The 72,089-nt window shown below is 43.5% G+C and overlaps 1 protein-coding gene across 3 annotated transcripts; it reads right to left on the bottom strand.

Moving 5' to 3' along the window:
- Positions 1 to 17,295: 17,295 nt before the first annotated feature.
- On the bottom strand, positions 17,296 to 45,764 carry CD83 (CD83 molecule). Of its 3 annotated transcripts, none has more exons than XM_003416460.3 (5): positions 45,644 to 45,764; positions 45,435 to 45,550; positions 20,664 to 20,895; positions 19,348 to 19,454; positions 17,296 to 18,428 (listed from the first exon to the last, which is right to left on the bottom strand). In XM_003416460.3, the coding sequence occupies exons 1-5, from the start codon at positions 45,678 to 45,680 to the stop codon at positions 18,300 to 18,302; spliced, it is 621 nt and encodes a 206-aa protein (XP_003416508.1). In that variant the 5' UTR covers positions 45,681 to 45,764; the 3' UTR covers positions 17,296 to 18,299. The 3 variants fall into 3 exon arrangements, with proteins under 3 accessions (XP_003416508.1, XP_064136988.1, XP_064136992.1); XM_064280918.1 differs by having other exon boundaries at positions 17,296 to 18,425; XM_064280922.1 differs by lacking the exon at positions 17,296 to 18,428 and adding an exon at positions 18,456 to 18,700.
- Positions 45,765 to 72,089: the final 26,325 nt, after the last annotated feature.

Genomic DNA, 72,089 nt, shown 5'->3' with positions numbered 1-72,089 from the left:
CCACCCCAAGGTGCAGCGCCCCACCTAGTAGCAAGGCAGTTACGGCCACCCATGGAAGCCACAGGTCCAAAGCCACCCCTTGGGCAATGGGTATGCCCCTGCCTATAGGCTTTGCTTTTGCTTCCCTAACCAACTATTGGCAACAACTAGCAAGGTTCTAGCACACTGTTGTCAGGGGTCCAACCCATCACTCTGAGAGGACGAGAGGTATTAGTCCCATTCCGACACTCCCAGCAAAAGGGAACATGGCCCTTTATAAGGTCTTGCTTCCACTTGCAGTAGGGCATTATACACTGCGCATGACTATTTCTCCAACATTCTGTACCTTTCTTTTGTTCCTCACCTCAACTGGGGCCAAAATCCCAGTGGCACTCTCTTCTTGCTTTGTCGTTGCCAGAAGCCCTATCCATACCCCTTAGGGTAACAAGCTATGTCCAGTTGGCACGGCTGACCTTGTATTAACACTCCTAAACCCTGTATTTGTTTCACAGCGACCTTTGCCTGCTGGAAGGCCTTCTCTTCCTTTGTCTCTCAGTTCCACACTGCTTCTTTCTTCATACTCTATGTGTCTTTCTTTCTTCTCTTACAGGCTCTGTCTTCTTGTCACACCCTCACTTTCTAGAACTCGCCCCAGTTTCACCTGTCTCTCACTCATTCTTTTCCCCTCTAGCCCCCTGTATCACTTTCTCATCCAATCTTTTTGTTTCTCTCTCTTTCAGTCTTACTTCTTTTTTCACTAACCTATGTAGGGGACATAGGGTTTGGGCTAAATGGGGCGTGAAGGGGTGCTAGTCCTCCAGGAGCCCCACAACTGCCTGTAGTTGCTTCACAGTTTCTGCACAGGGGTAGGCTTGGACCACTTCCGGCATCACTTGCATGTTACCCAACCAGATAACACCCTAGTACTTGACCGACAAACCAGGCCCCTGCGTGTTTCCCTCATTCACTGCCCATCCCTGTGACTGGAGGGGCATGCTACCTCACCAGCTGCAGCCTGCAAAGAAGCAAACGAGTCAGAGGTCACCATGACATCATCAACATAGTAGAATACGGCCACCTCAGCAGAGGGAACCCACCGCTTGAGGTCAGTGGCAACCATGCCATGGCATATGGTGGGACTATGCAGGTACCCTTGTGGAAACATGGTGTAAGTCCACTGCCTCACCTCCCAACCAAAGGCAAACTGGTCCTGGCTGTCTGAGCGTAGAGGGATGCTTAAGAAAGCATTCGCCAAACTGAGCACAAAGTGGTAAGTGCCCAATGCCCCCATTTGCCCCATCATCTGTGCAATGTTGGGTACAGCTGCAAACAAGGGGGAGTCACCTTATGCAATCCCCAGTAGTCTTACTGTCATTCTTCTGGAGCTGCCTGGCTTGCGCATTGGCCAGGCAGGGCTATTGAAGGGGCTCTTGGCCAGTCTTAGAATCCCCACTGGGTGTAGCTCTTGCCCAGCCTCAGTGATTTCTCGGTGCCCACCAGGAAGGCAGTACTGCTTAAGGGCCGTGACCTGAGCTGGGGAAGTTCAACTGCACAGGGGACCATTTAGCATTACCTTGTACTACAGTTTTTACGGCTTTCACTTGCCAGTGGAACTTAACAGAGCTCTGCAGCTCCAGCCCCAACAAGCTATCTCTGCCCAGAATGTATTCCAGTCGGGACTATGTACTTGGTAGGGCTTTGGGGGTAGCCTTCCAATTTGGTGCACCCTGACAGCCGCACTCCCATACCCATCAATAGCTGTTAGTGGCCCTTTAAACCTATTCTGCTCCGGTGTCCACCAAAGCCAAAACATGTTGCTTGTTAGTGGGGGTCTGGTGTAGAATCATTTCAGTGGGTGGCCTCCAGTCCCCTGTCACCCAGCGGAGGGTTTCCTTCACCTGCTGTGCACTTTGGCCACACTTCTATTCGAGGGGCGGCGAGGGAGACTCCCACCCCTCGGTGGGGGAGCCATAGGCTTGGCCTCCTCTCGTGGGCTCCAGTCCGGGCCTTTGTGGAATCCAGATCTTTTGTCAGGAACAACTGTATACCACAGAAACACATTTTATAGAATAGACAGTTCGATCAAACACACGGCACAAATAAGAAATGCCCTTGCAGGGAACTGCTGCTTTGAGACCCCAGACAGCTTGTCTGAGATGCATGGTCCGGTCTGGGGTTGTCTTGTCCCCTCCCATCAGCCATTTAAACCTATCCATTGAAGTGCTCAATTGCCCCTACATCTCGCGGCGATAAAGAGTGTGAAGATTTCATTCAAGATCCAGTGGAAGCCTCTGTATAGGATCAAAAGTCCTGACATGATTTACCTGGTGAGAACATCCTGGCCTGTTGGCCTGTGAGTCTGTCCCTGAACAGGTTGTAGCCTTGGCCAGGGTCTCATAGGTGGCTCAGCTTTCCTGTGCTATTGAGCTTTTTCTGATGACAGTGGCAGTCCACGCGTGTAGGCCCAGTCTAGGATGGTGTGTGAACCTCCATGGACGGTCCTCTCTTAAATCCAGAAGGTGGCCGATTGGGCATCTCTTTGCTCTGGAGCAGACAGTGCTTCAGCCTCTGTAGTCAGCTGGTAAGACCGGTCTGTTCGTTGGCTGTTTTCTACTCTCAGCATAGGGGCTTTCCTGATGACTATCCACACAAGTAACAAAAGCTTCTCAGGAGCAGAACTGATTTCGTTATTTTTTTCTGTCAGATGTCCATCTCTATAGGGGCTTGCTTTATATGTCGGTCCGAAGGTTGTCAGTGGCCAGATTGAATGGCCAGGCCGTTAGCTATAGCCCATGTCACGGTTTCCTCATGCCCCTTTAAAACTGGCCCTAACTGCAGCAATTCCCATCGGGACTTGGAGGCCAAAGTTTACAAAGGTGTGCATTAATACATCAACATCATCAGTACATACAGTAGGGATTTGTAGGAGCCCCAAGGGACTTATCCATAGCCGGGCTGGGGCAGGTGTCTCAATGACAGTGACCTCAGACCCAAAGTATACCTCACTGGACTTTAATTGTAACACAAGGCCTTTGCTCCTCGCTGGTGACAGAGAAAATAGGCTTAATCCTCAATCTTAATTATTTCTGGAAGAAGATCGGGGGAAAGTTGGCAGAGCCCTCACTCATTTGTGGGGCCACACCTCCACCACACCAAGTGCAAGCCTGGGTCCAGACCAGTTGCCTAGTAACCTGGAGGTGGGCCCCCCTCTTTTAGTTTTCTCCTTACCACTGTAGCTGCAGCTAGGTTGGTGTTCAGTTTTCTTGGTGGGGGGGCAGCTACCAGAGAATTCTGAGGTCTCTTCAAGGTCACTCAACATAAGCTTTCTTGAAGGGCTTTTTACTCCTTTTTTTTTTTTTTTTTTTTCCTTTTTCCCTGCTGTTTTAACTCCTGCTTTGCACTGGGTGTTACAGTGTGTTCTCTGTGCCAGGGACCTGTTTATCCCCTCCAAAGAGCTCCAGTCCCATGCTCTACCGATTGAGCTAGATTGGCTTCGCTGGCCACCCTGGGATTTCCCCCAAGATGCCTCTTGCTCCCGCAAACAGGACACTAATGTTTCTGTGGAGGAGGAATAAAAAAAAAAAAAAAAAAAAACTGCCCGCAAATCCTCCAGCTGCAGCTCTGCTTCCAGCTGCCTAATTAGGGCCCTAGTGGCTGGCTCCGCACCAGACGCCCCTCTCAGTGCTGTCAGTGGGAGCCACCCCACACAAGCTGCCTCAGCACGGCAATCTGGCTTTTGCTTTGGGGCCTCCCATGAATACCGCCAGGCCCACAACAGCGGCCACGCAACCCCCACAACCAAAACAGGAACATCCGTCTTTTTCTCAACATGCAAAGACTCTAGCAACTGCAACAATCCCTGTGGTGTTTTCGGGGCATCCCCCTACTCACACACAGGTCCCCAGGCATCAACGCCCTGGGCTAGTGGTCCCAGGGCAGGTGTCCCTGGCCACCCCGGGATTTCCCCCAGTGGAGCCCGCTTTTCCCCACCCATCTGGGAAGGCCTAGTGTGCTCCCCGGATTCCTGCTGACTACCCCACTTGTGGAGGGACAGCCCCAGCAAGGAAAGACCCTCGCTGTGCGTCTGGGCAGATAATCCGAAGAACTGACACATAGCCCTTTCCAGATTCATGCGTTTATTCAGGGAAACTTACTGACACGGGCAAGCAGCTGCCCTCCAGTGGCGGCTGGCTGGAGTGTTTTCCGCAACCACCTAGCAAGGGACCCAAGCGTATATACCATTCCATCTGGGACCAAGGCTCCCACGTCCTTGGGCAGTCAGTGTTCCCAGGGACTTCACGTCCAGGCCCAGATGTTTTCCTTCTTGTTGCTAAGGCATTCCTCAGCCTTGGCCGTTGGCCCAGTCATGCCACTCGTGGCATTGTACCTTAGGCTCGGTCCATCCTGAAATCATCCCCAGCATGCTTCAGGGAAGACCAAAGCTGACTCCATTGGGGGGATGCATATAGGTGAATAGCATTACCCTACAACATGACATTATCCATTTGTTAAAACCCACAGGACTGTACAACACAAAGAAAGACCCTTGATGAAAACTATAGACTTCAGTTAATAATACCAGTAACTAGTTACCATCAAGTCAGTTCTGACTCATGCGTGTCAAAGTAGAAATGTGCTCCATAGTGTTTTCAATGGCTAATTTTTCAGAAGTAGATTGCCAGGCCTTTCTTCCAAGGTGCCTCTGGGTGGACTTGAACCTCCAACTTTTCCGTTAGCTTCGGGGTGTGGAGTGTATTTTTTGCACCACCAAAGGACTCCTAGTTGATACTAATGTGTCAATATTGATTCATCAATTGGAACAAATGTACCAAACGAATGCAAGGAATTAATAGAAGAAACCATGCTGTCAGAGAGAGGAGGCATATGGGAGCTCTATGTACTTTCTGCACACATTTCCTGTGAACCTAAAACTGCTCTAAAAAATGTGTCGTGTTGTTAGTTGCTGTCAAATCAATTCCGACTCACGGCGACCCCATGTGCGCAGAGTAGAACTGCTCCATAAGATTTTCAAGGCTGTAAGCTTTCAGAGGCAGATTGCCAGGCCTGTCTTCTAAGGCGTCTCTGAGGGGGTTCGAACCACCACCCTTTCGGCTAGTAGCCGAGCTCTTGACCATTTATGTCACCCAGGGAGTCCTTGCTCTAAAAAATAAAATCTATTAATTAAAAAAAGCAAAAAAAAAAAAATCAATAAACTTGTGCCTCTCCCAGGCGCCTCACTGTCTCCTCCCGATTCTTGGGCCATCCACGGTATATCCTCAAGATAACCAAGTTGACTTCACTCCTTCTACTTGGCACTTCAGATGATTTGAGCGGTGACAGAGCAAATGACAAAATCTGGACCCCACTTCTGGCTTTAACAACGATGAACTAGAGGAATGGTTCAAGGACTCAGTTTTGGTTCGGAGGCTGGCAAGAAATGCCAGGAGGTATCTTTAGCCAGTTTTGTTTGATTTGGGCAATGGCTGAAGGGGGCCGGGACTAGGGTGAGGTGCTCTGTCTCGGAGGCAAAATTTAAGGGAGTGGTTGGGGTCAAAAAACTCAGTGATGGAGATAAATAACATCTTAATGTGATATTTTAAAAAACCAAAATTAATGCAAAAAAATCCATGATGAACAAAGTATTTAAATTTAAAAAAAGAAGTATCGTGCAAGCCATTTTGGAGCCTGAGGCAAAAGCAAAAAAAGAAAAAAAACAGTAATACTGATTATTTACAATTTTGATATTTTGCTCTTGGTGGGTTTTTTACATTAATTTTTATTGTAACTCAAAAAAATATTCCATTAAACATCTTTACCTTGATGAATGAATTTTTTGACACCTCCTTAAATTTTGCACCAGAGACAAATGCCTGGCTCACCTCACTCTGCGCACCCCCCCACCCCACTGAGTAGGAATTCGGACAACGTTCTCTCGCAGCTTCAGACACCCCATCCCTCATCCCAACACGCACACATGCAGGCACATGTGTACGCACGCACTCAGGCACGCGCGCACATGCAGACACAGAGGCATGGAGAAATTAGAAGCTTTCTTTGGAAATGTAAGCCTGCATCATGTTCATTTATAGAGGTTATGGAGGGCATTCCTAAAACAACTCTTCACATTTATCTTTGCAAGAGGGTTGCTGTTCACCTTTAAATACACACCTGAGAGCGGCCTCCGTAACAGAGCTGTGCACTCGGGTTTTGTGCTCACATACAAAAAGGAGAAAAATCAATTTCAATCCCCGAAGGACAGAATTACTGGTGGAGAAGGTCACTAAATGCTAGCACTTGCTCAGTGGGCTTGGAACAAGATCCTTGTACGCATTGCCTCACTGCACTCCCACTGGCGGGAGGAGGGGAGCCGGGAGACTCCCTGGGCTTGTAGGAGCCACAGGATAAATACTTTCTACAGCGGAGGGGGACAGGCCAACGCATGCACGTGCAATGTTGAGCCACAGAGTGATGTTTGCACCAAACTCTCTAGAGAGGCCAAGATTGGCTCGACCAAGTGAAAATATGACTGCTGTAATTCTGTCAAGGTCACTTGTCAGCAGGGTTATCTACTCCCCAAGGGCTTGCTGCACAAATGAGCCTTACCAAAGGGACATAACTCATGCATGGCTTTCTATCTCAGGGAAGCCTCCCAGGCTGGCTGCCATTTTGTTCTTGTCCTTCCCCACCAAGGGCATCTGAGAGAAGCCATCTGCAATCGACAGTGGAGCCAGGCTGCGCCCGGGCCTGTGCCGGTGGTCATGGCAGCTCTGGGCCCCTCCAGATGTCTGCAGATTGCTGGCCTTTTCTCTTGCTGCAGATACGATTATGAATCTTTCAATGGGAAGAGCAAAGACCCCTGGGTGGTACAAACAGTTTGTGCTCAACTACTAACCAAGGGGTTAGCAGTTCAAACTCGCCCAGTGGCACTGCAGAAGAATGACCTGGAGATTTGCTTCCATAAAGATTATAGCCAAGAAAACTCTATGGGGCAGTTCTCCTCTGTAACACACAGGGTCACCATGAGTTGGAATCAACTTGATGGCAAAGGGAATGGGAACAGCATTTACAGGAACAAGGTATGTGGCATGGAAGGGTGGTAGTCAGGAGGAGGCAGACAGACTTCCTCTACAGGAGACATGTGAGAACTACATGCCTGTACCCAGGAACACACTCACATCTTTTCCCCTGTGGGAGGAATAGGGCTTAGTGGAAAGAGCCTGGGCATGGACGTCAACTAGATCTGCAGGCTCCCGTCTGCATCCTGGCTGCACTCCTTAGTGATGGGATGCTGAGACTTGATTTAACCTCTCTGAGGCTCGGTTACCCAATCTATAAAATGAGGAGCTGCATGAAGACTTAAAAAGTGAGTGGATGGAGAGCACCTGGCATGGGGCCGTACTCCTGACGTGTGCATCTGCCCTCTTCCCCAGGCAAAGGCCGGCTACATGGGTTGTCATCTCACCTTCTCTTAGACCATCCTGTTTTGTCCCCCACATCTCCATGATTGCATTTGCTTCCTGTTTTGGGATCAGGTTTGAGGACTGGCCTGGCCCACTCTTTACCAAGTATTTGTCACTGGGGACAACAGAATTTTCATGAGGAAAAAAGCAGCCAAATTGGAGCATCCCCATTCTTAGCCACATGAAGTTAGACAGAGAGGCAGGGGAGGAGAAAAGAGAACAAAGCCAAAGCCACACTTCTTCCTTTCCCTTCTTCTACTGCATGCCTATGTAGTCCAACAACCAGAGGTCCCTGGATGGTGCAAATGGTTTGCACTTGACTAACCTTAAAGTTGGCAGTTCTAACCCACCCAGCAGCACCACAGAAGAAAGGCCTGGCAATCTGCTTCTGTAAAGGTTACAGCCAAGAAAACCCCATGTAGGAAGCAGAGGGAATGTAAACATCACCCCATACCTCCCCCCCCGCCTCCATCCCAGGCCTCAGGGACCTGATACTTTGGTCTACCTGAGCAGAAAATATGGCGATCCTTCCCCCCACCCAATAAAAAATTCAGGACTCATTTGCAGACAGTGGGAAATTAGGAATGTTCCCCAAATCAAAGCTATATAAGCGCCAACTTGAGTAGGACTCCTGCCTCATGGGAGAGATTATTAAAAAAAAGAAAAACCATTACCGTCAAGCTGATTCTGATTCATAGTGACCCTGTATGTAAGACAGACTAGGACTGGCCCATAGGGGTTCCAAGGAGCGGCTGGTGGATTTGAGCTGCCGACCTTCTGGTTAGCAGCCAAGCACTTAACCACTGTGCCACCAGGACTCCGGGGGAGATCACTGGGAGACTTTAAATCTGATGAGTCAGGTCGTCTCTGGGATTAAGATCCTCAAAGAGGAGAGAAAAGGCCTGTGCCAACTCCATGATGCCCCGCAGGCACAGGCTTGCTTCGGCAAGGACAACTGAGACTCCTGGCCTCTATTCTGGATTTTGGCTGATGCTTGCTGATGTTGGGTGGTATGAACAGTGCCCCGATTCCAGGAACCCAAGAAAATGAAAGAAGCTAGGTTCTTAGTTACCATTTGCCACCAAGTCAACCCCAACTCATGGTGACCCCGTGTCTGTCAGAGTAGAACTGTGCCCCATAGTTTTCAGTGGCTGATTTTTCAGAAGTGGATTGCCAGGCCTTTCTTCCAAGGTACGTTCAGGTAGACTCGAATCTCCAATCTTTTGGATAACATCCAAGCATGTTAATTGTTTGCACCATCCAGGGACTCCAGGTTCTTATTTAGGGAGTTTTTATTGGCAAGAGAGTCCTTCCCACTTTCCTGGTCCCGGAAGCAGCAACAAACCCGTGGTGCCTCTTAGGACCGGAAGCACGGCAGGAATGGCCGAAGCAGTTGCTAAATCAGTCCACCAGGTGGCAGAGCAGAGCATGGCTGTAGCCCTCACAGGATTAAAAATGTTGATGATGGCTAAGGCCTAGTGGTTAAGAGTTCAGCTGCTCAAATCCACCATCCTCTCCTTGGAAACCCTATGGGGCAGTTCTACTCTGTCCTACAGGATTGTTATGAGTTGAAATCGACTCAATGACAATAGGTTTGGTTTTTCATTTTTTCTGTAAGGTCAGTGGTGAGCTGCTCAGGCCCCGCCCAGAATTGGGCGTGTATTTGGGAGACCAGCCATGTTTTGTGGGTATCTTAACTTCAAAGATATTTTTATTCAGAACCTGGTGGCGCAGCAGTTAAGAGCTTGGCTGGTAACCAAAAGGCTAGCAGTTTGAATCCACCAGCCGCTCCTTAGAAAATCTATAGGGCAGTTCTACTCTGTCCTGTAGGGTTGCTCTGAGTTGGAATCAACTCCAATGGCAGTGGGTTTGGTTTGGTGGTGTTATCAACGTCGTTACTCATACGCTTGGTTATATAAAGTCAAGAGAAATGAGAGGTTATACTTAAAACCTGTTAGCACTGTAAAAACAGAGAGAGAGGATAGTGAGGCATTTGACAAAGATTATTTCTGCTTGGGTTAATTGGAGTTAATGGATTTAATTGGGGTTCAGAGATCACTTTCAAAGAAGCTAAGATTGCTGGCTTCTTGCTGTGGTTCAGTGTAGGCTGGGGTCTGGCCTAGTCTGAGACGAGCAACTTCTACTTCCTTTCTTGGCACTCCTTGGCTCACAATCTGTGAGCAGGATACCACCAACAGCTGGAGCTCCCTAGGGTTGCCAGGTCTTCAGGTCCCCAGGAGGCAGGCTCTGTCCAGGAGCTAAGGCAGAGATGGAAGTAGCTCTACTGCCCCCTGGTGGCCACTATGGGGAGGCTGCTGCACTCACCCCAAGCAGCTCTAGGGAACCCCATACAAGGGGGAAAGAGGATTCGGGGAGCAGGACTAACCTGAGGCCAAGTAGAGAAGGAAGCAACTTTTCAAACCGTAATACACTGGTGGACTCAATTATGCAGGATCTTTTCACCAGGTGTCTCTCCAGCCTCACCTTCTGCCCCCAGGTGGCTTTACTGACTTCATCACTTTTTACTCTCCACCTGGAAAGGAAAGTTGCTTATTGAGCAGAGGCAGAGGCTACAATTATTTAGCTCATACTGAAAGAGTGGCACAAATGGTTTGAGCTCAACTACTAAACTAAACACTGGCTGCTTGAACCTTCCCAGAGGTGCCATGGGAGAAAGGCTTGACTATCTGCTTCCATAAACATTACAGCCAAGAAGACCCTATGGGGCACTCAGTTCTACTCTGTAACACAAGGTAGAATCGACTTGATGGCAACAGGGTATAGACCAGGCTTTTAAAACCAACATCACCTCATTTAGTTCTCTCAATATGCCTATGAGGATATTATTATACCCACGGCCGATCATGGGGATGGTGCAGAACTGGGCCACACTTTGTTCCATTGTGCACGGGATTACCATGAGTCGGGGACCGCTGTGACAGCAGTTAACAACAACAACACTTGATCTGGCACCAGTCGCTTGAGGGTGCATCCTTTCTATTTTATTACATGAATTAAGATACGGGATGCCTTAAATGCATTTCCACAGCTGCAGTTCACCACTTTTAAACAGGATTTACCCATTAAAACAGCCAAGTAGCTGAGAACCATCACCAACCGTGCAATGACAGAGGGACCCCCGTGACATCACTTTCACTCGCGCTCTGATGTGCCCCACCCCAACCCCATCTGCAGCTGGAGCCCTGTGTCACTGCAGCCCAATCCTTCCAGGAAACCTTTGGTTATGATGATGGCAGATGTGTTTTAAATAAATGATCATTTAAACCCATCCTGTATTTGGAAGCTGCAGTTACTTAGACTACCTTTTCCCACCTGCAGGGCAGACGTCCATAGGCCATTCTGTCACAAGCAATCAGAGCTGACACCTAAGGGGAAACCCATTTGTTCATCACAAGTCTAACAAAAGGAACGAATCTGCAATGATAGAAACATGGCACGTGGTGATAAGCTGGTGAAATCGAGGCGGCACCCTTCGAGCCCAGTGTAGATGGCCTTCTACTCGCTCTATGCATAAAGTAGGTCCTGCTGGAGCCACCTAGACTGTCTCCTCTTCCACCTGGCAGGTACACAATACAACGGCCTTGTATTCCAGGAGACAAGGTCCTGCTGCCTCTTCTGAGTCCAGCAAGCCACACACATCGCATTGTGGTATGGACTGCTTCCAGCTTTCCCTCCCTGCATGTTTCTCCTCCCGCCAACCCCCCGCCCCCTGCAAACTGCGAACAGTGATACACAGCCACCTCCCAGGGAGCTGGGCAATTTAATTCATGTTTATAAAGCACTCTGAGGTCTTGGGATGAAAACTGCTGAGTAAGTGCAAAATTATTATGAGTTCTCAGCCTCCTGGCCCTTGACTTGGGAGACTTCTGATACGTTGTTCCTGAATGGGAGCTGTATGGGCTGTCTAGCTGGCTCATTTGGGGACATAGGCAAGTACATGCACATTTGCAGATTTTTCCCCCCTTTGAAGAAAACATTCCAAAACATTCTGTGGGATGCTGTGGAGCTTTGCAATGTCTGAATTTCTCTCTCCTTGCCTCGGCTAAGTACTGTAATCTACAAGAGTAGATTGTCAACAGGCTACTTTGGAAAAGAGTGGGGGGAGCTGTGCAACGGTCAATTCAAGGAAATAGGTCCTCTGATAATGAAGAAGCAAACAATATCTTCTTCTGAAGCGCAGTCTAAATGCACCACTAAGGTCCACCTCCGTGCCCAGAGGGATTCCGTGTGTACTGAAAGGAGAAAAGAGAAGGTTTGCTTTCCCTGCCTAAGTTTCGCCTCCTTCCTTCCTCCTAACTTCTCAGGAACCGTGGAAGCAAATACGCCCGGCCTGGATGATGTTTTTCTGATAGTCCTTTGTCACCTAACTATGAGCCGCTTGGGATCCCATGGGGAGACTGAGATAAAAAAGCAGAAAAGAAAAACAATATGCCTGCTAGTGAAATGCCTGTCTCTGAGGGACAGAATGGACACGGGTGCCATCTGTCAAGCTCGAGGGTAACAATGTTGCATGGTACCATTTCCCCTTTTCCTAAGACATGGTCATACCCATTCCACATCACCCATGTGCAGCCCGCTTATGCTTCCTTGAAGGTATCTTTTGGTTTATCATCACACTTTGTTAGTAGGGTCTGCCAATCAGCCAGCTATTGATTGGAAGGTTTGATTTTTAAAAATTGCTAAGGAGCAATTATGTAATCTGTAATCAGTTGGGCAAAGGTATAAAGGCACAAAACCAATGAACGAATTGAATGTCAGTTGTATGACTGTAAGCACTTGAAAAAACAAACCAAAAGAGCTCAAATGATGCACTCCATCACATATAATATCAAGTTATATAAGCGGGAGTCTCTAGATGTGCAAACAGTTAACACTCTCGGCTGCCAACCGAGAAGTTGGAAGTTCGAGTCCACCCAAAGGTGCCTTGGAAGATCTGGCAATCTACTTCTGAAAAATCGGCCATTGAAAACCCTACGGAGCACAGTTCTGCTCTGACACACATAGGCCCCCATGAGTCCGCTTTGACTCAACAGCACACTGGTTTTTAGGTAGCGGGAAAACCAAGAGTATTCTCCTCAGGAAGGAAACTTGAGGGAGGAGCGAGAATGAGTGGGGATATAACCAGTTCAAACATGCAGAGTCTACGAGTGCCGCAGAGTCAGGTTAGCAATAGTGATGGGAAACCTTTTCTGTGGTCCAAAGTGGTCCACCTGATCTTAAGAGGGTAAAGATGGAAAGAATAGATTCTTTCTTACCATTCTGTTATTTAAAGAAAGGAAAAGGGGTCTAAGTAAAAAATATATACAGCAGTTAGGATCATAAGAAAGCCCAGGACAGAAAAATGAAGACAATGTGTAGGAGCCAAGTTGCCGCCATCTCTCTTTTGTCTTGCATTGATGCTGGGCGTCCTTGGGCTTCCATCAGTTCCTCGCTAGTCTTCCTACTTCCCATCTCTTCCAGCTCTTTCATTTCATCCTTCATTTTGTTCTCCTGGCTATTGTCCTAAAAACAGATCTAATTATATGGCTTGCTTCCCAACTCGAGAATCTTCAATGATGCTGAGCAAGCTCATTATAGTAACTTGTTGTATGCCATTGAGTTGATTCTGACTCATAGCAACCCCATGTGACACAGCAGAACTGCCCCATGGGGTTTTTCCTAGGCTGTAATCTTTATGGAAGTAGAATGTCAGGTCTTTTCTCCTACAGGAAGCCCTGGTGGTGCAGTGGTTAAGAGCTTAGGCTGCTAACCAAAAGGTCAGCAGTTCAAATCCACCAGCCGCTCCTTGGAAACCCTGCGGAGTAGTTTTAACTCTGTCCTATAGGGTTGCTACGAGTTGGAATTAATTCGATGGCAATGGATCTGGTTTGAGATTTTTTTCTTCCATAAAGTGGCTAGTAGGTTTGAACCGCTGACCTTTGGGTTAGCAGCCAAGCTGTTTAACTATTGTGCTATCAGCGCTCCTCTTAGAAAAGTAATAATTTTCCATTGCTGCCTCCTCCCTACTCCACCTGGGCTATGGGTATCCTGTGCCCACATATGATCCTTGTACAACTCTCTGTTCAAGCATTCTCTCTGCTTTCTTGCCTTGGAGACACCGCCCTTCCCATTCCCATCACTACCTTTATAAAGGTTGTGTTTATCTTTCAAGCCCAAGTTCAAATGGAATCGGTTCTGCAAAGCTTTCTGATGAATTTGGGTACTCCTGCAGTTCTTCTTCTGTGTCCCCAGTATTCTCTGTATACTTCCCTCATATAACATCTGACTATATACACAGCTCTGAGCTCAAGCACCCTCCACTAGATTGTAAGCTCCTTGAAAGCAAGGATTGTGTCTTGCTTTCGTCAGTATTGTTATGGATTGAATTGTGTCCCCCAAAAATATGCATTGTAAATCCTATCCCCTATACATGTGGATATAATCCTATCTGGGAATAGGGATTTCTTTATGTTAATGAGGCTATGTCAATGTAGGGTGTGTCTTAAGGCAATCTCTTTTTGAGATATAAAAGAGCAGATCAGCACAGAAGAAAGCAGCACAAATGGAGAAAGGCTGGTGCCACATGAAAATCACCAGAGAACCAAGGAAGAGAAGCTGAAAGAGACAAGGACCTTCCCTCAGAGTTCACAGAGACAGAAGGCCTTCCCCTGGAGCTTGCACCCTGAATTTGGACTTCTAGCCTCATAAACTGTGAGGGAATAAATTTCTGTTTGTTAAAGACATCCATTTGTGGTATTTCTGTTAAAGTCGCACAAGGAAACTAAGACAAGTATTATACAGAATATCTACAATATTTTGTCCAGAGTAATTGGAGTCCCTGGGTGGTGCATGGTTACCGCACTTGGCTGCTAACTGAAAGGTTGGAGGTTTGAGTCCACCCAGTCCCCTAAAGGCCCTCTGAAGAAAGTCCTGGCCATCTATTTCTAAAAATCAGCCACTGAAAACCCCACAGAGCACAGTTCTACTCTGACACACATGGGGTCACCATGTGTCAGAGTCAACTCAATGGCAACTGGAAAATGCTTATCAGATATACTGTGTTTAATTCTACTCATTCTACACACACGCACACACACACACATACACACCCCAGGAAGGCGGGTGGTAGAATTTAAATTTCTTATGCAATTTAGAAGTGAAAATCCAAAAAATAAACACGTCTAGTTTTGAAAAGCCAATAAATAGCAATGCCAGACTCTGACCAGGGAACTGATTGTATCTCATCAACCAGTTAGATCAAATTTCGCTCTGCAAACAATCAGTTGCACAACTATAAGGGGCAAATCACTGCTGAATTAAGCAAGCAGCTCCTATCCTATGGTTTTTACGCCTTTGGCTGTTTTTACACAGGAAAGATGGAATCTGAGACAACTACCCAGTTCACGTGGCCAAATAAAGTGGCACATGAGGAAAAGGCTACAGAACCAGACTGAATGATTCTGACAGACTCCAGCTCTTGTGCTATGGGGGTCACACAGAGGCACCCCACTTTAATGTGTCCACAGGCTGCTAGTGTATCTCTTCTGCAAGCCCAGCAAGTGCTTAGGCTCTGCTGGACTGTGTGTGTGCAGCTCAGAATTTTCTAGAATGAAACCTGCTAGGTATTATTATGAAAAGGAAAAACCAGAGACTTTTTTGGAGACGAATGTGGAATTGATATTCATGTCTGTGTTTGCACCTTAGACACTCCAGGGAGAAACTATCTTAACTGCAGATCCAGTTTCATGAACAAGGGACCCAAACACAAAGCTTTTCCTGGCAATTGAGGCAAGGGATAAATATGGTCCCTGATGATCCACCTTCCTTGCAAACACCCTAATAGGTCTCAATCAAGGCAAGTGAAAACCAGTTCACTCTCTTTGGTAAATTCTGCACCCCTAGCCCTAGCCCCTCCCACACACCTCCTTTTCATACACCAAAATACAGTACAGTACCAGTTGTCATCAAGTCATTCCAACTCATGGTGACCCCACGTGTGTCAAAGAAGAACTGTGCTCCATAGTTTTCAATGGCTGGTTTTTCAGAAGGAGATCGCCAGGCCTCTCTTTCGAGGTGCCTCTGGGTGGACTTGAACCTACAACCTTTTGTTTAGCAGCTGAGTGCATTACCCATCTGCACCACCCAGGGACTCTATCCATATACCAAAGAGTAGGTGTGAAATGTTGAGTCCACCCGATCGCAAGTGTCCATCACGTTTTTCACCTTCAGGCAGCCCAAACTGTGAAGGGTGACCCTTCTCCAGGCTCCCTTGTACTGGAACTCTGCCTGCCATGAATATTTAGTTTAACCACACCTGAACCTTTCATATCAGTCCTCTGAGAGCGACCTGACTCCCCCACCAAGTCATTCATTCCTTTTACTTCAGTAAAACCACCTTGTCAGATTCTCAGTCACTTTCACCTTCTCTGCTGCCTTTTTCTTCTTTCTTGTTCTAATGTTATTCAAAGGCTCACTATTTGCAAAGCACTGGGCTAAGCTCTATGGAAACCCTGGTGGTGTCGTGGTTAAGAGCTACGGCTGCTAACCAAAAGGTCCCCAGTTCAAATCCACCAGATGCTCCTTGGAAACTCTACGGGGCAGTTCTGCTTTGTCCTATAGGGTCGCTATGAGTCAGAATGGACTCGGTGGCAATGAGTTTTCACGAGGGCTAAGCCCTTACGTATATCTCATTGACTCCTTATAACAAGCCTGTTAATGAGCAGATGGTATTGTTGTTGTTATTTTAATGATCTGCCAACTGAGGCTTAGAGAGGTAAGTCCCCTGCCCAAGGCCTACAACGTCCAAGTAATGGAACTGGCTACAAACTCAGCTGAATAAAGAACCCTCTGAGCTCTCAATTACTGCGCCAAATGATCTCCCCAGCACTTCTGATACATTTCCGTGTGGAGCTGATTCCACTGCAAAGGGGATCTGCAGCTTTTAGAGACATTTGTGTGCATTAATCTTTGCAAAGAACCATTTTCCAAAGTGGATTCGCCAATGATGCTTTTCTATCTATTACAACCAATTGTACCAGTCTGCTCCTAATATCTTGGGTGTCATGGACCCCTTTGAGAGTTCTGAGTGAAAGCCCGTGGGTCCCAAATAGACAGCACCATCTGAAGCAGAAACCCTCCTTCTTTCCTTCGCTCTGACCTATGTGCTCAGGCTGATCAAGTACCAACTGGGCGGCAACTCAGCTCCATGATGGATGCAGGAACATCACTGGGAAGGAGGGGGACTGTACCAGAGAGGTCAACCTGCCATATGTAACCTCCCTCTCCAAGGAGGGTTTCATCAATCTTTCATCTCCACAATTTCATCTTGGATTTGGGTTCTCAAACTAGTTAATGGACATATGAGTGCTCATCCCAAAGTCTTATGAGTAGTTTTAGAAAAGGTAAGAAAGTCATTTCCTACTCACATGCATATGTTTAATAACATGAAAGCTCTGACCAAGAGCCAAAACCACTCAATCAACTCAACCCCCTTTTACTAACATTAGCATGGGTGATGCACACACTCCTGAAGGGATGACATCTCTCTGAAAAACGAGATGGAAAAGGGCCAAGTTTCCATAAGAGAAACCCAACAACTGCCAAAACATCAAGGTATTGTGAATTCCCTTTTCCCCCTCTGCCTCCTGTGTGTCTATGTCTTAAAGGACTTCTGGCTCCAAGAATAGACCACCAAACTTGCCCCTCTCTTCCCCAAAGGAACTCATACAGAAGACCATGGGAATTCCTGCTTGTAGACGTCTTTGTTGGGAATGGTGGAAAACATGAAAAATGAAAGGCATTCTCTCCTCCCCAGAACATTAATTACTATAATAACAAGAATAATGATTGAACGGAGTTTCAAACTTGGATAGTGCTTTATACTTTTTCAAACATTTTCACATACATTATTTCAAACCACTTACACAACAACCTTCTGGTTGACAACTGAGAAAGGAGAAACCATAAAGAACTGGCCCAAGATCGTACAGCTAGGTAGTGAGGCAACAAGGACTAGACCCCAGATTGCATGATATGTCCAGTAGCTGCCATCAGGTCATGAAAAGAGCTTCTAGTCCTCTTGTCAGCTTCTGACTTCTTCTTAATCTCTATATTCTGGAAATCTGTCAACTGACAATGATATCTAGTTGTAGATACAGGTTTCAAAAGGAGAAAAAAACACAACTCCTTCTTTGGAAAGTGTATGGAGATATAAAAATAAATGTGACACTCTATTACTTCTTTATGGATGTCTTTCCCAGATGAAAAGGCCCTGTTGGGGAACAGTTCACTGACCTACTTCTATGCACACATAATACTTCTTAGTAACTGCAGGGCCTTCACACCAGGCAATTATTTGCAAAATATTTCCCACTGTTTCACAGCTTGGCCTGTCCATTTCTCCCAGACAGAAAACATCTGGCTGATACAACAAAACAGCAAATTCAAAGAGATGTTTCCCAGATGTGGAAGAATACAGCTGTCCTTAGGAGTCTGTGACAAGGCACTCATATTTTCCAAGACCCTTTTCCAACAGTATCTCCCCATAGCTTTTTTATGACTGAAAAAGTTTCCAAGAGGTTGACTACAGAGTTGAACAAAACACTAAGGCAGGAGCCTTGAAAAAGCAGCACTGGAGAACACTGTGCAGATGGCCCCATGTGACACGGTCATGTTGTGGTTTTCAAGCCTCACTTGCAGAAAGTGAGGTGCGACCCACTTTCAGATGTTTCAGTCAGGTGAAGGACTTCATAGGAAAGGTACCATCTTCAGTGTGAGGTTCATTCTTCTTTTGTCCAGTGTGGAAGACAGGCACACCACAGAACTCTCAGTTTGAAGAAAACCAACCTACAGAAATCTTGCTCATACTAGTTCAGTCTTCTGAACAATCACTGGCCCCAAATGCTTATTTTGGGAGGTGACTGGGAAGAATGCTCGTTCCATGCCAGGTTTAGCAACATCTGGAAAAATACTCTGTAGTTTTGCAAACTTCTGAAAAATGAAACAAAATAAAAGAGATAAGTTGAGAAGTGAATAACTGGAAAAATGTATTAGTTGTCACCTCCAGTTGAACTTCACGAACAGCTGGGTGAAGGCTCGTTCTGGAGGCTCTCGTTATACTCACTACCTCACACTCAGTTGGACTTGCACCGTTTCACAGCCATCTCCACTCTTTAACAAGGACAGTCACTAGATTATGGAGGACTGGGGCCGTGTCCTCATCAAGTCCTGCTGTTAGAGGTCTGTGTGGAGAGCCAGTGCCACTGAAGCAGGAGTTTACAAACAAGAAACTAAGGTTACCATCTGGCAGTTCTCATTATCTTCTTATGTGCAAAGAACCCGAATGTCAAATTGTAAGCTCCCTGAGAACACAGCTTGTCTTAAATCTTTTCTTAATTATTACGGAAGTGAAATTCACATGACATTAACCAATTTTAGGTGCACAATCCAGTGACAAATTTTTTCATCACCCCAAAGAGAAATTCAGTACCCTTTATGCAGTAACAGAGCCCCGGTTGCTGCTAACCAAAAGGTTGGCAGTTCAAATCCACTAGGCACTCCTTGGAAACCCTGTGGGGCAGTTCTACTCTGCCCTACAGGGTTGCTATGAGTCAGAACTGACTCTATAAAATGGGTTATCGGGTTTAGCACTTCTCAAACTTCCATCCCATATATTACTTCACTTTCTCTTCACTACGCTCTATGTACAGACACAAGAGAAAAAACACACTGGAAATATTTCAGGGAGTTGCTTAAAATGATTCTTCTAGTCCAGGGGCTTCCATTAGTCCAGGAGTCAGCGAGTAATATCTCACTATGATTAAATGATGCCACTATCTACAAAACATATGCAGGTGACTGCCCCAGGTGAGCTTTTAATAACAATAGATGCCTTTTAAATGGTACTTACACAGGTGAAAATGATGAGTGTTAAGTAGAAAACAACTAGCGCCAACAGCAGTACAATCTCAGCTCTGTATTTCTTAAAATTCTCTTCTTTGCGTTGCACTGGGCATCCTTAAAAAAAAAAAAATTAAAATTAAGTAATACATGAAGCCATTTACCAGGGCTTTCCCACCATGATAAAGATTGCTTTGTTTCTACTTTCGTTATGTACTACGTATCTGCCATTACACCCTCACATCTGTGCCACCAAGGAGGATTACAGAAACAGCCAGAGTGGAAATGAGTGCCCATTCTGAGCCTGGCAGTGAGCAGAGGGATGTTGCTACAGCATCTCACTCAGTCCTCACAACCACCCTCGGAGGCAGGTGTGAGTATCCCCATGTCACAGATGTGGGACCAGAGGTCAGGCAGGCTGAGGGACTAAGCCAGGTGGCAGAGCCAGGCATCAGGTCCAGACTTATCCTGCTGCCTATCTGCCTCCACTTCAGATGTCGGGGGTTTCCTGGCTTTCATTTAGTCTCCACATCCGGTGAATCACCATTTGTTAATTAGTAATTATCTTAATTTCATCAGTGTTACGTAGAATTTTATTTGTCCTCAGAGGAATTCAGGGGGCTATGGAGTGGGGCAGGTGAGCTGCCCTGCTATTGCCGGATAAGTGCACACATTTCTGCAGAATCGTAAAGCTCTTCCACCAAGGCAGGAACCACAGATGGGCAAGAGAGCAGCTCCCTGAGGGGTTGCTAAGCTGTGGCTACAGCACTCGAGGAGGGTAAGGGCAGGAGGAGAGAGGCGCTTAGCTCAGGATGAGACATGGAGGTGAGAGGGTCTCCCCACTCAGGCTCCAACATCCACTGTGCCATGTGGGGTTTCGTTTTTGGTTTTATGTTATTATATATTTATATAACACATCTAAATAACATACATATAGTAACAGTGAACAACTCCAAAGATCGCCCTCTTAAACACAGAAACACTACCGGTAGGTAAGTGTGTTCTTCTGAACATTATCTAGGGTCAGATTCCTTTCAAATAACTTGCTAGAAGGAGAAAGTGGTGATAGTGCAAAAGCGGGATTCCATGAAGACGTCTGTCATTTCGAGCTTCAGCTGCTAATAAGTGCTGGGCAAAAGTCACACACAAGGCATTTTTAAAACTGCATAAAGTAAGTGATGGCGTCCTTGCAGCAGAATTCCGTGTTAAACACAGACATGATCCTAAGCTTCAGTGTTGGGCTCTGAACGAGAGGAAGGATTCTAGGACCCAGTGAAAGTGCTCATGCATTTTGCAAGAAGAAAACAAGAGCAGCAGATGACTCACCGATCACCCTCAGGGTCACTGTGCCACTCTGGTTTCTCTGCCCTTCCAGATCCCACAGCATGCACCTGTAAGTCCCTGTGTCGCAGCTGGTAGTGTTTCGGATCTTCAGGGAATACAGCCCTTCACTGGGGGCTTCCAGAGAGCTGTTTCGCTCCTTCTGATAATAGTACTGTTCACGGGTGCTCAGATCTTCCTGGCGCACCTCCATCAGCTCTTCACCCACCTCGGTAAGCTGTTAAGAAATAATCATATTGCATCATGCTCTGCTGTCAGAAACTGCCAGGTGCTGGACTGTGACACCAAGGTTTTCATAAAATCTATCCTTTTTTTTTTTTTCCAAAAACAAGGCAATGTGCTTTTTTGTGTGTGACTCCTGGGAAACAGGGAGAGAACCTATGAAGATTCTTCAAGGATATACCTTCTTCAGAATAAGATCAAGACTAAGACTACACTTTATGATTCCTTGTATCTCAACCTCTATCCTATGCAAAGGAGATGGTGCTGTTGAAGATGACAAGATGTTGACTGTGAATCACTTTGAATTGTATTTTGCTGCTGGTTGTTCTGTATCAAATGTCCTCTTGGGCTCTTCAGATACAACTCATCCACCCATTGACTGGATTCTTATTTTTGAATCCCAGCCTTTTATTTGGAAAAGTTCCTAAATCTGTTAAGCTCACAGCCAGACAAGTCAACTAAAAAAGCACAGAGATGCAGATGAGTGATGCCTCCTATAAATATTCACCTTGTTCTTCAAAGGAGTCCCTGGGTGGTACAAATGATTAACCCGCTCACCTGCTAACTGAAAGGTTGGAAATTCGAGTCCACCCAGAGATGCCTTGGAAGAAAGGCTTGGTGATCTACTTCCAAAAAATCAGCCATTGAAAACCCTAAGGAGCACATTTCTACTCTGACACACATGGAGCTGCCATGAGTCGGAGTCTACTTGATGGCAACTGGCTGTTATTTGTTCTTTAAAACTATGTTTTTGTGTGCTCATTCATGAGGTTATCACACAACACACCATGCTTACTCTCTCTAGGAAGGCAGAAAGACACCTGGGAATAGTACCAGGGGAGATTTTGTGTCAGATCATTTGATCATCATATCAAAATGCATGTGGAAGTAAAAACCTGCATGTGAATGTTCATAGAAGCTTTATTCATAACTACCAAAAATTGGAAGCAACCAAGGTGCCCTTCAATAGGTGAATGGATAAACAGCTGTGGGACATCCATACAATGGAACATTATTCAGAGGTATGAAGAGATGACCTCTTGACCCTTGAAAAGACAAGGAGGAACCTTAAATGCATACTGATAAGAGAAAGAAGTCAGTATGAAAAAGCAACGTACTGTATGAAGCCAACTCTATGACATTATGGAAAAAGCAAAAACATAGAGACAGGAAAAAGATCAATGACTGCCAGGGGTTCAGACAGAGAGAGGAGGGTGAAGAGGTGAAGCCCAGGGCATTTTTAGGGCAGCTTATCTATTCTGTATGATACTGTAATGGTGGACAGAGGATATTAACTATTTGTTAAAACCCATAGGACTGTACAACACAAATGTGAAACCTAATGGAAACTATGGGCTTTAGTTAATAATAATGTATCAATATAGGTTCTCCAACTGTAACAAACACATCACATTAGCATGAGATGTTCATAATAGGAGAAACCATGTGCAGCAGGGAGGCAATATATGGGAACTCTGTATTTTATGTGGATTTTTTCTGTAAGCCTAAAATTACTCTAAAAAAGAAAGTCTAGGAGGTGGGGCCAAGATGGCAGAATAGACAGACACTTTCGGTGATCCATCTTACGACAAAGACCCGAAAAAACAAGTGAAACAATTATATTTATGACAAGCTAGGAGCCCTGAACATCAAAGGCAAAGTTAGAAAATGGACTGAGCGGCAGGGGAGGGAGGGATGGTTCAGAAGTGGAGAGGAGTTGCCAGACCTGAATCACCAGGAACCCTCAGGTACCACTGCCTAGAGTGACTGCAGCGGGGCAGCCACACAGCCTACTCACACCTCTGGAACCAGAGAAGAACAGTGCTTTCGGCAAAAATCTAAGTTCCTACATATATTTTACTGCATCCCCAGCCCTCAAGCTGGCTTCAGCGGCTGTCGATTTCCCCAGGCCTGAGATAGGCTCTGCTGGGTACCCTGAACCATTCTCCTTACCTTGGAAAAGGAATAAATTCACACTTGGGGGAAAAGATAATCTGCCAGCTCCACTACGCTGGGGAGATCTGGACAAAAGCGGCTCCTGTCCAGGCATAAACAGTTCATAGACTTTGAACACCGCTCCCCCCTGCATGGACCTGTGTAGGCCTGTTTCAGGAGAATAGGCCCTATTCGGCAGACTGTAACTGTTTCAGCTCTGTGGTGGAGAGGTGGTGTTTGATGTTTGACACTGCTTTGCCTATTAAACAGGGTCCTCACCTACCCACATTGGGGCATAAGGACTAGTGGCTCCACCCACGTCACATAGCCACCCACAGCAGGGGTTCCAGGATAACTGGTACCTCCCAGTCCTTACAAACAAAGCACTGGGTGTCCATGGTCTGTCTGCAGAACCTACCCACCTGGGCACTCTAGGGAACAGGGACATCCTTTCCTCACACTCAGGAGACAGGTGTCAGCCCCCTGCCTTGTTCAGAGCATGACCCCCTGCTGCAACCAAATACCTGTACCTACACCAATCACCCCTGCCCCTCTAAGACTGTAGGATAGAGCCTGGACCACACACTTGATGACCAACTACCTGGACACCTGAGCTGAATCCACACAAGAAAAGTGAATGGACTCCTAGGCTGATATACCTGGTAACAGCTCTAGCCATCTGGTGTAGGACATTAGAGCTTCAAAGATAAAAATAATCAAGCTAGCTAACTATAGCAGCCTATTTGGCATTATCAAAACAAAACAAAGCAAGAAGCTAGAATACAGTAAGCAAACAAAATAAATTAATACAATATCTTATAGATGGCTCGGAGACAACAGTTAATATCAAATCACAAAAAGAAGCAGACCATGACCACTTCAACAAGTTCTCAAAACAGAGCATCAAGGGATCTTCTGGATGAAGGTGCCTTCCTGGAATTACCTATATATATACCAGATGCAGAATACAAAAGATTAATATACAGAACACTTCAAGACATCAGCAACAAGATCAGGAAAGAGATCAGGCAAATTGCAGAACAAGCCAAGGAACACACAGATAAAGCAGTTGAAGAAATTAAAAAGGTTATTCAAGAACTTAATGAAAAATTTAATAAGCTCCAAGAATCCACAGAGAGATAGCAATCAGAAATTCAGAAAATTAACAATAAAATTACAGAATTTGACAACTCAATAGAAAGTCAGAGCAGCAAAACTGAGGAAGTGGAAGGCAGAATTACTGAGATGGGAGATAAAACACTTGGCACCATTATATTTGCAGAAAAATCAGATAAAAGAATTTAAAAAAATGAAGAAGCCCTAAGAATCATGTGGAACTCTATCAAGAGAAATAACGTACGAGTGATTGCAGTAACAGAACAGGGAGAGATAACAGAAAATACAGAGAGAATTGTTGAAGATTTGTTGGCAGAAGACTTCCCTGATATCATGAAAGATAGATCTCAAAATGAAGTCACCAAGACATATTACAATCAAACTTGCCAAAACCAAAAATAAAGAGAAAATTTTAAGAGCAGCTAGGGATAAACGAAAAGTCACCTACAAAAGAGAGTCAATAAGAATAAGCTCGGACTACTTGGTAGAAACCATGCAGCCAAGAAGGCAATGGGATGACTTATATAAAGCATTGAAGGAAAAAAGTTGCCAGCCAAAAATCATATATCCAGCAAAACTGTCTCTTGAATATGAAGGCAAAATTAGGATATTTCCAGGTAAAACAGAAGCTTAGGGAATTTGTAAAAACCAAATCAAAACTACAAGAAATACTAAAGGGAGTTCTCTAGTTAGAAAATCAATAATATCAGATATCAACCCAAGACTAAAACACAGGACAGAGCAACCAGATGTCAACCCAGAAAAGGAAATCACAAGAGTAAATCAAGATAAAAAAGCACTCAAAACAGGGAAACAGTGATGTCATTATGTAAAAGAAGACAACATTAAAACAATAAAGAGGGACTAAGAAATATAGTCATAGATCTTCCATATGGAGAGGAAGTCAAGGAGATATAAAGAAATAAAATTTAGGTTTAAACTTAGAAGAATAGGGGTAAATATTAAGGTAACCACAAAGGAGATTAACAATCCTACTCATCAAAATAAAATACAAGAAAAAAATACTCAGCAGAAACAAAATCAACAACAATGAATAAGAGGAAAAGACAACATATAAACTACTCAGCATAAAAAATTAAGTGGGAAAAGGAAACTGCCACCAACACACAAAAAAAGACAGCAAAATGACAGCACTAAACTCACACCTATCCATAATTATGCTGAATGTAAGTGGACTAAATGCACCAATAAAGAGATAGAGAGCGGCAGAATGGATTAAAAAAACACAATCCACCTATATGCTGCCTACAAGAGACACACCTTAGACTTAGAGACACAAACAAACTAAAACTCAAAGGATGGAAAAAAATATATCAAGCAAACAACAATCAAAAAAAGAGCAGGAGTGGCAATATTAATCTCTGACAAAATAGACTTTAAAGTTAAATCCACCACAAAGGATAAGGAAAGATACTATATAATGATTAAAGGAGGATATAACCATATTAAATATTTATGCACCCAATGACAGGGCTGCAAGATACATCAAACAAACTCTAACAGCATTGAAAAGTGAGATAGACAACTCCATGATTACATTAGGAGACTTCAACATACTACTTTTGGTGAAGGTCAGAGCATCTAGAAAGAAGCTCAATAAAGACACGGAAGATCTAAATGCCACAATCAACCAACTTGACGTCATGACATATACAGAACACTCCACCCAAGAAAGCCAAATACTTTCTTTTCTGGTGCACATGGAACATTCCCTAGAATAGACCACATATTAGGTCATAAAGCAAACCTTAGCAGAATCCAAAACATTGAAATATTACAAAGCATCCTCTCTGACCATAAGGCCATAAAAGTATAAATCAATAACAGAAAGTGCAGGAAAAAGAAATCAAACACTGGGAAATTGAACAATACCCTGCTCAAAAACAACTGTGTTATAGAAGACATTAAGGATGGAATAAAGAAATTCATAGAATCCAATGAGAATGAAAACACTTCCTATCAGAACCTTTGGGATACAGCTAAAGCAGTGATCAGAGGTCAGTTTATACCAATAAATGCACACATCTAAAAAGAAGAAAGGGCCAACTTGAAGAAACAGAAAGAGAGCAATAAAAGAATCCCTCAGCCACCAGAAGAAAGCAAATAAAAAAAATTAGAGCAGAATTAAATGAAATACAGAACAGAAAAACAACTGAAAGAATTAACAAGACCAAAAGCCAGTTCTTTTAAAGAAATTAACAAAATTGATAAACCATTGGCCAAACTGACAAAACAAAGCAGGAGAGGAAGCACATAACCCGAATAAGAAATAAGATGGGTGATATCACAACAGACCCAGCTGAAATTAAAAGAATCATATCAGATTACTATAAAAAATTGTACTCTAACAAATTTGAAAACCTAGAAGGAATGGATGAATTTCTAGAAACAAACTACCTACCAACACTAACAAAAACAGAGGTAGAACAACTAAATAAACCCATAACAAAAGAGGAGATTGAAAAGGTAATTAAAAAACTCCCAAGAAAAAAAGCCCTGGCCCAGACTTCACCAAGAGTAAAAGAGTAAAAAGATTACCTTCAGACTGGGAAAAAGTTTTTAGCTATGACATTTCCAATCAGCGTCTGATCTCTAAAATCTACAGAATACTGCAAAAACTCAACTACAAAAAGACAAATAACCCAATTAAAAAATGGGCAAAGGATATGAACAGGCACTTCACTAAAGATGACATTCAGGTAGCTAAAAGATACATAAGGAAATGGTCATGATCATTAGCCATTAGAGAAATGCAAATCAAAACTACAATGAGACTCCATCTCACTCCACCAAGGCTGGCATTAATCCAAAAAACACAAAATAATAAATGTTGGAGAAGTTGTGGAGAGACTGGAAGATTTACACACTGCTGGTGGGAATGTAAAATGGTAGAGCCACTTTGGAAATGGATTTGGCACTTCCTTAAAAAACTTGAAATAGAAATACCATACGATCCCGCAATCCCACTCCTTGGAATATATCCTAGAGAAATAAGAGCCTTTACCTGAACAGATATATCCACACCCATATTCGTTGCAGCACTGTTTACAATAGCAAATAGATGGAAACAACCAAGGTGCCCATCAATGGATGAACAGATAAATTATTGTATATTCACACAGTGGAATACTATGCATTGATAAAGAACAGTGCGGAATCTGTGAAACATTTCATAACATGGAGGAATCTGGAAGGCATTATCCTGAGTGAAATCAGTCAGCTGCCAAAGGACAAATAGTGTGTGAGACCACTATTGTCAGAACTCGAAAAACAGTTTAAACAGAGAAGAAAATATTCTTTGATGGTTATGAGAGTGGGGAGGGAGGGAGGGAGAGGGGTATTCACTAATTAGATAGTAGGCAAGAACTATTTTAGGTGAAGGGAAATACACACAATACAGGAGAGGTCAGCACAACTGGACTAAACAAAAAGCAAAGAAGTTTTCCTGAATAAACTGAATGCTTCAAAGGCCAGTGTACCAGGGGTAGGAGTTTGGGGACCATGTTTCAGGGGTATCTAGGTCAATTGGCATAACAAAATCTATCAAGAAAACATTCTGCATCCCGCTTTGGAGAGTGGTATCTGGGGTCTTAAGCGCTAGCAAGCAGCCATCTAAGATGCATCAATTTGTCTCAGCCCACCTGGAGCAAAGGAGAATGAAGAACACTAAAGACACAAAGTAATTATGAGCCCAAGAGACAGGAGGGGCCACATAAACCAGAGACCACAACAGCCTGAGACCAGAAGAACTAGATGGTGCCCGGCTACAACTGATGACTGCCCTGACAGGGAACACAACACAGAACTCTGAGAGAACAGGAGAGCAGTGGGATGCAGACTTCAAATTCTCCTAAAAAGACCAGAGTTAATGGTCTTACTGAGACTAGAGGGACCCCGGAGGTCATGGTCCCCAGGCCTTCTGATAGCCCAAGACAGGAACCATTCCCAAAGCCAACTCTTCAGACAGGGAATGGACTGGACTATAGGACAGAAAATAATATTGGTGAGGAGTGAGCTTCTTGGATCAAGTAGACACATGAGACCACGTAGGCAGCTCCTGTCTAGAGGGGAGATGAGAAGGCAGAGGGGGTCAGAAGCTGGCTGAACAGACACGAAATTAGAGGGTGGAGAGAAGAAACTGTGCTGTCTCATTAGGAGGAGAGCAACTAGGAGTATGTAGCAAGGTGTATATAAATTTTTGTATGAGAGACTGACTTGATCTGTAAACTTTCACTTAAAGCACAATTAAAAAAAAGAAAGTCTATGGGGAAAAAAAAGAAGAGGAGGTTACTCCTACCTGGGGGAAAAACATGAAGACCCATTGCAGCTTCAATCACAGTACCCAGGTCAGACCAGCCTGACTGGGGCAGATGCCAAATTTATCAAAACAATATGGCTGCTTTTCCTTCCCTAAACTATCTTTGTGATTAAATTGACAGGGGATTTTCATCATGCCCTACTTCAAGGATTAGGCACACACCTCGTTCACCATCCCAGATATGATTCTAATTGGCCTAATTAATTCACCAGCTGATCCTGCAATGACATTTTTTAAACCTACAAGAAATGGTTTAAAAACCAAAACTAAACCCATTGCTGTTGAGTTGATTCTGACTCATGGCAACCTCATGTGTTACAAAGGAGAACTGAGCTCCATAGGGTTTTCTTGGCTGTAATCTTGACGGAAACAGATCATCGGGCCTTTCTTCCACGGGGCTGCTGGATGGGTTCGAACCGCCAACCTTCAGGTTAGCAGCCAATTGCAAGCCATTTGCATATCCCAGGCTCAAAATGTGAGTGACACCAATGGTGAAGCCAGTCATTGTTTTCCCTGCACCTTTTCCATGAAAAGCACTGGCAGGCCTACAACCTCTGTGTCCTTTCCTCGGCTGGTTGGCTGGGGATCAGTGGGGAGCCCCGGACTCAGTGGCATGCCTTAATATCCCCAGCATTGTGAGGGCACCAAGAGCCACCTTAGGGAAAAAAGACAGAGATCAGCCTGCCTCACAACTGCTCCTTTTCTACCAATATTTAATCTGTTCTGTGAGCTTCTGCAACTCTTCTCAGGCTTCTGGAATCAGTGCAGGGAAATAAGTGACCAGGGAATTATGGGGACACCTTATAAGGCAGCTCAGAAAAGCAAAAGCAGTGTCTCCGTCTCCCCTCTGTCCATATGCACACACCCCCTGTTGTCCCTGCTTCATTCATTAAGTCAGGGCTGCACCCTGAGGCCCACAGAAAGATCAGGTTCGGATTTCCACAGCCTTCGGTTCTTGATAGAATGCCTGTAGACTGGGCGACAGAGACATCTGGTGGCAGATTTATGGCTCCTGCAAGAAAACCTGAGGAATGGCTCCTTTCAGGCCCCATCCATGAACATAAATTCCATTTCCTGATGAGCCTTCTTGTGTTGCAAGGTCCCTTCCTAAATAATCAAGGATTTTACTGGAGGAAGCTAAAAGGCTGGGGCCTTTAAGTTTTCAAAAATAAAACAAGAAAAGGAGAGACAGTCAAAGAACCTTGAAAAAAGAACCAGGTGCCTGTCGAGTTGATGCCAACCCCATGTGTGTCAGAGTAGAAGTGTGCTCCTTAGGGTTTTCAATGGCTGATTTTTCCAAAGCAGATCACCAGGCCTTTCTTCTGAGGTGCCTCTGGGTGGACTCCAACTTTCAACCTTTCAGTTAGCAGCAGAGCATGTTAACTATTTTTGACCACCCAGGGACTTAGAGGGAACTAATGGTGTCCACCTGATTTTAGAATATATCTAATTTAGCCCATTTTTTTCCTTTTCAAGGCTGATTAAGCCCCAGACCACTTCCCGGACAGGTGCTCCCAGCTTTTCCCACTGCTGCCTGGCAGATGGGCTTGAACTTCCAGACAGAGCTGTTAACAGGCCAGGCTCCCAGGAGCACCCAGGGCCAACATGTGTCAGGTGCCTCCAGGTAAGGCAGCTACTATTCTGCTGCTACCAGTGAGAACCATATAATTCAGCCCAACGTTTCAGGTCCCCACACTGACGCCTCAGACTGGGTCTCTTTTTTAATTAACCTCAAAATGCACTCAACTTGGATGTTCTTGAGAGATTCCAACTGAAACTGTTTTGCTAGAAAGCCCCTGCATCTTGCAAAGATGGACACTTGGCTGCAACAATCACTTGGAGGTTATCTACCTCTGTTTTCTCCCTGGAGGTCTGCTCTTCCGTCCAGCAACCCCTCCCTGAACTCAGAAAGGCCTGGCTGAAAGTCAAGAGTAAAACTGTGACCCCTCTGGAGCTGGTGGACATATCAACAATTGCACCTATTTTCATAAAGATGGCCTCATTATCCTATTATCCTGCTGGCCACTGGGAATTACCGGAGCGAGGATGCGCAGGTGAGTGGCCTGGCCACAGCGGCCTTCTGCCTATTTGCAGAAGATAATTCATGTTAAAATTCAGCAGCGGCAACAACAAAAACTAGTTTGTTTCACGGTGAGATTTTCATGGGCCTCTGGCAAGACCTCCAGTCGGCCTTTAGTAATTTTCAAACAGCAAAACAAAGGCAGGGTGAGATCAGGAAAAGGACGGAAGGCTGGGGAGAGGAGGCAAAAAAAGAACCCCAAAGCAGCCTGAAGAATCTGACGTTCCGAGCTCCCACGGCATCAGCAGGATGACAGGAAAATGTCACAACTTCCTCCGGGCTGTCTTCCAAAGGCCTAAGACATGGGTGCCCCTTCTCCTGAGAGACTGGGAGAATGGAGAGAGCTACGCTTTAACCTGGGAGCTACTCAATATGCCACGGACTGCCAGGAAAATGAAAGAATCAGTCTTTGAAGAAATACAGCCAGAATGCTCCTTAGAAGTGAGGAGGGCAGGACTTTGGCTAACTTACTTTGGACATGTCATCAGGAAAGAGCGATCACTAGAAAAAGATTCATGCTTGGTAAAGTAGAGGGTCAGTGAAAAAGAGGGAGGGCCTCAATGAAATGGCTGCAACAATGGGCTCAAACACAGCAATGATTGTGAGGATGGTGTAAGACGAAGCACCATTCACCATTTCATTCCGTTACACACAAGGTCACTATGAGTCAGAGCTGGCTCGAAGGCAACTAACAGCAGCAATTGTCTAACTAATGAACAGCATTCTTTGCCTGGTAATACCCATGTTGGTGTTGTTAGGTGCCATTGAGTTGGTTCCGCCTCATAGCACAACAGAACAAAACACTGCCTGGTCCTGCACCAACCTCACAGTTATTGTTATGCTCGAGCCCACTGTTGCAGCCACTGTGTCACTCCATCTCGTTGAGGGTCTTCCTCTTTTTTGCTGACCCTCTATGGTAATACCTGTAGCAAAAGGAAACCAGTAGCCATCGGCTCTGACTCATTTCAACCTCATGTGTGTCACAGTAGAACTGTGCTCCGTAGGGTTCTTAGTGGCTGCTTTTTCAGAAGTAGATAGTCAGGCCTTTCTTCCAAGGTGCCTCTGGGTGGACTCGAACCTCCAACCTCTCAGCAGATGAGCGCATTAACCATTTGCACCACCCAGGGACTCCACAGCAAAAGGACTTGCTGTAAATTCGCACAACGCACTGGGAAATGGATCATAACCCTGCCTCAGACTGCAGGCTCTAGGTGGGTACAATGCATATTCTCTCCCATTACGGTTTTAAAATATACCTTTTCCTGGGACTCAGTCAGAGGTGTCTGGCCTTTGCCTAGAGCTTCAAAACTAGCTGTAGTATTTTTGTTAACACTGGTTGCTATGAGTCAGCATCGACTCGACAGCAATGGGTTTGGGTTTTTTTGGTTTGCCTGCTCAAAATGGGATGGAGGACTAGCATTATAAGAAACTATGTATGCAAAAGTTCAGCTGGTTGTCTTTGATATGTGGTCAAGCAGCTACCACGTCCCTGTATCCAGTGAGTTAGCTGGGGGAGAAGCAGCATTGAGAGCTAGAAGGAAGATTTCATGGTGAGGAAAACGGAGCCAGAGCAAATGGACAATTCTCAACCTTGTTTTGTTTCACGAGTTCTTACAAACATCCGAGCTGGCTCAGAAATCAGCCACTGGCAAGAAGGGCTCCTGAAACATTCCAAATCTGCAAGTGTTTTGTTACCTCTCCGCAAAGGCATTTTAGGAAACAGTCATTTACAACCAGAGGCACCTTCAGATTCACTCACAGCCAAATGTAACTGATGGGAACGATTGAAGGCACACTTCACAATGCAGATACTGCAGTGTGCTAAGCCACAACATGGTTTGGGCAAGTTAATTCCTCAAAATACTCATCTCGAAAATGTTTTAAAAACCCACCCTCCATGCAGTAACTTTCGTGCTGACAACTCTTTTTGATAGAATTAGAATGGGGCAAAACCCGAGACGTCTTATCTTCAGAGCATCTATTTACTTTTGACTTGTCTCAAGGCCTCGAATTTGACTAAATAATTTAAAAACTATGTTCTCCCTCTAAAATGGAGATTTGATCTTAAGGAAAACACAAGCCCTAAATTCAAACGAACTCTCTGTAACGTGCTGAATAGTGAATCAAGCCAACTCAAGTACTAATTTTAAGAGTGTGTGAATTAAATAGGTTTGTCTTTTCTAATGATGGAAACATTTGAACTAGAAGAAAAGAAACAAGATGGTTAATGGAATATGGCTGGAATCGAATCCATACTTCAGTCAAAAACCTTTTTGTGTAAAGTGCTTTTAAAAAGTGTACATAATTTTATCCAAATATATGCTAACCTGTTAGAGTACCACATTTGAATACAGAAAGGCAAAATAGCTCCATCCCTACAGCCGAGAAAAGGTTCACACACTTGAAATCCAAATTCATCATACACTCGATCTGTTAAGATTGTGATACAAAACTAAGTAAAAGAAAAAGAGTTTTTGAGAAGAACGTGTGTACACATATAGGCACATAAATATTTCACCCCAAAATCTGATAAAACATACTTAAAAGTATGGCTGTGGTATTAAATTATTCTAATGTGTTCTAGTCACACTGAACAGCTTTTTTTTATTGCATTTCTTATGCACGAACATTCATGTACCTTGGTTTCTAACTCAATTAAAATGCCAATATAATCCCCATCCGTCATGAAAACAACTCTTCATAACGTGCAAAATAGTTTGGCTGGGAGGTTGATATCATAATGAGGGTAGGATGTCTGAGCATTAACATCGTTTTTTTCTAAGTGTAGTTTTATTAGAAAAATGATTTTCCACTTTGAAATGTACTGGGTCTAACAGACAGAGTTGGATTTATGGCTGCTAATAGTTACGACCACAGCCAAGTTGGCATAATTAAGAGCCCAAGACTTGGAGGTGAACAGACGTGGAACCAAACCCCAGCTCTACCACAGCTAGTTCTGTTTGTGGTCAACTGTCTGAACTACTCTCAGGCCTGGCGTGCTCCTCTTGACCTGGGGGTGACTGTGTCTCCCACAGTTGATGTGAACACACTTATGATGAGTTTGCAGACCCTAAGCAGAGTGCCAGTGATGATGGTGTTGTTAGCTGCTCTCAAGTCACTCCCTGCTCATGGTAACCCCATACATAATGGAACAAAATGCTGCCTGATCCTGCACCAGCCCCGTGATTGGTTGAGGACTGGACTGTTGTGATCCATAGGGTTTTCACTGGCTGACTTTCTGAAGCAAATCGCCAGGTCTTTCTTCCTAGTCCGTCTTAGTCTGGAACCTCTGCTGAAACCTGTTCAGCATCACAGCAACATGCATGCCTCCATCGATAGACAGGTGGTGGCTGCACATGAGATGGGTTGGCCAGGAATGGAACCCCTGTCTCCTGTGTGGAAGGTGAGCATTCTACCACTGAACCACCAATGTCTCCATGCCAATCACATAGAAAGACCTAAAAATGTTACTATTCTCCGTTTTTCATAATCCAAGGTCTCGTTCAGCCTACAAAATTGTTCTTTGCACGCAGGAAGTATCTAACAAAGTACCTGCTGCACAAATGAGAAAATTTTAGAAATAATGAAAACGATGCAAGAGTTTTTGGAATCAAGGCTTTGGAATCAAGAGATCTGACATCAAGTCCCATTTTCACAATCAGTTAGGGGGGTCATCTTCAGTAAGCCTCTTCCTCTCTGCATTTCAGTTTCCTCATCAGCAACTAACCTACTTACCTCACAGGGTTATTGTAAGAATCAAACGGGAACATGCACACGAAGCTGCTTTATGCCTGGTAGTGTTTGTAGAAGCCAAAAAACCAAATCCGTTGCCGTCAAGTCCGACTCATAGCAACCCTATAGGACAGGGTAGAACTGCCCCATAGAGTTTCCAAGGAGCACCTGGTGGATCTGAACTGCCGACCTTTTGGTGAGTAGCCACAGCACCACCAGGGTTTCCAAGTGTTCATAAAGACATTGTTATATTTGGTAGCTTTCACTCCATCCTCCATTCAGTTGTTCCTTACCCCTGATCCTTCCAGCCTCCTCTCTGGTGAAGTTCTCCTACAAGTCCCAATCTCTGCTCTAGTGAGAAATTATTTCTCCACACACAAGGTCTCCAAAATATCCACAGCATTCGGGATTTTTTAAAGCACCCTGATAATGTTGTGGTGTGCTGTTGAATTGATTCTGACTTACAGCAACCCTATAGGACAGAGGAGAACTCCCCATAGGGTTTCCTGGGCTGTAAGTCTCTACCAGAGCAGATCACCAAGTCTTTCTCCCATGGAGCCACTGGGTGGCTTCGAACCACCAATCTTTAGATTTGTGGCCAAGGACTTAACCTTTGCACCACCCGGGCTCCTTTCCATGATAATAATGTGGCAGAAATCCTTTGAAACTGTGATTGGAAAGCAACATGGGGCCATTTATTGTTCATGCCAACCACCCTTATCCATGAGCATCTTGTGTGTCGTGCTGGACCAGAGGAGGTACCATCAGCTCGGGGCTAGTGTCCATCAGAGGGCGCCATGCTGGTTCTGGATGACATGACCTTAGTACAAGCCTGTCATTCCCCAACCACAGTGACTGGTTCTGATGGGCACTGACCCGATCAAAGCCACCTAAGCATAATCAGATATTTGCTGAGACACTAGAAGAGAGGCACAGTCTTTTCCTTTGCACTGCATCCTGGGAGGATATATAAATCTGCACTTACTAGCCATTATTTTATTACCATGTGCTGGCTGATAATGGAACCAATATGAAGAAAGGAAGGTGCTGAGATATGAAAAGACACCAAATCCTGTGACATTCATGAACCTCTAAATCCAATCATAACTGAAGTATGAACTATGTCTCAATTTTTTCAATTTCAATCATTAGAAGCCAATGCATTTTCTTTTTTCCAACATTTTATTTTTTGGTAAAAATACACACGAATTCAACAGTGGCACTGATTATATTTTCAGGTTGTGCGATCATTCTCACTGTTCCCCTCCAAATTAGTCTAACATAAACTCACTGTCCCCTAAGCTTTTGAGTTGCTTTTGTCCATTTGATTCCATATAGTTCTTTAAAACAGCACTATGCTCAAGGCAGAGACATTATTTGCTAATTAACTGAAACTATTATTTGGTTTAAAAAGATATCAGGGGATTTTTTGGTTTAAATTTTAAAAATTATCTCAGGGTAATGTCTTCGAGGGTTCATCTGGCCTCACTGGCTCCGGCAGGTCTGGATTCCATGAGAATCTGAAATTCTGTTCTGTATTTTCCTCCTTTTTGATCAATGATTCTTGTATAGAATCATTGATCAAAATGTCCAATAATAGGCTGGGCTGAGAGCTGTGGGGAGCATGGTCTCTGGGAACATCTAGCTCAATTGACGTAACATAAGTTTATGAAGAAAATGTTCTACGTTCTACTTTGGTGAGTAGCATCTGGGGTCTTTTAGCTTGTGAACAGCCATCTAAGATATTCCACTGGTCTCACCCCTTTGGGAGCAAGGGAGAATGAAGAAAACTAAAGATACGAGGAAAGATTAGTCCATAGACTAACAGACCACATCTACCACAGCCTCCAGCAGACTGAATCCAGTACAACTTGATGGTGCCTGGCTACCACCACTGACAGCCTTGACAGAGACTACAATAGAGGGTCCCAGAAAGAGCTGGAGAAAAATGAGGAACAAAATTACAACTCACAAAAAAAGGCCAGACTTGCTGGTCTGAAACAGACTGGAGAAACCCCAGAAGTATGGCCCCCCGACACCCTTTTAGCTCAATAATGAAGTCATTCCCAAGGTTCACCCTTCAGCCAAAAATTAGGCCCATAAAATAAAACAAGACTAAAGGGGCACACCAGCCCAGGGCAAGGACTAGCAGGCAGGATGGGACAGGAACGCTGGTAGAGAAGGGAGAGTGTTGACACGTCATGGGGTTGTTAACCAATCTCATAAAACAATACCTGTACTAACTGTTTAATGAGAAGCTAGTTTGTCCTGCAAGCTTTCATCTAAAGTACAATAAAAAAAAAATTTTTTTAAATGCCCAATAATGGGCACCATCCAGTTCTTCTGGTCTCGTGGCGAAGGAGAGAGTTGTTCACATAGGCAATTAGCCACACGTTTTTATCGTTTTAAAGTGAATTTTGATTGGATTCATAATTCCTTGAAACAGAAAGAATCTAACTGACAGGGGCACTCTGCCAAAGACGAAAAATCAATCTGCTTGCTATCCAGTCCCCTCAGACGCATGGCAAACCCACGTGTGAGTGGAACTACGTCAGAGAAGAACTATGCTCCATGGCATTTTCAATGGCTGATTTTTTGGAAGTAGATCAACCAGGCCCTTCTTCTGAGGTGCCTCAGGGTGGACTTGAACCACCAATCTTTCAGTTTGTAGCTGAGAACTTAACTATGCCACCCAGGGACTCCCTACCACCTCACAGACAATCTGGAACATTGTGGGCTATCTTCACATGACTCCAGCACCTAGGCCAGTCCTGCTCTGCCCCTCAGGCTCACATGCCTCCCATTCCTCAGGGAATGAGACATTAGGGGTCTGATTTGATTCAGAACCTCTGTTCCCCAGAACAGACTCAAAGAATCTGGTCCAAGGTGATTAAGAATTGTTCACAGCTATTAGCATCCTTCTTTCCCCATAAGCTTTCCTCACCTGGACACTTAATCCTGGACAAGTACCAGCTCTTCTGGAATCTAACCTCTCTTTGGAGAACTTGGACAAGAACGTGCAGTAGACCAGTTGGTGCTCTGAGAAGACATCTGGTAATATTAACAGAACTTGGACTTCTAAATCTGTACCAATACAACATGGTACAAAAGAGCCCTGGCCGTGCAATGGTTAGACACTCAGCTGCTAACCAGAAGGATAGTAGTTCAAACCCATCAGCAGCTCTGCGAGAGAAAAGGTCTGGCAATCTGCTCCCAAGGACCAATGAGCAACATCATGATAAACGGAGGAAAGACTGAAGTTGTCAAGGATTTCATTTTACTTGGATCCACAATCAACACTCATGGAAGCAGCAGTCAAGAAATCAAAAGATGCATTGCATTAGGTAAATCTGCTGCAAAGGACCTCTTCAAAGTGTTGAAGAGCAAAGATGTCACCCTGAAGACTAAGGTGCGCCCGACCCAAGCCATGGTCTTTTCAATCACATCATATGCATGTGAAAGCTAGACAGTGAATAAGGAAGACCGAAGAAGAGTTGACGCCTTTGAATTGTGGTGTTGGCGAAGAATATTGAATATACCATGGACTGCCAAAAGAACAAACAAATCTGTCTTGGAAGAAGTGCAGCCAGAATGCTCCTTAGAGGCAAGGATGGTGAGACTGCATCTTACATACTTCGGACATGTTGTCAGGAGGGATCAGTCCCTGGAGAAGGACATCATGCTTGGTAGAGCACAGGGTCAGCAGAAAAGAGGAAGATCCTCAACAAGGTGGACACTGACACAGTGGCTGCAACAATGAGCTCAAGCATAAGGATGGCACAGGACCGGACAGTGTTTGGTTCTGTCGTGCACAGGGTCGCTGTGAGTCGGAACCGACTCGAAGGCACCTAACAACAACAACAACAATCTGCTCCCATGAAGATTTACAGCTTAGGAATCCCATGAAGTTTTACAGCTTAGGAAACACTATGGGGCAGTTTTACTCCGGAAACCCTGGTGGTGTAGTGGTTAAGAGCTACAGCTGCTAACCAAAAGGTCGGCAGTTTGAATCCACCAGGCGCTCCTTGGAAACTCTATGGGGCAGTTCTACCCTGTCCTATAGGGTCACTATGAGTCAGAATCGAATTGAAGCCACACACCACCACCACCACATGGTACACACAGGAATTTTACCCCAGGGTAAAAAAGAAAAGAAAAAAGGTAGGCTTATGGGTGTAAAGGAATCTTAGGGAATACTTTGGTCCAGCTTTGGTTTGAGCTAAGGACTGTTGGTAGAAAATGTGGAGTTATCACAGGAGTAGCTGGGAAAGGATTATGGAAACAGATTTAGATTGGAGGAACTGCTTTTTATTTTTTTAGGATATGAATCTCTTTTTAGTCCAGCCCTACATAAAATCTTCCCTTACATCACTGAGACCGTCTCTAAACTTCCTCTTCTTTTTGTAGTGACAATCCAGTCTTCATGTGATCTAGTTCCCCCTTTTATTCATGGAAAACAAGTGGTCTTTTTTTTTGTTTTTCCCCTATTTAACTCTCAGCTGACTTCTTCCCTCCACCCTCTTTCAAGCTGAATTTTAGCAACTTTGCTCTGTCTCACCACTGTCCAAACATCTCAGAGATCTGCCATTCTCTTGGTGGCCATATTGTGTCTTACCCCCTCTTATGTGGAACCGCATGGACAAGACTGGTGACCAAAAGGGAATGTGTTCACATCGTAGTTAAAAGAACCTGACAGCCGTTTCATTCTAGTGAAAGAATGAGGCCTCCCTCTGAAACTCATCTTCTAGAATGAATCATACTCCGTCCACCACAGCCAATGTGATTTCTTTAGACATATTTTTCATTATGTCATTCTTTTTGCCTAAAAAGCTTCAATGGCTCCTTGCTGTGGGATGGATAAAATGCAAGTCATTATAGTTTAGCATTCAAGGTTCTTCACAATCTGCCCTCAATCTACTTTTAGCATTCTCTCTCAGCCATCTGCTGCATGCCTCTCCTCTCTAGATCACTAGTTACCTCTCTAGTTCCCAAATAATACTTCAAGGGTTTCTGTTTCCATGCCATTGCTCAAGGCAGTCCCCTGGCAAAAGTTCCTTGTGGATCTTGGGATAGCCATTGTCCAGGTCCAGGACTTGGCACACATTACTGAATAATCACAGCATAAATACAAAAAACTTTCTGAAAATCAGCTTTATGTCTTCTATAGCATGACCTAAGGCTGAACCCATAAAAGTGCTTCAACCAGGTCAAACAATACAGTGGGGACAGTATGGCTTTTCTTTGATGTTAACACACATATTTTCACATTTCAATGCTTCTATAATTAATGTAGAAGTGTTACCCCTTTCTCCTAAAAATATGTTCTTAAATCTTACAATAGATGGCATTTTAGAATCAACGAAGCGCAGTAAGGCACTCCTCTCTAAGTGCTCCTCCCCTGTGGCTGATTACCACACAAGGTGGCAGAGACAGAAAATATAACTCAGTCCAATAGCAGATTAGCAACAAACATGGAAGACAGCTTCATAATGACTCTTGGACAAGTGAGGTCTGCAAGGTGATTAGCCTTGAACTTTTGAAGTTGCCTCATGCAAGCCATTAACCTGCTCTGCCACAGGTCCCCCAGCGCTGTTGTTATTATCTGTTGCAGTCAAGTCAGCTCCAACTCATGGCAACCCCATGTACAACACAATGAAACATTGCCCAGTCCTGCACCATTCCCAGGATCCTTTGCATGCTTAAGTCTATTGCTGCAGCCATTGTATAATGCCTTCCAATCTAGAGGGCTCACGGCCCAGCATTATACAGTTGGCCTTCCGTATCTGAGGGTTCCGCATTTAAGCATTCAATCAACCCAGGATGGAAAATCGTTGGAAAACAAGAACGAGCTCAAGGGCCTGGGGACAATGTGGAGGGCTAAACAAGGAAAACCAGGATTCAGCTGGAGGAACCATATGTGGCTGTGAAGGGAGAAGCTCCAGGGACGGAGGCAGCTGCAACCCAACACAATTTCGACAAGTGAGGACACTAGGAATGGGGTCCCTGACCCAGAGTCTGGCATGGCATGTCTGCAGCAAAGGTCTTGGTTGGAAGGAGAGAAGAGAGTTTGCAGGCCCGGGATTTAGCACTATGGCACCACGCATGTATGGGGTGTCCAGAGTTACCCAAGACCTCCGACTTGAAGGACCCCTGGCTGAAGGACAGCCTGTGACGGGGGAGGGCCAGCTGCAGTTGTCCTTCAATGTTCCTGCTTTGATCCAGTGCCTCAGCATCAGCCCTAACGTGGCCCGATCATCACTATCGCACTCCTGTGTTGTGTAAGAAAAAAATACTATGCCATTTTGAAAATAAAATTTATATATGGGACTTGAGGATACCAAGGAATGACTGTACACTGTCAAATAATATCAGACATTATTCCGTTGTGATCTACAGGGTTTTCATTGGTTAATTTTCAGGAGCGGTCATTAGGCCATTCTTCCTAGTCTGTCTTAGTCTGGAAACTCTGCTGAAACCTGTCCACCCTGAGTAACTCTGCAGGTCTTTGAAACACCGGTAGCATAGCTTCCAGCATCACAGCAACACGAAAACCACCACAATACGAAAAACTGACACATGGGTGGTCTCTTAACCTTTACGTCAGTTAAAGAGCACTGCACAGGTCACCCCCATCTGCCTTACCTATAAATGTCAAGTCTGGTCTAGTATCTGAAAACACACTCTCACTTCCCCTTTCTCCCTCCCTTTGGAAATCATCTAAAAAGGTCACTTGTCTTGTGATGCATCTCTGTCCTCACCCCCGCAGTGTCACCCAGAGATGACACTATTATATCCTCTTTCATTTTGTATCAATTTAGGTCGTCCAGGCTTCTGGCTTGATAAACGATGGCCCTGCATCCGCCTGATAAATAATCATTCATTATTATTAATGGCTAACATCAACCATGCTCAGAGTGCTCCAATCAACCTAGCCCTCTCTTCCCAAACTTAATGCCGCTTCCCTTACCATACCCTTTACTGTGAACACAGAGATGTTCAGCCTGAAGCATAGACCATGGTCTTTAATGGATGTTCATACTCCCAGCACACACAGCATTGTGCTGTGTGTGCCTTCTTATGGGAGAATTTAACCAAAGGTCATAGCCAGTGGATAAAGTGTGATGGAACAAATGTCTATTTGCCTATTTTCTCAAAACATCTATCCAAAGAACTATGAGAATGTATGAGAATGTAAAGAGCTAAATTTAACTACTATCTTGATGGATGTAGTTTATTAACTTTTCTATTTATTCTCAACCACCCACCAGCTGAGTCCGATTTATGGTGACCCCACATGAGTCAGAGTTTTCCATAGGGTTTTCAATGGCTGATTTTTTTTTTTTGCAAGTAGGCCACCAGACCTTTTCCAAAGTACCTCTGGGTAGTCTTGAACCTCCAACCTTTCAGTTAGTATCCAAGCTTGTTAACCACTTGCACCATGCACAGGCTCCTCTCGACTACTCCCTCTGCCTTAAGTAAGGAAGGGATGAGAAGGGGATTGTTTGTTGGATTCCAGTTAGAAGGACACCCATCCACAGGAAAGCGCAGTTGGGTTAACAGGAACTGAGCTACCTTGGTCCATAAGAATCGACTCCACAGCAACAGGTTTGGTTTTTTCGGGTTTTGGTCCATTCTTGGCTCCACCTTGGACCTTGCGTGTCTATAGCAAGGCCCCTCTGATCCCCTCCCTCTGGGCCTTTGATATAGACAGAATAAAACGGACACCTTTCCTCTCTAATGCTATGAACACTAATTGGATGCCGTCTGCTTGAGTTTTTTGGTAACAGGCACATGATTAAAAAAGACACATGGCTTACATGTGTCCTTTCTAATCACAAGTAGGTCAGTGCCCACCACCTGTCTGTGTTTGGTAAAGTAGAAGGCCAACAGAAACCAGGAGACCATCCATGAGATGGATTGACACAACAGACTCAAACATATCAACGATTGTGAAGATGGCACAGGACCGGGCAACATTTCGTTCTGTTGCACATAGGGTGCCACGAATCAGAGCCAGGTTGACGGCAACTAACAACAAATCAGTGCCAGCTGGACAGTGGCAGGATGCTCTGTGGTTCCCGGAAGACTGAGAGGTAAATGGAATTTTAAACTAGGTAATTTTAACCAGAATCGTGATACACCGAAAGCCTCCAAGAATGTGATTTGATGTAGGAGACGGTGAAAAACCCTCCCAGAGAGGCTCTGATTTACTGGTCCAGCACGCAGCCACTACTGTGCACAGAAGAGAGGTTTTACAAAGCCACGCTTGTGACAACGAAGTAAGGTGAGAGCCATGAGGCTGACAAGGATCACCGGTTTTAAATTTCCCACTCTATCACTATCTCTCCACTTCATTTGAACATTTTACAAGAAACTTGTGGGAAAAACAACAAGATGTTTAATCTTCTGTAAAATGAAGTATTTCAGTACTTCACCACTGGCCCTATTTCCACAGCACTCTGTTTTTGTTGTACAAACACATTCAGTGCAAAAATACAATTACTGGGCTGGAAAGTAACAAATGCCTACACGATATACTGAGACCTACTAAAAAGTACTAGAGGGAAAATAAATACCACTTTCACAGTACCTGATTAGTTTATTGGCATAACATAACTCTCCTATCCACCACTACCCAATCAGAGTTCACTTTTTAAATAATGACGGTATGAGTTTTTAATGACCCTATACCATGGACCAGGTGTCCCCAGGTGGTGCAAATGGTTAACACACTACACTGCTAACCAAAAGGCTGGAAGTTCGAGTCCAGCCAGACGTGCCTTGAAAGAAAGATCTGGTGATCTACTTCCAAAAACTCAGCCACTGACAACCCTATGGAGCACAGTTTGGCTGTGACGCACATGGGGTCGCCATGAGTCAGAGCTGACTGGACAGCAACGGGCTCTGTTTTTTACACCACGGACCAAGGGATAAAACAATGCCTAGAGACCATTTTCTTTTTCTAACAGATTTCTGAGAGGTCTTCAGGGTGAATCATGCAAGAAGCGTGCCCAGTAAACAAACACATATGTTACAAAGTTAAACCATCAGTTAACATCTGAGGAAAAGCCAAAGGTTAATTGCTATGGTTTACAGCACCACTCCAAATGACCCTGGGCAAGAAGATTTAACTTGACAACTGTTTGAACTTTACGGTCTGAAATTTCAACTACTTGTTTCATCAGTACTTTTTAATTATTCCCCTGGGGGCATTAATATTGGCTTCTTTTTTTAATTACTCTCTGGAAGGGATAGTGGTTTCGTGTTTTCTCCCTTCTTTAAGATAATCAACTCCCTGTCTGGCTAGCTCAGGGACACTTTTATTTTCTTTAGCTTCAGTGATTACTCCTACTCACAGTGACCCTATAGGACAGAGTAGAACTGCCCCATAGAGTTTCCAAGGAGCACCTGGCGGATTCGAACTGCCGACCCTTTGGTTAGCAGCCGTAGCACTTAACCACTATGCCACCAGGGTTTCCAATACAGGGTGGCTGTAAGTCAGAATCGACTCAACGGCACTGCGTTTGGTTTTTATGGTTTTAGTAATTAGGGCAGAAGACAGAGATATCAAGATAGTCCTTCAAGGACACAGGCTCTGGAATGAGGCTGCCTGGTTCAAATCCCAACCCTACCATTTAACCAACTGTCTAACAGTGAGCAAGTGATTTAAGCTCCCTCAGGCTCAGTTTCCTTATCTGTAAAGTAGGAACAGCAGCAGTACTGACCTCTTAAGTCGCTGGAGGATTGAAACAGATATTGTATGTAATCATTCGCCTCTGAGCTTCTATATATGGTGAACATTCAAATAATACTGATCTCACAATATACTTTTAAAATACTGTTCTTTTTTCTACGAGAACAGTTTTGGAACAGTTATTTTCTCAGATCCCACATGAATAACATAGAAATAAAGGAGGAACAGCGACAACCTATTCTCATACACAATACAGTGCCTCGAGTCAGCAGCACCATTTCCACTGTGCATAATTCACGTGGCATCAGCCTGAATTCACTGAGCACCTCTGCAATTAACAGGGCAGACACTAGGCGCCCGGCCGAGTACACGAGGGCTGTGGTGCAGCCGCTGTCCTCGGTCCAGTTAGGAGAGGAGACACACACAAATACTCAGAGATCACTCTGATGCCGTGTAGTGTAAAATGGCCAGTGCACGCGCAGGTTCCTGTAGCATCTTTTATGGCAGGTAGGAGAAAAGCCTGCATTTTGTGGAAAGCTACAGAAGCACTGAGATGGCCTCCAAACCAAGACAGCCAATCAGTGAGAACTACGAAGCGAGGCTGGGATAGCATATTCGTTTGGCTTAACTGGAGGTGCCGTTGCAGCAATACCCTCACTAATGGGAGTGTCTGGCTTTGGAAGGCCATCAGAATCACAATCTTAGAAGAATCAGAGAATGTTCCAGTTGAGAGGAACCTTAGGAAAGCCTTTCGGGTAACTCCCTCCTTCACTGGCCTCTCACTTATGCACTCAGGCAGATGTGATGCCCTCATCCTGAACAAGATCTTAGGTCTGTCACAGGGAGGGCGCCCAACGGGTAGAGAAGAGATCAAGGGTGTCCCCAAAAGGAAAGGCAAAGCCTGATGGACAACGACCACCTATGGAACAAGCCTAACTCATGCTGAGTATTAGTCCTTCCTCTCAAATGCCCCCTCCCTCCATTTACAGCTGTCTCAGTCACAGAGCACATAAAGCCAGAAGCCCAGGGATTTTTCTCCTGTCCAAAGTCCTTACCTGCCCTTGTTGCTTTCTTTCTGGCCTGCCGACCACAACCACGTGTGGCCTCCGGAATTAATCCAGTAAATTTTGGAAGGGCAGAGAGCCTCTTTAGGACTATCACTCATTTCCAGCCAACTTTCAGGGGCAGGAAGAGGATTGAGGTACTCTGGGACAAGATGGGAAAGAGCCCTGGTAGCCCAGTGGTTAAGGGCTCGGCTGCCGGCAGTTCAAACCCAACAGAGGCTCCCAGGACGAAACATGTGGTAGTCCGCTTCCTTAAAGACTACAGCCTAGGAAACCCTATGGGGCAGTTCTACTCTGTCCTATAGGGTCGCTAGGGGTCGGAATCCACTGGATGGCAACGGGTTTGGGTTTTGTAATCGTTGTTAGGGACAAAATGTATGTCTGCCCTCTACCTGGATACGACTGGGTTGGGTTGCGGGGGGGAGGGGCATGTCAGAAAACCAGGGTACTTGTTCAGCTGCGGGAAACGCCTCCCTACTCCCAGCCACAGAGGGTCGCCAGCCTAGGAGTGCTGGTTCCCGCTGCCCCCAAGGGAGCCGACCGAATTCCAGAACGCGGGCATCGGCGCCCTTACCTTGGTCCAGGAGACCGTGTAGGAGACCTGCGGGTCCCAGGGGGCGGTGCAGGGCAAGTCCACATCCTCGGAACAAACCACCTTTATGTCTCGCGCCGCGAGCGTCACGCCGCAGGCTGTAAGGAGAGAGAGCAGAGTGCGCTCCGTGAGCAAGCAAGAACATGGGGTGCCGCTTAAAGGCGGGGACGACAGGCGCGCTCGGGCCCTACCGCAGCTCAGAAGCAGGAACTGAAGGCCGCGTGTCATGGCTGGAGCACTGCGCCGCTGCCTCGGGTCGCCAGCTCTGGCTCGCTGGCGTCGCGCCGCCCTCTTGTACCCGGGTGCACAGGGACTTCCCCGCGCGTAGCCCCTGGGGGCCCGGCGTCCGGGGAATTCCCCACAACGAAGGAAGCGAGGCGCGCCCTCCCCGCCGCGCGTCAGCGGGGGAGCCCCGTCCCACCAGTGCGCCCCCGCGCGCCGCGCCCCAGCCAGGTCTCCCAAAGTTAGCGTCGCTGCTCCTCCTGTGCAGCGGCGGCGACAATCCGTGCGTAACGCGCTGTGCTGTGGGCTATGCAAATCGCGCTCGCATACAGGACACCTTCCCATTTGACCCCAAAGCCTTGAAAGAGGCCCATTTTACAGAGGCTAAATCGATGGCACTAGTTTTTTTTTAAATCCGACTCAGAGGTTAAGTAGCTTCCTGAAGCACCCAGCCTGCCAATGTTAACGTCATTGGGAAACTCAGGTCCTAACATCTTTCCAGCTTCTATGGTGACCAAAGACTCGTTAGATTTTTTTTATTATTATATGTGAAATTCACATAACATTAAATTAACCATTTTAAAGTGCACAGTTCAATGCCATATAGCACATTTACAGGGTCGTGCAACCACCACCTCTATCTGGACTCCTTAGATTTTTAAAAGGAACCCCCACAAGTCTGTAACACTTAATACTTAGCTTCTGCAGTGGTTATCAGTCAGTATCTTCCATCTTGTTTAAATTATTTCAGCAGAGGAAAACGCTTCCTATTTATGTATATAAATAGAGAGCCCCTTCACCAAGGCACAAGGAGCCCTGGCTGCTAACCAAAGAGCTTGGCAGCTAACCAAAAGGTCGGCAGTTGGAATCCACCAGCTGCTCTTGGAAACCCTATGGGGCAGTTCTACTCTGTCCTATAGGGTTGCTATGAGTCGCAGTGGACTCCATGGAAACGGGCTTGGTTTGGGTTTTTTGGGGGTGGCACAAACGGTTAACTCTGGGCTGCTAACTGAAACATTGGCTGTTCAGTCCACTTAGAGAAGCCTCAGAAGAAGGGCCTGGAGATCTAAAAAAAAAAAAAAAACTTCAGAAAAATCAGCCATTGAAAACACTATGATTGCAACAGTCCAATCCACAACCAATCATGCAGGACTAGGCAGCATTTTGTTCAGTTGTGCATGGGATCCCCATGTGTTGGGAGGGGGGGACTGGAGCACAGCTGTATATGTATACACACAATTTTTTTTGAAGATAAAAAAAATTCTGCAAGAAAATAGAAACCACCTATAATCATTCCAGAAGTAACTTCTACTAACATTTTGGTGTATTTACTTCAGTCCATGCCGTGTGCCATCAAGTTGATTCCGACTCATAGTGATCCTATAGGACAGAGTAGAACTGCCCCATAGGGTTTCCTAGGCTGTAGTCTTTATTGGACCAGATCGCCAGGTCTTTCCTGGCTGCTGAGTTTGAACAGCCAACCTTTTGATTATCAGCCGAGTGCTTAACCATTGCACCACCAGGGCTACTTGTTCAAATCCTGTTGTTGTTAGGTGCCCTCGAGTCAGTTCTGACTCATAGCGACCCTATGGACAACAAAATGAAACACTGCCCGGTCCTGAGCCATCCTTACAATCGTTATGCTTGAGCCCATTGTTGCAGCCACTGGGTCAATCCACCTCGTCGAGGGTCTTCCTCTTTTCCGCTGACCCGGTACTCTGCCAAGCATGATGTCCCTCTCCAGGGACTGATCCCTCCTGACAACATGTCCAAAGTATGTAAGACGCAGTCTCGCCATCCTTGCCTCTAAGAAGCATCCTGGCTGTACTTCTTCTAAGACAGATTTGTTCGTTCTTTTGGCAGTCCACGGTATATTCAATATTGTTCGCCAATACCACAATTCAAAGGCAGCAATTCTTCTTCAGTCTTCCTTATTCATTGTCCAGCTTTCACATGCATATGATGCGATTGAAAATACCATGACTTGAATCAGGTGCACCTTAGTCTTCAAGGTGACATCTTTGCTCTTCAACACTTTGAAGAGGTCCTTTGCAGCAGATTTACCCAATGCAACGCGTCTTTTGATTTCTTGACTGCTGCTTCCATGAGTGTTGATTGTGGATCCAAGTAAAATAAAATCCTTGACAACTTCAATCTTTTCTCTGTTTATCACAATGTTGCTCATTGGTCCAGTTGTGAGGATTTTTGTTTTCTTTATATTGAGGTTCAATCCATACTGAAGGCTGTGGTCTTTGATCTTCATTAGTAAGTGCTTCAAGTCCTCTTCACTTTCAGCAAGAAAGGTTGTGTCATCTGCATAATGCAGGTTATTAATGAGTCCTCCTCCAATGCTGATGCCCCGTTCTCCTTCATATAGTCCAGCTTCTTGGGTTATTTGCTCAGCGTACAGATTAAATAGGTATGGTGAAAGAATACAACCCTGACACACACCTTTCCTGACTTTAAACCAATCAGTATCCCCTTGTTCTGTCCTAACAACTGCCTCTTGATCTATGTAAAGGTTCCTCATGAGCACAATTAAGTGTTCTGGAATTCCCATTCTTTGCAACATTATCATAATTTGTTATGATCCACACAGTGGAATACCTTTGCATAGTCAATAAACACAGGTAAACATCCTTCCGGTATTCTCTGCTTTCAGCCAGGATCCATCTGACATCAGCAACGATATCCCTGGTTCCACATCCTCTTCTGAAACCGGCCTGATTTTGGCAGTTCCCTGTCAACATACTGCTGCAGCCGTTTCTGAATGATCTTCAGCAAAATTTTGCTTGTGTGGGATATTAATGATATTGTTCTATAATTTCCACATTCGGTTGGATCACCTTTCTTGGGAATGGGCATAAATATGGATCTCTTCCAATCAGTTAGCCAGGAAGCTGTCTTCCATATTTCTTGGCATAGATGAGTGAGCACCTCCAGCGCTGCATCTGTTTGTTGAAACATCTCAGTTGATATTCCATCAATTCCTGGAGCCTTGTTTTTCGCCAATGCCTTCAGAGCAGCTTGGACTTCTTCCTTCAGTACCATCAGTTCCTGATCACATGCCACCTCTTGAAATGGTTGAACATCGACTAATTCTTTTTGGTATAATGACTCTGTGTATTCCTTCCATCTTCTTTTGATGCTTCCTGCGTCATTTAATATTTTCCCCATAGAATCCTTCACTATCGCAACTCGAGGCTTGAATTTTTTCTTCAGTTCTTTCAGCTTGAAAAACGCTGAGCGTATTCTTCCCTTTTGGTTTTCCATCTCAAGCTCTTTGCACATGTCATTGTAATACTTTACTTTGTCTTCTCGAGACACCCTTTGAAATCTTCCATTCAGTTCTTTTCCTTCATCATTTCTTCCTTTTGCTTTAGCTGCTCAATGTTCGAGGGCAAGTTTCAGAGTCTCCTCTGACATCCATCTTGATCTTTTCTTTCTTTCCTGTCTTTTCAATGACCTCTTGCTTTCTTCCTTTATGATGTCATTCCACAACTCGTCTGGTCTTCAGTCACTAGTGTTCAATGCGTCAAATCTGTTCTTGAGATGGTCTCTAAATTCAGGTGGGATATAGTCAAGGTCATATTTTGGCTCTCATGGACTTGCTCTGATTTTCTTTAGTTTCAGCTTGAACTTGCATATGAGCAATTGATGATCTGTTCCACAGTCGGCCCCTGGCCTTGTTCTGACTGATGATATTGAGCTTTTCCATCGTCTCTTTCCACAGATGTAGTCAATTTCGTTTCTGTGTGTTACATCTGGCAAGGTCCATGTGTATAGTGGCCATTTATGTTGGTGAAAGAAGGTATTTGCAATGAAGAAGTCGCTGGTCTTGCAAAACTCTATCCTTCAATCTACGGCATTGTTTCTATCACCGACGCCATATTTTCCAACTACTGACCCCTCGTCTTTGTTTCCAACTTTCACATCCCAATCGCCAGTAATTATCAATGCATCTTGATTGCATGTTCGATCAATTTCAGACTGCAGCAGCTGATAAAAATCTTCTGTTTCTTCATCTTTGGCCCTAGTGGTCGGTGCATAAATTTGAATAATAGTTGTATTAACTGGTCTTCCTTGTAGGCATATGGATATTATCCTATCAATGACAGCGTTGTACTTCAGGATAGATCTTGAAACACTCTTTTTGACGATGAATGGTGTTTGTTGTTGTTGATTCAAACCCTATGGCCCAACAATTCCACAGCATTAGTTAGGTATTGCATCATCTCCTAAATGTATGTACCATGTACCCATTTTCACTCCCCTCATGGTGCTCAGCATTGTTAGGTTTTTTTGTTTTTTTTGCCAATCTAATGAGTATGTACCATTGGGTCGTTTTTGTTTAGTTTACATTGGTGACTCAGAGGGTGGAGCATCTTTTCATGTTTAAAGGCCATAGGGTTTCCTCTTCTGAGAATTGCCCATTCATATCCTTTGGCCTTTTTCACTGTAATTGTTTCTAAGTTCTGGGCCAAATTCTTTCTTGGTTATGTGCAGGCCAAATATTGTCTCCCAAGTCTAAGGTTTGTATTTTTTGCTTTGTTTATGATAGCTTTAATGTACAAAAAGTTATTAAACATTTTAATGTAGTCAGATTTATCAGTCTTTTCATTTATGGTTGTGCTTCCAGTGTTGGGTTTAAGAAATCTTTTCCTACTCTGAGATCATAAAAATATTTTCCTCCAAAATTTTAAAAGTCACATTTTTCACTCTTAGTGTGGTTTGATGTAGGGATCTCACTTCATTTTTTTCCATATGGATAACCAATTATTCCAATGCCACTTGCTAAAAGTTATTATGAGTTGGGATCAACTCAACGGCAACAGATTTGGCTTTTGGCTTGATGATGTGTACAAAGCGAGCCAGTCAGACAAAGCTCTGTTGTGGCTCATAAAGCTTTCATTGGCTAATTTTCAGAAGTAGATCACCAAATCTTTCTTCCTAGCCTGCCTTAGTCTGGAAGCTCCACTGAAACCTGTCTACCATGGGTGACCCTGCTGGTATTTGAAACACTGGTGGCATAGCTTCCAGCATCACAGCAACATGCAAGTCACTACAGTAGGACAGACTGACAGACAGTGATGGAATTTATTCCTAGGAACCTTTATATTTTTGGTTGCTATTTTCACATGTATATTTTTGAAACCATACTTTTCTAATTGTTTATTGCCAGTGAATAGAAACTTACTTTTGTACAGCCACCAATCTTGATGAACTTTCTTATTAATGTTAACAATTTGTTCTTAGACTGTCCGTTAAGTCACATTAAGTCACTTCTTTAGTCATGAATTATTGAGGTTTTTTTTTTTTAAAAAAATTTCCAAATGTATGGTCTGTTTGTCTTTAATTGTTGTAACTGGTGTCTAACAGTTGCAGTGTGGTCAAGAATGTGGTCTGTACGATTTCTGCTACTTATTAAGAATTGCTTTGTGGCCTAATGCATAATCTTTTAGTAAATGTGTTATGTGTTCTTGGAATGTGCATTTTCTACATGTCTTTTTGATCAAGCTCAATGTGTTTTTCATTCAGATCTTTTATATTCTTACTAAATTTTTGTCATCTTGAACTGAAAGAGATGTGTTAAAATCTCCAAGGTGGCTATGGATTTGTCTATTTGTCTTTGAAATTCTGTCGCTTTTCCTTCATGTAACTTGATGCTATGTTTTAAGTGACTGCGGATTATATCTTGCCAGTGAATTGTTCCCTAATATTCCTGTTTGCTTCAAAGTCAACCTTGTCTGCTCTTAATATATGCTATATTATTAATAGAACCACGTACATTTTTTCCATATTTTACAGTCAACATTTTTCTGTCCTTAAGTTTTACGTATGTTTCTCATAAGCAGCAAATAGTTAAATTCTTTTAATCCAGTCTGACTGACAATGTGTCTTTTAAATTGGAGTTTAATTTTTTTTCTGAATTTTGCTATATTTGGATTTATTTCAGGCATGTTATTTCATGGTTTATATTTAACCTGATTTTTCTCTGCATCGTTTTTTACTCTCTTGCATGTATTTTACTGATCAAATTTTCTTTATTCAATGTTGTTGTCTCTCCTGATTTGAAACTATACATGCTATTTCTCATCTTTAGTGATTACCTTGGTGTAATTTTCGATAAGTATACTTGATTTAATAAAGTCTAAAATTAATCAGTGTTTCCACACCCTTCTACCCCAAACGGCTAAAATGCCTGAAATCTGACCACTCCCTGCTCATCCTGCATACTGCTGTGACTGTCCCTTAGCCCCTCCCCGCAGTTATCTTTATACTCCCCATTTAGCGTTTTTAATATATTATGTATTTATTTAAGTGTATCCAAATGTTTTCTAGTATCAGGCATCTCACTGCTTCTTTGGGAGATCAGTTCCTTCTGAATTATATTCATGAATAATTCTTTCAGCAAAGATCTGCTCACATAAACTCTCTCGGTGTTTATTTGTCTGAAACTGTCTATTTTGCCCATAGCCTGGAATGATTGCTTAGTTGTAATGTAAGTTGAAGGTCATTTTGTCTCAGCACTTTAATATGTGTGATTTCATTGTTGCAAAGTTTTGGACAATCCAATGTCCAGTCCTTTGTAGGCACCTGGTCTTTCCTCTATGAGGACTTCTAAGATATTTGGTGTTGTTAGAGTTATACTGTGTTGTGTTCAGTAGAGGATTTCGTATTATTTATCCTGCTGAGAGTCATAACTTTCATTAGTCCTGGAAAATTCTCATTTTTTGCCTCTTGGAATAGCGCCTCACCTCCTTTTTTCTCTGTTGTCTCTTTCTGGAACACCTAATAGATGTATGTTGGACCTTCCCAATCTACATTACATGCCAACAAGCCCCTCTTCCTTTTCCTCTTCTTTCTCTTTATCACTTTCTGCAGGCTTCTGAATAAGTTCCTCAGATCTTCCTATTCACTAGTTATCTATTCAGTGATACATAATCTTCTATTTAATATATTAAGTTTTAAATTGTAAAATTTATTCCTTTTTTATTTCCGAAGTTATATTTTATTTCTTATTTAGTCTGGTCTGATTTGATGACATTTATTTTATCGTGTTTTTTATTAATTCTTTCATGACTTTTGTAATTTTAAACAGACCTATTTTATAATCTATCTGATCATTGTATTATCTGAAGTTTTTTGGGTTTTAATATTTAATATGGCTTTCTGTTTTGTTGCTAACTCTTGTTTTTATGAATTATTTTCTAATTTTCATCTATAAATTAATCTTTAGTGGGGACTTCATGTGGGAGAATCCCAGAGGGCCTGGATTGAGGGCATGACCTCCCAAAGAGGTTTTATATTGTTTCAACCCATTGCCTCAGAGGAATTCACAGCCTGTGACAGAATTTTATATTAATTTTTTGGTTGGATGTGTCCTAGACCACTCTACCCATTACAAAACCAAACTCATTATCATTGAGTCTATTCCAGCTCATAGCAACCCTATAGGACAGAGTAGAGCTGCATAGGGTTTCCAAGACTGCAATCTTTATGGAAGCAGACTGCCACATCTTTCTCCCAGAGTTTTTTTTTTTTTTTAGTTGATAGGTTTGAACCACCAAACTTTTGGTTAGCAGCCAAGCACTTAAACACTACATCACCAGGGCTCTTAGTAGTATAAATTTAAATATCATATCCATGTGAGGGCATATGAGTGACTATGAATCTTAAGAAGAGAATTTTTTTTTTTTTTTTAAAGAAAGCTTCCTTGTCATCTCCCTATGTGGGTAGGCAACTGTTGGTAGCTCACCCTTACACAGTTATAACTTCCTACTGTACTAGGGCCAAGGCCTTCTCTTATGTGCCTATAGCCATGGAAGCCTAAGATCCTTGATTCCCAAAGCAGGTCAACTGCCCTTCCTGGCCTCACATCTTACCCGCAGCAGCCCCAGGGTCAGCTTCTGCTGGTTCACAGTTCTTCATTTTTGAACTTTCAGATTTCCCTCACTTGCATATGTGACCATGCATTTCTTAGATTTTCTTCAGCATTTCTAGAAATTTGCAAAAAGTGTTTTTATATTACACAGCAAACCATATGCTGGAAAAAGAAGTGTACAATCTACTGTTGGATAGCTTAAAAATAGAACTTCACAGCAAGACCCTCTTCCCCTTGCTGAAGTATTCAAGCATATTTTCACATTGACTATATTCTTTCTCATCTTCGAAACAGTCCCTCATACTGAGGTATGACGTGTTTCTGATGAAACCCATTCCCTATGAAACGGAACAGGTTAATTACAGGCCACAGTACAGTAAAAAGTAGAGGTATTGGGCTGGAGAGTATCTCACAGTGTGTGTCTGAAGTGGCAGTGGACATGGGAAAGCAATGACTTTATGCACAAGTTGGGGGTCTTCCTTCAGTACATGAGGAGTTTACAGATGGGTTAATCTTCTCTTATACTGGAAAGGGAAAAGAAAATGACTATGAAGAAAGTTGTGCTTTTTGTCTTTCTGAAACCACTGGCTGTAACCATCACATCTTTTGGCTTTGTTACTATGATAAGAGAAAAACCCTGAATCATTAGAAATCATTGTGGCTACACATGCTCACTGCCAATGGTGGGCATTCATTAACCTTGGGAAAAAAAAAAAAAAAAGATAACCAGTATCCTGTGGCCCTCAACCCTCTTTTATTATTATTATATAGGTCAAGACTGGGGCTTTGTTATCTTATTTTTCTCAGAAAACATTCCAGTAGTACATATCATAAAGTTTTTGAACTAAGATATTTGAGAACCTGGTCAGTTTGGAGGCCAAGAGAGAAAGTTCTAGAGAGTTCTCCTCACTTACCCTTCCCAAGACGGGGACTGAGGAGAAGAGGAAGTTTTAGTTCACTATTAAACATCGACTAAACAGCATGGAAGCTGTTCATATAAAAAGATTGTTTTCAGAAGTTTACACAGTAGGACACTATCTCTTGGAGGGGACCTTGCTGCCCTGTTCGTATTCTCCATAGTTTCTCCATGAAGGTCTGGGGCCAGGAGTGAGGGGTTTGGCATTCAGGGTGGAGGGCTGTTCTATGAGGAAGGAAGGATTTTGTGAGGAGGGGATTCAGGGAAGGAGGAGGTAGGAGAAGGAGAAAAAGGAAATGAGAATAAGGCATGCCCTTTAAGAGAAAGTCCCATAGAAAGAACCGGTGAAAATATTTTTGGTATTGTCCTCAGACACCTACCAAATGCTGAGCACATCAAAAATATGCAAAAGGTGTTTGCAGTTGACTAGGAAGAGCTCATTTAGTGACTGTTGCTTGTTGATGGAGACAAAATCCGCGACTATACCCCTGCCCACCCATCTCTCTACCCTGCTTCTCACCTCACAAGCTGACTGACCCAAAGGACGAGGAAGTCCTACAAAAAGGGAAGACGGGGTTCCTGTTTGCCCTGAGAGTGTCTTCTGACCCTTCTTTTCAGAGGAGGACTTTTGAGTAAAAAGAATGGGCTTAAACTAATCTTAGAAGAAATACAACAGGAAAGTTTTAGAAGCAAGTATGGCAAGACCTCAGCTTGCTTACTTTGGACACGTCACCAGGAAAGACTAATCACTAGAAAAGGACATCAATGATTGGTCAAGTAGGTGGTCAGTGAAAATGTAGGAAGCCCTTAGTGAGATGGATTAATACAATGGCTGCAACAATGGACTCAAACATACCAAGGATCACGAAGGTGGTGCAGGACCCCCGTTCTGTTATACATAAGGTCGCCATGAGTCAGAGCCGGCTTGACAGCAGCTAACAACAACAACAACAACAGAGTCCTGCCAACAAATCTACGACCATGACTTTCACCTATTGAGCCCTTTTAAAGTGTCATCTCTGTGGTAAGCACCTCTGATTCTCAACTCCAAAGCAGCCTTAGGTGGAGAGCTCTTATCAACGGGCCTCTGGGTCTTGGACTCCGTACTCCCATAGCTCTTCCCTGAAGACTACAGGACTTGACTTACACCCTCCACCACTCACACTTCTCCCAGCACTAAGGCTTTAACACCCATGGGGTTTTGAGAACCACAAAGACACTGAAAGGGAAGCCCAAACCGTGAATATGTAAACTATGTTCTTAAATAAAATTTCCCCATTAGGTTTTTTCCTTGGGGCTATTTCTTAGTCACCCTGTACTTTCCAGCTATGGGCTTATTTATTCACCTGATGAACAGAACAAATATAAATAACTCTTATTTCCTGACCTTTCCTTGCCTTCTTTGTTTTTTTCCTCTGAGAAACTAAAGCCATTTTGAGATGCTGTTCATCCTTTCTGAGAGATAAAAGAGGCTGATGAAATGATTCCCACGTTGAATGTGAAGAAGAAACTGCAACCTAAGCATGTTGCACAAAAACAAAACACAGAGGAATGCTCAGGCTTGATTTGAGGAGGAGTTAGAGAAAAGCCTTCCCCTTACCCGAGTCTCCCACAGGCCTGCTAAGATTTTGCAATTAATTTTTAAGCAGCATTATCGCGGCTATAGTTAACTGATACACATATCGAACCATTAAAAACCATCAACATTTTTCTGAGTTCGCTGATCCAGTCAGAGCTCAGTCCTCTAAGGATGTGGAGAAGAAAGCCTTCCTTAGGATCCACTCCTTGTGGCAACGTCTGTTCCCACATTCCCTCTGTGTCTTTGGGCTTGCTCCTCCCTCTTTCTAGAACTTTCTTGCCTCAAATTATATTCCAGCATTCTCCCTCATTTCACTTAAGTCTACTCAAATGTCACCTTTCCAGAAAAGTCTTTCTTAAAAAACCAAAAAACCAAACACGTTGCTGTTGATTCTGAATCTTAGCAACCCTGTAGGGAAGAATAGAATTGCCCCATAGGGTTTCCAAGATTAAAAAAAAAAAAAAAAAAAAATTTTACAGATGCAGATTGCCACATCTGTCTCCCTTTCAGTTAGCACCTAAGTACTTTAACCATGTGCCGCCAGGGACCCTTAGCTCCCCTATAACAGAGCTAGCCCTTGCCGCCCCTCTCACCCTGCTTTATTTTTCTTCACAATACTTCTCACAATCTAACACTTTCTCACATATTTGTCTACTTATTATATTTTTTCCCCCACTAGAGTTTAAGATTGAATTAATTCACTTTTTTTATTTACAGGTCCTAGAATGGCATTGGGCACTGTCATGGATTGAACTATGCCCCCCCAAAATATGTGTCAACTTGGTTAGGTCTTGATTACCAGTATTGTGTGGTTGTCCTCCATTTTGTAATTGTAATTTTCCTATGTGTTGTAAATCCTAATCTCTGCCTGTGGTTAATGAGGCAAGATTAGATTATGCTGAAGAGGATTAGGGTGGGATTGTAACACCCTTATTAAGGTCACATCCCTGATCTAATGTAAAGGGAGTTTCCCTGAGGCATGGCCTGTACCACCTTTTATCTCACAAGAGATAAAAGAAAAGGGAAGTGAGCAGAGAGTGGGGGACATCATACCCCCAAGAAAACAGCACCGGGAGCAGACCGCGTCCTTTGGACCCAGGGTCTCTGTGCCTGAAAAGCTCCTCAACCAGGGGAAGACTGATGACAAGGACTTTTCTCCAGAGCTGACTGAGAGAGAAAGATTTTTCCTGGAGTGGCACCCTGAGTTCAGACTTCTAGCCTCCTAGACTGTGAGAGAATAAATTTCTCCTTGTTAAAGCCATCCACTTGTGGCATTTCTGTTATAGCAGCACTAGATGATTAAGACAGAATTTGGTACTAAGGGTGGGGTGCTGCTCTAACAGATACCTAAAATATGGAAGAGGTCTTGAAACTGTGAATGGATAGAAGACTCAGAAGGAACTGCGGAGAACTGTTAACATGGGAGAAGGTGCGGCTGGTAAGAAACAGCAGCAGAGGACTGGCAGCAGCAGAACCAGGAGACCAGCATCAAATAGAGCTGGAGCTGACCCACAGAGTGAGAGAGAGCTGAGTGCCTTTGCACAGGAGGCTTCCTGGCAGTATCGGGTGCCTCTGGGCACTTATCGGTAGAGCTACAGAGCTTTGGAATACTTGTCCCAGCAGGACAGATATGGGTGTGGGGCTCAAGGGGCTGAGAGGCCAAGAAACTAGGAAGCAAAATGGACAAGGAACAAAGGAAGTTGAGCTACCTCAGTCTCAGAAGGTATGGCCACCCCTTCTGGGGTTTCAAAGGGTGGAGCCATGGACTCTGGTGTTTCTAAGGGTGGAGTCACCACTCAGATGGACAAGAAGAATGGTGCACCTAAAGCCAAGGGACCAGAGTTGCTGTCCCAGTGGGTCTGGAAGACGGAGCTGAAGCCCAGGGCCAAAGGGCCTCCACTCAGAATCAGGAGAGTGTAACCAATACCTAGAGTCTGAAGGGAGGGCTGTTGTGTGAATGGTCTCAGAGAACAGGGGATTATTTCCAAGTCTCGAGAACTAATATAATGTGTTCTGCTAACTTGCTTGGTGCCTATTATGCTTTCTCTCCCTTCAATTTCTCTCATTTGTGATGGAAATATCTAACTTGTCCCTGTTCTGCCATTGTACCTTTGGAAGCAGATAACTTGTATTCTAGATTTCACAAATGAAATTTTTGGATTTTGGCCTTGGAGTTGATGTAAGACTTTTGCTGATATGATGGGGGGAATATGTTTTACATGTGGCAAGGACACGAATTTTGCAAGGCCAAAGGGTGGAATGTCATGGGTTGAAATGCGTCCGCCCAAAACATGTGTCAACTTGGTTAGGTCAGTAGTGTGTAGTTGTACTCTGTTTTGTGATTGTAATTTTCTTACAGTGTTGTAAATCCTAATCTCTGCTTGTGGTTAATGAGATAAGATTAGATTACGTTAAAGAGGATTAGGGTGGGATTGTAACACCCTTACTAAGGTCACGTCCCTGATTCAATTTAAAGGGAGTTTCCCTGAGGTGTGGCCTGCACCACCTTTTATCTTACAGCATATAAAAGGAAAGCGAAACGAGCAGAGACTGGGGGTCCACATACCACCAAGAATGCAGCACAGGAAGTAGAATACGTCCTGTGGACCCAGAGTCCCTGTGCCTGAGAAGTTCCTCGACCAGGGGAAGATTGATGACAATTACTTTCCTCCAGAGCCAACACAGAGAGAAAGGCTACCCCTGGAGCCAATGCCCTGAATTTGGACTTGAATCCTACTAGACTGTGAGAGAATAAGTTTCCCTTTGTAAAAGCCATCTACTTGTAGTATTTCTGTTATAGCAGCACTCAATGGCTAAGACAGGCACAGAGAAGGTACTTAATGAATGTTTGCTGAATGAATGAATAAATAAATGAAGATATACTTGAGAGGGGCATTGTTGCAATTTGCACAATTAGCTCCAATTTTTACCCCTCCTGTTGCATGCTGTGAGTCCACACAAGACTGCCCTCAGTTCTGACACCAATTGCAAGTTTAGAAGTTTCCTAAGACCAACTTCAGGTTTGATAACTCTCTAGAAGGACTCACAGAACTCACTGAAAGCTGTTATACTGATGGTTATGGTTTATTACAGGGAAAGGGCACAGATTAAAATCAGCCAAGGGAGGAGTCGCATAGTGCAGAGCCCAAGGGGGTCCAAACACAGAGCTTCCAGGTATCCCCTCCATATGAAGTCATATTCCCAGCCACGATGTGTGACAACATGCTTGGAGTATTTTAAATCAGGGAAGCTTACCAAGCCTAGACATACAGTTTTTATTAAGGCTTAATCATGCACTGCCCTTGTGGCTAACCTTTAGTTTCCAGCCACGCCCAGAGGCAGAACTAAAACTGCAACGTCCCTCAAAGTCCCCATCATAAATCACATTGTTAGACTATTTGGTGGCCAAAGCCCCCACGCAAACACAGGCACTCCTCCTGGGCAAGACATCCCAAGAGATGCCCAGAGATCACCCCCCAGTAACCAAGGGCAAAGGCCAGATCTTTCCTTGGGCAAGGTTAATCCTTCACTGCACACACACCTTGTGACTTTGTCATGCCCTTGTGTCCTGTGCTGGATATACGTCCCCCCTTCTTGACTTGGGTTTGCTCATGTGACTTGTTGGCCAGTAGAATGAAGCAAAAATGATGGCAACATGTTCAGCCTTGTCCACTAGTCCCAGGAGGAAGATGAGAGACTTGTGGAGCAGAGTTACCCTCCCTCCCATCTCAGCTGACCTTCATCCCCTGGACAGACCTCCTGAACTACATAAATCTCTTCAATTGCATGCCTGCTAAGATTTCGTGATTAATTTTTAAGCAGCATTGTCATGGTCATAAGTAACTGATACAGATATCAAACCATTAAAAACTATTAATGGTTTTCTGTGATTTTGCTGATCTAGTTGGAACCCCTATGCTTGTCATTGAAATAGAGTAGCTTGAAAAAATTGGCACAACTTGACAAGGTTAGGATGGAAGTAAGTGGGGAGGGAGGGAGCTTGGAAGGGCCAAAGCAGAGGCTGCAAACACAGGATGTGAGTAAAGAAAGCCAATTGCACGACAAAAGGTTGGCCTGTGTGAGGAGGGAATCAATGGGGAATAGTGGGGACTGTGACAAATTGAACAGCAATAGCCCATCTTAAAGGAGCAGCTACTACTCAGTTCCAGACTGTTATTGCTATGTGAGAAAAAACTGTTAACTTAGAGATGCCAAATCTTTTAAATTTTTTTTCCAGAGGTGAGAATCCAGATATTGATATGAAATCTTCCAATTTTAAATGCTGTCAGCTGATTCACAGACACATCATACCATTTAATCTATTTGATAAATCTGAATGTCCACTTTTACACAGGTGAAAATTGGTGCCCAGATACACCAGACCCAAGAGACCACTAGACATGGTAATCATATGTCTACATTTTCCAGATTTGAACACTCTCATCCATTGTTATACATTCTTCAGTGGATGGCGCTTCAGAATCTGGGGCTCATTGTGCTATTTGGGGCCAATAAGGGACCCCATGTCCCTGTGCTTATTTAGTACCCTTTGTTGTTGTTAGCTGCCATCAAGTCAGCCCCCAACTCATGGCAACCTCATGCACAGCAGAACAAAATGGTGCCCAGCCCTGTGCCATCCCCCTGACTGACTGGGGATCGGATCATGGTGATCCGTATGGTTTTCACTGGCTGATTTTTCAGAAGTAGATCACCAGGCCTTTCTTCCTAGTCCACCTTATTCTGGAAGCTCCTCGGAAACCTGTTCAGCAACACACACTCCTCCACTGACAGACTGGTGGTGACTTGAGGTGGAGTGCTCGAGGGGCATTGGCTGGGAATTGAACCCAGGGCTTCTGCATGGAAGGCAAGAATTCTCCTCCTGAACCAGGACTGCCTCATAAAGCTGCAGGTGAGGGCTGGTAATAGACATATAACCCTTCACTTGTGGCTCCCCTGAAAGTTATGGAAGGAGCAGGATTTTAGGTGGCACAGTGACTGCTAACCGAAAGGTTAGAGGTTTGAAGGCACCAACTGTGGCAAAAGATATGGCACTCTGCTTCTGTAAAGATTTATAGGCTTGGAAATCCTATGGGGCAGTTCTACTCTGTCCTATCGGGTCCACTGTGACAGCAACAGGTTTGGTTTTGGGTTTTACTTATCAAATGGCATCTCCATTGGCCTGTTTTTTTGCTTTTTTTAACAAACTTTGATGTTTGAAGTTCAAAACATGTTCTATCTGTGATGAGATTCATCCCTCTAGTCCTCAGCTTCTGCCTACATCTGAATAAGAGAAGCTGTAACTCCACATTTGGGAACATGAGGATATGCCTTTATGAGAGTGGGTATATCAGTATGTGTGTTTGTGGATGAGTGTGTGTGTGCGTGCACGTGTTTCTACAAGATCTGAGTCATCTCTTACAGAGATGAGTTTAGGGCTGCTAATCTCCAACCATCATTCGGTCTCTCTGAGCAAAGAAACATGTAGGAATGGGTGAGGGTGGGGGTGTCCCAATTCTCCCCTCCCCCACCACTTCCTTTTCCTACCCCATCGAGCCCATGCCTATCAACCTTGGAACCCAGTCTCAATGGCAGATCACAGCCTGAGGGTAAGAACCGAAGGGACCTTGACCTTGCCACTCTCCACACTAGGATCTCTGGGGACATAGCATAGGAAAAGAGATGGCTTTTTCTTAGCTGCTGTCCTCTCCAATCTCATGAGCATGGAACCAGTACCAGCTGCCATGATGTTGATTCTGACTCAGGGAGACCCAGTGTGTGTCAGAGTGAAACTGTACTCCACAGAGTTTTCAATGACCGATTTTTCAGAAGTAGATCTCTAGAACTTTCATGAGAGGTACCTCTGGAAAGACTCGAACCTCCAGCTTTTCAGTTAGCAGTCGAGCGTGTTAACTGTTTGCACCACCCAGAGAATCTGAGCACAGGACAATTGACCCCAAACCTAATTTGTGTTTGTCTTCTACTCAAAAGGATGGATGCCAATTTCTAAATTATTACACAGCTATGATTAAAAAAAAAAGAGTTGATCTGTATTTTATACCTAACTTCTAGCTTGTCATAGATCATAGTCTTTGTTTCATTCTTTACCAATGATGCAGCCCTTACATTCCACCTTCCCCACTTGTCACCTCACACATAGACCCCCATCCTAAATCCATTGGTTATTTCTGCTCCCTCAAAGTTGATTGTTTGACACCATCTAGTTTTCCCTTCCACCGACGAGCCCAGAAAAGTCTGCCCCAGCTGCATGGCCAGAGCCATGGTGACCAGTGTCACTGATTCACTCAGTGCTCAAAACAGAGGGCTTGCCTCCTGAAGATAGCCCAGACCCTGAAGATAGCCCTGGCTCCCAGAACTTACAGTCTTCAGGCAACTGTCTTCTTGGTGTTTAGGGATCCTCAGGAAGTCCGGATGGGAAAGGAAGCTTTGGCTACTAGTCGCAGGGTTCCTTGAAGAGGGTGGTTTTTAACACTAAGGAGCTCCTGGAGAATGATCGCAGACTTTAATCTTGGAGCCAAAGGAGGCTCTCCTGGGGGTATAGTGCCTTCTCAGTAAGCAGGTCTCCCTGTGGTTTCAGCAGGCTGTTGGCTTCCTCAAGGGTTTAGGCTAACCTCGTTGAGTTCCTGTACGACAAGATCCTCTCCATTCACTTGGTTACAATGTGGGGGAATCCCAGACTCTTTCCCATGCTAGAACTCACGTCTCCTCTTCAGGGAGAGTCCCACTTGGCTCTTGGCTCCCTCACGGTTCTCTGATGGCCTCCAGGTTTTAAGGCACAGTGGGCTCTACAAACTTAAAGACAAATCTCTTGGACAAGCCTCTTAGACTCAAACTTCATACTTAAATTCGACCCTGGGAATTTACCAGGGGAACAGACTGAAGAAGGGTGTGAGGTGATTGCTAGGGTTGATGGGGGCTAGAATTTCCTACTGCTGCAATTATGCAGGTTCTTAAAGAAGGATTCAAGGAGCGCTGGTGATGCAGGGGTTAAGCACTTGGCTGCTAACCGAAAGGTTGGCGGTTTGAACCCACCAGCCACTCTGCTGGAGAAAAGGCCTAGTGATCTGCTCCTCTAAAGGTGACAGCCTTGGAAACCATATGGGGCAATTCTACTGTGTCCTATAGGGTTGCTACGAGTCAGAATCAACTGGATGGCAATAAGTAAGGAAGGATTCGTTGAGATACCACTCACTCTATATCTGTGTTAATTTCCTTGGGCTGCAGTAACAAAGTACCAAAAAATGGATGACTTACATGTACAGAAGTTTATTGTCTCATAGTTCTGGAGGCTGTTGTTGGGTGCCGTCGAGTCGGTTTCGACTCATAGCGACCCTACGTGTCACAGAATGAAACACTGCCCGGTCCTGCACCATCCTTACAATCATTGTTATGCTTGAGCCCATTGTTGCAGCCACTTCATCAGCCCATCTCATTGAGGGTCTTTCTCTTTTCCACTGACCCTGTACTTTACCAAGCATGATGTCCTTCTCCAGGGACTTAGCCCTCCTGACATGTCCAAGGTATGTAAGATGCGGTCTCGCCATCCTTGCTTCTAAGGTGCATTCTGGTTGTACTCCTTCCAAGACAGATTTGTTCATTCTTTTGGCAATCCATGGTATATTCAATATTCTTCTCCAACACCACAATTCAAAGGCGCCAATTCTTCTTTTGTCTTCCTTATTCATTGTCCAGCTTTCACATGCATATGGTACGATTGAAAATACCATGGCTTGGGTCAGGTGCACCTTAGTCTTCAAGGTGACATCTTTTCTTTTCAACACTTTAAAAAGATCCTTTGCAGTAGATTTGCCAAATATAATGTGTCTTTTGATTTCTTGACTGCTGCTTCCATGGGTATTGACTGCAGATCCAAGTAGAATGAAATCCTTGACAACTTCAATCTTTTCTCCATTTATCATGATGTGGCTTATTGGTCCACCTGTGTTTATTGTATCATAGTTCTGGAGGCTGTTGTTGTTAGGTGCCGTTGAGTCGGTTTTGACTCATAGCGACCCTATGTACCACAGAATGAAACACAGCCAGTCCTGCTCCATCCTTACAATCATTGTTATGCTTGAGCCCATTGTCGCAGCCACTTTATCAACCCATCTCATTGAGGGTCTTCCTCTTTTCCACTGATCCTGTACTTTACCAAGCATGAGGGTTTTTGTTTTCTTTATGTTGAGGTGTAATCCATACTGAAGGCTGTGGTCTTTGATCTTCATCAGTAAGTGTTTCAAGTCCTCTTCACTTTCAGCAAGCAAGGTTGTGTCATCTGCATAACGCAGGTTGTTACTGAGTCTTCCTCCTATCCGGATGCTATGTTCTTCTTCACACAGTACAGCTTCTTGGATTATTTGCTCATCATACAGATTGAATAGGTATGGTGAAAGGATACAACCCTGGCGCATGCCTTTCCTGACTTTAAACCACTCATTATACCCTTGTTCTGTCCGAACAACTGCCTCTTGATCTGTGTACAGGTTCTGGAATTCCCATTCTGTCAGACAATGTTCCTTTGCTATTCATAAGGTTTTCACTGATTAATTATTTTCAGAAGTAGACTGCCTAGTCCTTCTTCCTATGCTGTCTTAGTCTGGAAGCTCAGCTCAAACTCGTCCTCCATGGGTGACCCTGCTGGTATCTGAATACCAGTGGCATAGCTTCCAGCATCACAGCAACACGCAAGCCCCCACAATATGACAAGCTGACAGACATGTGGGGGCTTGCATCAGAAGGATGCAGAAGGACGTGGAGGCTAGGAGTCAGAAATCAGCATTGGCTGAGTTGATTGCTTTCGTGCCTCTCTCCTAGCTTCTGGTGATGGTCAGCAATCCTTATTCCAATCTCTGCCTTTGTATTCACATGGCTGTCTTCCTGCTGTGTGTGTCTCCTTGTGTCTCATCTGTCTGTATGAGGACACCAGTCATATTGGATTAAGGTCAAGTCTACCCCAGTATGATTGGAGTCCCAGAACAGGGAGGGATAACAGAAAATACAGAGAGAATAGCTGAAGATCTGTTGGCAGAAAACTTCCCTGGCATCATGAAAGACGAAAGGATATCTATCCAAGATGCTCATCGAACCCCATATAAGATTGACCCAAAAAGAAAATCACCAAGGCATATTATCATCAAACTTGCCAAAACCAAAGATAAACAGAAAATTTTAATAGCAGCCAGGGATAAAAGAAAGGTCTCCTACAAGAGAGAATCAATAAGAATAAGTTCAGACTACTCAGCAGAAACCATGCAGGCAAGAAGGTAAAGGGATGACATATACAGAGCACTGAAGGAGAAAAACTGCCAGCCAAGGATCATATATCCAGCAAAACTCTCTCTCAAATATGAAGGGGAAATTAAGACATTACAGATAAACACAAGCTTAGAGAATTTGCAAAAACCAAACCAAAGCTACAAGAAATACTAAAGGAAATTGTTTGGTCAGAAAATCAATAGTATCAGATACCAACACAACACAAGGTCACAGAACAGAACATCCTGATATCAACTCAAATAGGGAAATCACAAAAACAAATTAAGATTAATTTTAAAAAGAAAAAAATCCTCAAAACCGGGAATCATTGAAGTCATTATGTGAAAGATCACAATAATCAAAAAGAGGGACTAAATACAGGAGGCAAAGAACTGCCATATGGAGAGGAAAACAAGGCGATATAGGACAATACAGGTTAGGTTTTTACTTAGAAAAATAGGGGTAAATATTAAGGTAACCACAAAGAGGTCTAACAATTCCATAATTCAAAATAAAAACCAAGAAAAACATAACGACTCAGCAAACATAAATTCAACTACTATGAAAATGAGGAACACACAATTTACAAAGAAAAACGTCTCAGCACAAAAAAGTAAGTGGAAAAATGAAATTGTCAACAACACACACAAAAAGGCATCAAAACTTAGAAAAATGGGGATAAATATTAAGGTAACCACCAAGAAAACTAACAATCCTACCTATCAAAATAAAATACAAGAAAAAAATAAAGACTCGGCAGAAACAAAATTGACAATGAATAAGAGGAAAAGACAATATATAAAGATAAACTACTCGGCACAAAAAATTAAGTGGGAAAAAGAAATTGTCACCAACACAAAAAAAAAGACATCAAAATGACAGCACTAAACACATACTTATCTATAATTACGCTGAATGTAAATAGACTAAATGCACCAGTAAAGAGACAGAGAGTCTCAGACTGGATAAAGAAACAAGATCCGTCTATATGCTGCCTACAAGAGACATACCTTAGACTTAGAGACACAAACAAACTAAAACTCAAAGGATGGAAAAAATATATCAAGCAAACAACAATCAAAAAAGAGCAGGAGTGGCAATATTAATTTCTGACAAAATAGACTTTAAGTTAAATCCACCACAAAGGATAAAGAGGGACACTACATAATGATTAAAGGGACTATTGACCAGGAAGATATAACCATATTAAATATTTATACACCCAATGACAGGGCTGCAAGATACATAAAACAAGCTTTAACAGAACTGAAAAGCGAGATAGATACCCCCACAATTATAGTAGAAGACTTCAACACAGCACTTATGGAGAAGGATAGGACTTCCAGTAAGAAGCTCAATAGAGACGTGGAAGACCTAATTGCTACTATCAACCAACTTGACCTCGTGTACTTTTACAGAACACTCCACCCAACAGCTGCAAAGTATGCTTTTTTTTCTAGTGCACATGGAACATTCTCTAGAATAGATCACATATTAGGTCATAAAACACACCTTTGCAGAATCCAAAACATCAAAATATTACAAAGCATCTTCTCAGACCACAAGGCCATAAAAGTAGAAATCAGTAACAGAAAAATCAGGGAAAAGAAATCAAATACTTGGAAACTGAGCAATACCCTGCTCAAAAAAGACTGGGTTACAGAAGACATTAAGGAGGGAAAAAAGAAATTCATAGAATACATCGAGAATGAAAACACTTCCTATCAAAACCTCTGGGACACAGCAAAAGCAGTGCTCAGAGGTCAATTTATACCAATAATTGCACACATACATAAAGAAGAAAGAGCCAAAATCAGAGAACCATCCCTACAATTTGAAAAAATAGAACGCAAGCAACAAAAGAATCCATCAGGCACCAGAAGAAAACAAATAATAAAAATAGAGCTGAACTAAATGAATTAGAGAACAGAAAAACAATAGAAAGAATTAACAATGCCAAAAGCTGGTTCTTGGAAAAAATTAACAAAATTGATAAACTATTGGCCAGACTGACTAAAGAAATACAGGAAAGGAAACAAATAACCAGGATAAGAAATGAGATGGGCCATATCACAACAGACCCAACTGAGATTAAAAGAACCATATCAGATTATTACAAAAAATTGTACTCTAACAAATTTGAAAACCTAGAAGAAATGGATGAATTCCTAGAAAAATACTACCTACCTAAACTAACACAATCAGAAGTAGAACAACTAAATAGACCCATAACAAAAAAAAGAGATTGAAAAGGTAATCAAAAAACTCCCAACAAAAAAAAAGCCCTGGCCCGGATGGCTTCACTGCAGAGCTCTACCAAACTTTCAGAGAAGAGTTAACACCACTACTACTAAAGGTATTTCAAAGCATAGAAAATGATGGAATACTACCTAACTCATTCTATGAAGCCACCATATCCCTGATACCAAAACCAGGTAAAGACACCACCAAAAAAGAAAATTACAGACCCATATCCCTCATGAACACAGATGTAAAAATCCTCAATAAAATTCTAGCCGATAGAATTCAACAACATATCAAAAAAATAATCCACCACGACCAAGTGGGATTTATACCAGGTATGCAAGGTTGGTTCAATATTAGAAAAACCATTAATGTAATCCACCACATAAATAAAACAAAAGACAAGAACCACATGATCTTATCAATTGATGCAGAAAAGGCATTTGACAAAGTCCAACACCCATTCATGATAAAAACTCTCAGCCAAATAGGAATTGAAGGAAAATTCCTCAACATAATAAAGGGCATCTATACAAAACCAACAGCCAACATCATTCTAAATGGAGAGAGCCTGAAAGCATTTCCCTTGAGAACGGGAACCAGACAAGGATGCCCTTTATCACCGCTCTTATTCAACATTGTGCTAGAGGTCCTAGCCAGAGCAATTAGGCTAGACAAAGAAATAAAGGGCATCCAGATTGGCAAGGAAGAAGTAAAATTATCTCTATTCTCAGATGACATGATCTTATACACAGAAAACCCTAAGGAATCCTCCAGAATACTACTGAAACTAATAGAAGAGTTTGCCAGAGTTTCAGGTTACAAGATAAACATACAAAAATCACTTGGATTCCTCTACATCAACAAAAAGAACATCGAAGAGGAAATCACCAGATCAATACCATTCACAGTAGCCCCCAAGAAGATAAAATACTTAGGAATAAATCTTACCAAAGATGTAAAAGACCTATACAAAGAAAACTACAAAGTACTAGTGCAAGAAACTAAAAGGGATCTACATAAGTGGAAAAACATACCTTGCTCATGGATAGGAAGATTTAACATAGTAAAAATGTCTGTTCTACCAAAAGCCATCTATATATACAATGCACTTCCGATCCAAATTCCAACGACATTTTTTAACGTGATGGAGAAACAAATCACCAACTTCATATGGAAGGGAAAGAAGCCCCGGATAAGTAAAGCATAACTGAAAAAGAAGAAGAAAGTGGAAGGCCTCACTCTACCTGATTTTAGAACATATTATACAGCCACAGTAGTCAAAACAGCCTGGTACTGGTACTACAAAAAGCACATAGACCAATGGAACAGAATTGAGAACCCAAATATAAATCCATCCACGTATGAGCAGCTGATATTTGACAAAGGCCCAGTGTCAGTTAATTGTAGAAAAGATAGTCTTTTTAACAAATGGTGCTGGCATAACTGGATATCCATTTGCAAAAAAATGAAACAGGACACATACCTCACACCATGCACAAAAACTAACACCAAATGGATCAAAGACCTAAACATAAAAACTAAAACGATAAAGATCATGGAAGAAAAAATAGGGACAACCCTAGGAGCCCTAATACAAGGCATAAACAGAATACAAAACATTACTAAAATTGACGAAGAGAAACCAGATAACTGAGAGCTCCTAAAAATCAAACACCTATGCTCATCTAAAGACTTCACCAAAAGAGTAAAAAGACCATCTACAGATTGGGAAAAAAATTTCAGCTATGACATCTCTGACCAGCGCCTGATCTCTAAAATCTACATGATTCTGTTAAAACTGAACCACAGAAAGATAAACAATCCAATTAAAAATTGGGCAAAGGATATGAACACACACTTCACTAAAGAAGGTATTCAGGCAGCTAACAAATACATGAGAAAATGCTCTCGATCATTAGCCATTAGAGAAATGCAAATTAAAACTACGCTGAGATTCCATCTCACCCCAACAAGGCTGGCATTAATCCAAAAAACACAAAATAATAAATGTCAGAGAGGCTGCAGAGAGATTGGAACTCTTATACACTGCTGGTGGGAATGTAAAATGATACAGCCACTTTGGAAATCTATCTGGTGTTTTCTTAAAAAGTTAGAAATAGAACTACCATACAACCCAGAAATCCCACTCCTCGAATATATCCTAGAGAAATAAGAGCCTTTACACGAACAGATATATGCACATCCGTGGTTATTGCAGCTCTGTTTACAATAGCAAAAAGCTGGAAGCAACCAAGGTGTCCATCAACGGATGAATGGATAAATAAATTATGGTGTATTCACACAATGGAATACTACGCATCGATAAAGAACAGTAATGAATCTGTGAAACATTTCATAACATGGAGGAACCTGGAAGGCATTACGCTGACTGAAATTAGTCAGATGCAAAAAGGCAAATATTGTATAAGACAACTATTATAAGATCATGAGAAATAGTTTAAACTGAGAAGAACACATTCTTTTGTGGTTATGAGGCGGGGAGGGAGGGAGAGTGGGAGAGGGTTATTTACTGATTAGATAGTAGATAAGAACTACTTTAGGAGAAGGGAAAGACAATACTCAATACAGGGAAAGTCAGCTCAACTGGACTGGACCAAAAGCAAAGAAGTTTCCTGGATAAACTGAATGCTTCAAAGGTCAGTGGAGCAAGGGCAGAGGTTTGGGGACTATGCCATAAGGGGACATCTAAGTCAATTGGCAAAATAAATTCTATTATGAAAACATTCTGCGTCCCATTTTGAAGTGTGGCATCTGGGGTCTTAAATTCTAACAAGCGGCTATCTAAGATGCATCAATTGGTCTCAACCCACCTGGATCAAAGGAGAATGAAGAACACCAAGGTCACAAGATAATTATGAGCCCAAGAAACAGAAAGGGCCACATGAACTAGAGACTTACATCATCCTGAGACCAGAACTAGATGGTGCCCGACCACAACCGATGGTTGCCCTGACAGGGAGCACAACAGAGAACCCCTGAGGGAGCAGAAGAACAATGGGATGCAGACCCCAAATTCTCATAAAAAGACCAGACTTAATGGTCTGACTGAGACTAGAAGAATCCTGGCGGTCATGGTCCCCAAACCTTCTGTTGGCCTAGGATAGGAACCATTCCTGAAGACAACTCATCAGACATGGAATAGACTGGACAATGGGTTGGAGAGAGATGGTGATGAAGAGCGAGCAACTTGTATCAGGTGGACATTTGAGACTGCATTGGCATCTCCTGTCTGGAGGGGACATAGGAGGGTAGAGAGGGTTAGAAACTGGCAGAACAGTCACAAAAGGAAATACTGGAAGGAGGGAGTGGGCTGACTCATTAGGGGGAGAGTAAATGGGAGTATGTAGTAAGGTGTATATAAGTTTATATGTGAGAGACTGACTTGATTTGTAGACTTTCACTTAAAGCACAATAAAAATTATTAAAAAATAAATAAATAAAAGAAGGATTGAATAAAAAAAATTGAGGGCAAAAGACAAAAATCCTATAGAAAAACAGACAAAAGACATGAACAGGCAGTTCACGGAAAGAGATATAAAATTGGTTCTTAAATATATGAAAATATGATCAACTTTACTCATAACAGAAAAACGCAAATTGAGTTTACATTGAATAGCATTTTTTTAAACCCATGAAAACAACCAAAAAAAAAAAAATAATAATAATCCGGAGCTTGACAATACACTGTGTTGAGAAGATTAAAGAAGTAGGCGCTCTGGTACATTGTTGCTGGGAATGAGAGATGGTACAACCCCTATGAAGGGTTCACAAACTACACTTCCACCCAGCAATTCCACTTCAAGGAATTTCCCTTGAGAATATACCACCAACAGTACAAAAATACAGGTGCACATGGTTATTTATTGCAGAATTATTTGTAATTGCAAAATATTGGAAACTACCAAACTGTCCAAGCATAGGGAATTGCTTGAATAAAATATGGTGCCTACACACAATGAGGTGCTAAATCGATATAAAAACGTATGAGGAAGATTCTATGAACTGATATGGAGTAATTTCAGGGAGATATTGTTATTTGAGAAAGCAAAGGACAAAAGCGCATATATAGTGTGCGCTTGTTTGTGTAAGGAAGAAGGGAAGATAACAAATGTATCTATCTTCTTCTCTTTACAAAAAGAAACATAGGAAGAGCAAATCAAAACACAATGTAGTACAGTGGAATATTACTCAGCCATAAAGAGACATGAAGTTCTGATGCATGCTACGACATGGATGAGCCTTGGAAACATGCTAAGCTAAGTGAAATAAAAAAAAAAGTGAAATAAGTTAGTCACAAAAGGATGAATATTGTAGGCTCCAACTTATACGAAATATCTAAAATAGGCATGTGTATACAGAACTAAGGTTATTAGTGGTTATGGAAGGGAGGGGCGGAAAGGAGGAGGAAAAGAGGATTTGATGCTTACGGGGCACTGAGCTTCTGTTGAGGGTGATGGAAAAATTTGGAAATGGGTGATGAGCACAATTAGTGTC

The sequence above is a fragment of the Loxodonta africana genome, chromosome 1, assembly GCF_030014295.1.
Source record: "Loxodonta africana isolate mLoxAfr1 chromosome 1, mLoxAfr1.hap2, whole genome shotgun sequence".
Lineage (NCBI taxonomy): Eukaryota > Metazoa > Chordata > Mammalia > Proboscidea > Elephantidae > Loxodonta > Loxodonta africana.
The sequence above is the reverse complement of the archived record's forward strand: the minus strand, read 5'-3'. Positions and strand labels throughout refer to the sequence as shown.

What these genes read in the sequence shown, in the direction of transcription:
- CD83 (XM_003416460.3), bottom strand. Translation starts at nt 45,680, where the DNA reads ATGACACGCGGCCTTCAGTTCCTGCTTCTGAGCTGCG. An exon ending in GTTCCTGCTTCTGAGCTGCG is followed by an intron (nt 45,551 to 45,643) that starts GTAGGGCCCGAG and finishes CTCTCCTTACAG; the next exon opens with CCTGCGGCGTGACGCTCGCG. An exon ending in AGTGACCCTGAGGGTGATCG is followed by an intron (nt 19,455 to 20,663) that starts GTGAGTCATCTG and finishes TTTTTTTTTAAG; the next exon opens with GATGCCCAGTGCAACGCAAA.